This window comes from Pristiophorus japonicus, unplaced genomic scaffold, assembly GCF_044704955.1.
Source record: "Pristiophorus japonicus isolate sPriJap1 unplaced genomic scaffold, sPriJap1.hap1 HAP1_SCAFFOLD_147, whole genome shotgun sequence".
Taxonomy (NCBI): domain Eukaryota; kingdom Metazoa; phylum Chordata; class Chondrichthyes; family Pristiophoridae; genus Pristiophorus; species Pristiophorus japonicus.
In genome coordinates this window covers 222,209-294,297 of record NW_027251144.1, presented here as the reverse complement: position 1 = coordinate 294,297, position 72,089 = coordinate 222,209, and the positions used below count along the sequence as shown (strand labels likewise).

The following is a 72,089-nucleotide window of genomic DNA, read 5'->3' as shown; positions in this document are numbered from 1 at the left end:
CCTCTGAGAGAAGAAATTCCTCCTCATCACAGATTTAAATGGGCGGCCCCTTATTCTGAGATTATGCCCCCAAGTTCTAGTCTCCCCTATCAGTGGAACCATCCTCTCTGCATCCACCTTATCAAGCTCCCTCATTACCTTATACGTTTCGATAAGATCACCTCTCATTCTTCTGAATTCCAATGAGTAGAGGCCCAACCTACTCAACCTTTTCTCATAAGTCGACCGCTCATCTCCAGAGTCAACCCAGTGAACCTTCTCTGAACTGCCTCCAAAGCAAGTATATCCTTTAGTAAATATTGTAAGTGTTTGTGATCCTCGCCCAATTGCCAGACTGACGGTTTGAATCGCCCCCACCTTACGAAAGTTCTAGATCCGGGAATTATTATTCAGAGTGTAAATTAAATGAGTCATGGAAAGGGATGCTTCAGTGATAAATCGTAGTATATTTATTTGGTCTAACATACACTGTCTAAAACATGCACTGCTAAACGAAATCACTGTCTCTGTGGAGAATAAAATCCCGCTTACAAACAACATACATACAGTACAGAAATGAACCTAGTAACACGCTGTAATTCCCTGGTGGATTCTAACACCACCCCTACCAATGAATTACCCTCCCCAGAATAGCTCTGAAAAGCTTCACTTCTGAGAAAACCATGAGCCCTTACCCAGCTGGCCTGGGATATCTGGTTACTGGCTTGGGACACTCGCGACCATGTTCACCACCACACACAGCCCGTTTTCTTGCTCAGCTCAGCTGTGGGAAGTCACTGCCTGGTCTTCAGTCTCGGTGGCTTCTTCTGCAGTACTGCGGCCCCTTCCTCTGCTACATCGATCGGTGGAGCGAGAGCGAGAGGGAGAGGGGGCTCTCTCTCGACACAAGCTGCAAGCTGCAAGCTCCAAGCTTCACACCAATCTCCAAGCTAAAAATAAAGTGGAAAGGACCCTGTCTTTCTGGGAGTCTTGCTACCCCTATCTTTCCCGCCAATCTTTAAAACCCCTTTGTTTCTAAGCACGGGTACTTAGTCAGTGATGGGCCATCCCACCCATGCATTGGGCTGATGGCCCTTAGTCTGGGCATCTCTCTGAGCCTTTGTGTTGGGAAAGACCCAGCTCCTCTTCCTGGCCGACAGCTCTTTTGTCAATGGATGACTGACAGGTCTTTTGTCCCAGCTAACTGCCAGCGGTCTCTGGAGTTTGAACAAAACCAAATTTTTTACATATCTGCGCAGGGTGTCCCCAGCACAGGGAAAATAGTCTCAGAAAAATAAAATCCACAAAATATTCTCGACTGAGTCCATTCTTTAAACAGAAACTTTGTGATCTCTTCATTCTGCTCTGCTAATTATCGATCTTGCCACGTAAAAAGTGCATTGGCATTGCAATGCATTAATGTAAAATTAATGAAAAGAAAATGCAACGTTTTGTCGAGTGCAAAACATGCAGTGCCTGCATTTCAAAAAGCATTGCTTTTATTCATCCTGCGGAATGCATATTGCACAGATAATCTCAGCACACATTGTGCAGGCAAAGGCAGCATTCGACAACAAAGTGATTTGTCCTCCGCTGATTTGTAGCAGATAACTGACGATTGAGTACACAATTTGACAACTAGACTTGTAGATCAAGCATCAATGAAAAAGGCAACAAAACTGCCCACCAGCACCAGGTGTCTTTCACTTGTTTGTCCCAAATTTTCAGCAGCTGGGACAACAAGAATTTAGGTTTCACTGAGATTTGAACTCAAATCACTAGATTTAAAGTCAATAGGGCTCAACATTACACCATGGAACCAACTATTCCAAAACATTTGAAACATACTTCGTCACAGACAAGGCACTGGAAGGCTGGAAGGTAGATCACACCGGTTGTGGGAGAGCTGGTTGGTGGTGACATGGAAGTGTCTGCAGTGTGCGGGACCAGACTGCTTCCACACATCCACAATGAATGTCCCACCCTTTACTTGGGAAAAGTACAACTGAGAGTGGATAAGTTCCATCCCGGTCGGAGCAATCTGAAGCTTTAACTGACTGACACCCTGGTTTTGCATGTCTTGCAGTGTGTATCTGTGGCGCAATGGTTTAGTGCATTCGGCTGGTAACTGAAAGGTGGGTAATCCAAACCCATCTCCGGGCGAAGCCTTTTAATGTTTTTCCCCGAGGATTCGGTGCCGCACAATTCCGGGTTGTCATTGTGCATTTTGGCTTCACGAATATATTCCGCAAACATTGCAAGCTTTGCTGTTATCCAGTGAGTTCCCACTCCAATACTTTCATGAACATTCAGCACAAGTAAAACGATAACAATTTTTTACATGGATCATGTTCCTCCATCCAGTCCAACGTAAATAAATTATGTTATTGAGTTTAAAGGAACTGGTGAAAATTGATTCTATTGATGCATATATCGAACTGGAACTTCGGTCTCAAGTGCTCCTCCTATCAAGAATAGACACACACACAATCAATGGTTTTACAACTGAGTCATAAACACTTACAATTTCTCATACAGCATGTAAATGAGATAGGGATAAAAATTCATCACATGTAAAGAGAAAATGAATGATTAAAGATACTACTGTCCCTCAGTAACTATATTATTATTTATTTCATCCTGAAAAAGGTTATCGGTTATTTAACGGTGATTAAATGAATTCTTATTTTTTCATATTAGCTGCATGTCGTCAATTTTATAAGGTTTTGAATTGAAAAAAGCTGTTACAGAAGTTACCGCCCTGACCTGGAATCGAAGCTGTGTTTCGGTGGCAGAAGGAGTGGTTTTACCCAAACATTTAAAGGTGATTTGAAAGAATCACGTGAAGTTAAATTCAGATCAACGTTACGATGTGTTTCGGTGTGAAACAAGTGGATTAAAAAGGACAATAATGACACGAAGCATTACGATGCAGCGATGCAGCAATGCAGCGTTCCCTGGTGGTCCAGTGATTAGGATTCGGCGCTCTCACCACCGCGGCCCTGGGTCGATTTCCGGCCAGGGAAATTGCACTTCCATCAAAATTAAAACCTTAGAAGAAAGAGTTACATGCATCTCATGTGGAAAAAAAGATTCATTGATTTAAACATAATTAATGAATCCATTGTAGAACTTCAATCATTTAATTTGCCCTGAGTATGTGAGGAACTTTTATCCCGACCTCATTGTATTTTAGGAGCATGGTCCAGCCCCGGTATCTCCACCTGTGAAAGTAGGAAACTGCTGGAAATACACAACAGGACGGGTAGCCTTTGACAAACAATTAAACCCAGGTTACAGACTCTCTTCTTTCCCGTGTCCTTTGCGGGACACTTGTTCCTCTTTAATTTTACAGGCTGACTGAGTTCACTAACCGCGGGGAGAGAGTAGGTGCCTCCGCGGCCCCACTGTGCTAACATGGAAGATAACACGATGGGGATGTGGGGTGTTGGGTGGGGATCAGTGACATGTTTGTGTAAAGGGCAGCGGAGGAGAAGGATTGACAGCTGTCAGTGAGGGACAGAAGTTGTTTAAGGTGAGCCAACACATTCCCGATCAGCACAGAAGGCATTCACTGGTCAGCTGCCCTCTGCTGTACTTCTGGTCAGAGCGGTTTCTGCAGTGGAGCCGTTATCACATTTGCTTTCCACGTGAAAGGATCCCGTGCAGGAAGATTATGTTTAAACTTGCTGTGGATGAACAGTCATGGGCGAGTTTATTCTCCTGTCAAAAGAGCGACAGTGGCTTTTCCCTTATTCTTTAATTGCTCTTTATTTCACTTCACTAAATAGATATATTTGAGTGAGAGAAATTGTTCCAGAGTGTCGCACACTTCGTCTTTTGTTCCCTTTTAAACACATAAAATGAGGCCGGGGGAATAAATCCAGAAAACAAAGCCGAGGGATATAGAGAAGAGGAAGAGAGAAGGGGAAATACTGCCTCTACCCAGAACTAATGCAGAAACTCCTCTGCTGCGCTCGGGGTGGCCACCCGCAGCCTGGATACACTAACGTCCCAACAGTTCATTGATTGTCGGAGTGGGACCGTGCGGCGCTTCAGAAGTCAGGTCGAAAAAGCAAAGTCACTGATTCAGTCCCATGTGCTTCTCTGACTGACACCGGGGAAACGGTGAGACAGATTTTGGAGCATAGATCTGGTTATTGTGAAACAGCAAAGAAAATATGAAGTCTGGAATTAAATTATTGAATGTGTATCCTGCTCGTTTCGTGGTTAGGCATTCACAGAGGGAGCCCGAGTTCGGATAGTAACTTTTTAATTCAAACTTTTTTCAAATAATTACATGCAATTCACTAAACTCTGTGGGAGGTGGGGTGATTAAAACATCACCGATCGGAAAGGAATTGTCCGCGGGAAGCCTCCAACCGGAATTTTTGGGCCAATATTCCCAACTGGATTGTTTTGCAGACTTACAGTTAATACTTCAATAACTGAACTGCAATAATTTCAGGCGCTTTCATCATAGATGATATTTTACACCCTATCTGACTTAACACACTCTGAATTTTTGAAATTGGTTTCAAATGTTCATTGCTCAGAAGTCAAGGAACGTGGGGTACTTTTTTCAATTTATTTCATAGCAAATATATTCTAAAATGATGTTTCTGCCCAGGCTCGAACCGGGGTTTTTTCGTGTGTGAGACAAACATGATAACCACTCCACTACAGAAATCACTGCTAAACTTAGTGCCCAGAGAGAAGTGTTAAGCCAGAAGGTGTAATTCTGAATCCCTTTCTGTGAAAAAATCTTTTCACAAACATTTCTCTGACCGAAGCTGCACAAGTCAAAAATGTTCCTTTCAAAGTCGTCAAACTCCCAAATTAACGCACCCCCCGAATCTTCTGGATGAGAAAGCTCTAATTGTGCCGACTCAAACCATAAATCTGACTTTACTCACCCTGTATTTTAGGAGATTGGTTTAAAATGTTCATTGCTCATAAGACACGGAACCTGGGGCTACTTTTGTTCAATGTATTTCACAGCAAATATATTCTAAAATAAAGCACGCGCCCAGGCTCAAACCAGTGACATTTCATGTGGGAGGTGAACATGATAACGGCTACACTACGAAAACCTTTCCTGAAACCAGCCCCCGGTTCGTCATTTGTACCACAATTAAACCCAATGAGATCGGGATAAAAGTTCCTCACATGCTCATGGCAAAATAAATGGAAAAAGATTTACAAAATAATTTATGTATTAATTAATGATGTTCAAGTCAATGATTCTTATTTTTTATACATGATTTGCATATAGATCTGTAAAATAAATGAACTCTTTTTTTTATAAGGTTTTGAATTAAAAGTACAACTTCCCAGGGTGGGAATTGAATCCAGGACACAACGTTGAGAGTATTGAATCCTTACCACTCGACAACCAGGGACGGACAGACCGTTTTACTGCTGCATCATTATAGTTCATGACATTATTGTCATTTTCAGTTCACTTGATTCACACCGAAAAAGATTGTAACTGTTGTGTATGTGTGATGTCTGTAACACTGCTATGCAACACTGAATGTACTCTTACACTGTGCACACCTTACCTACACCAGAGGATGCTGCTGCTTGAGACCGAAAGGTTACCTGCAACCCAGTATGTAAAGCAGCTCACAGCTTGGTGTCCTCACTCGAGGAGCTTCAAATAAATGACTACAGGTCTCCACAGTTTAAGTATCATACATTGCCTCGTGGAGGCATTACTAAAGGTGACTACATACACTACAGTAAACGCCACTTGAAATCACATTCAAATGATTCACTGAATCCACCCCTTGTACCACCGCAACATAGGTTCGATTCTTGGTCAGGGAGATAATATTTACAACAGTTTTCAAACTAATAGCCCTATATAAATGTCAACATGCAGCTAATGTGAAAAAATTAATTCATTTAATCATGTTCAATGAACCGATAACTTTCTTTTGCAGAATTAAAGAAATGATAATATGGTTACTGAGGGATAGTGGTACATAAGAATATAAGAACATAAAAATTAGGAACAGGAGTCGGCCATCTAGCCCCTCGAGCCTGCTCCGCCATTCAACAAGATCATGGCTGATCTGGCCGTGGACTCAGCTCCACTTATCCGCCCGCTCCTCATAACCCTTAATTCCCTTATTGGTTAAAAATCTATCGATCTGTGGCTTGAATACATTCAATGCGCTAGCCTCAACTGCTTTCTTGGGCAGAGAATTCCACAGATTCACAACCCTCTGGGAGAAGGAATTCCTTCTCAACTTGGTTTTAAATTGGCTCCCCCGCATTTTGAGGCTGTGCCCCCAAGTTCTAGTCTCCCCGACCAGTGGAAACAATCTATCTGCCTCTATCTTGTCTATCCTTTTCATTATTTTAAATGTTTCTACAAGATCACCCCTCATCCTTCTGAACTCCAACGAGTCAAGACCCAGTCTACTCAATCTATCATCATAAGGTAACCCACTCAACTCCGGAATCAGCAGAGTGAATTGTCTCTGTACCCCCTCCAAAGCTAGTATATCCTTCCTTAAGTAAGGTGACCAAAACTGCACGCAGTACTCCAGGTGCGGCCTCACCAATACCCTATACAGTTGCAGCAGGACCTCGCTGCTTTTGTACTCCATGCCTCTCGCAATGAAGGCCAACATTCCATTCGCCTACCTGATTACCTGTTGCATCTGCAAACTAACTTTTTGGGATTCATGCACAAGGATCCCCATGTCCCTCTGCACCGCAGCATGTTGCAATTTCTCCCCATTCAAATAATATTCCCTTTTTACTGTTTTTTTTTCCCAAGGTGGATGACCTCACACTTTCCGACATTGTATTCCATCTGCCAAACCTTAGCCCATTCATTTAACCTATCTAAATCTCTTTGCAGCCTCTCTGTCCTCTACACAACCTGCTTTCCGACTAATCTTTGTGTCATCTGCAAATTTTGTTGCACTACACTCTGTCCCCTCTTCCAGGTCATCTATGTATATTGTGAACAGTTGTGGTCCCAGCACCGAGCCCTGTGGCACACCACTAACCACCGATTTCCAACCCGAAAAGGGCCCATTTATCCCGACTCTCTGCTTTCTGTTAGCTAGCCAATTCTCTATCCATGCTAATACATTTCCACTGACTCCGCGTATCTTTATCTTCTGCAGTAACCTTTTGTGTGGTACCTTATCGAATGCCTTTTGAAAATCTAAATACACCACATCCATCGGTACACCTCTTTCCAACATGCTCGTTATATCCTCAAAGAATTCCAATAAATTAGTTAAACATGATTTCCCCTTCATGAATCCATGCTGCGTCTGCTTGATTGCACTATTCATATCTTGATGTCCCACTATTTCTTCCTTCATGATAGTTTCAAGCATTTTCCCTACTACAGATGTTAAACTAACCAGCCTATAGTTATCTGCCTTTTGTCTGCCCCCTTTTTTAAACAGAGGCGTTACATTAGCTGCTTTCCAATCCGCTGGTACCTCCGCAGAGTACAGAGAATTTTGGTAGATTGTAACGAATGCAATTGCTATAACATCCGCCATCTCTTTTAATACCCTGGCATTTCATCAGGACCAGGGGACTTGTCTACCTTGAGTCCCATTAGCCTGTCCAGCACTACCCCCTAGTGATAGTGATTGTTTCAAGGTCCTCTCTTCCCACATTCCTGTGACCAGCAATTTCTGGCATGGTTTCTGTGTCTTCCATTGTGAAGACCGAAGCAAAATAATTGTTTAAGGTCTCAGCCATTTCCACATTTAGAAACATAGAAACATATAAAATAGGTGCAGGAGTAGGCCATTCGGCCCTTCTAGACTGCACCACCATTCAATGAGTTCATGGCTGAACATGTAACTTCAGTACCCCATTCCTGCTTTCTCACCATACCCCTTGATTCCCCTATTAGTAAGGACTTCATCTAACTCCTTTATGAATATATTCAGTGAATTGGCCTCAACAACTTTCTGTGGTAGAGAATTCCACAGGTTCACCACTCTCTGGGTGAAGAAATTCCTCCTCATCTCGGTCCTAAATGGCTTCCCCCTTATCCTTAGACTGTGTCCCCTGGTTCTGGAATTCCCCAACATTGGGAAGATTCTTCCTGCATCTAACCTGTCTAACCCCGTCAGAATTTTAAACGTTTCTATGAGGTCCCCTCTCATTCTTCTGAACTCCAGTGAATACAAGCCCAGTTGATCCAATCTTTCTTGATAGGTCAGTCCCGCCATCCCGGGAATCAGTCTGGTGAACCTTCGCTGCACTCCCTCAATAGCAAGAATGTCCTTCCTCAGGTTAGGAGACCAAAACTGTACACAATACTCCAGGTGTGGCCTCACCAAGGCCCTGTACATTTGTAGCAACACCTCCCTGCCCCTGTACTCAAATCCCCTCGCTATGAAGGCCAACATGCCATTTGCTTTCTTAACCGCCTGCTGTACCTGCATGCCAACCTTCAATGACTGATGTACCATGACACCCAGGTCTCTTTGCATCTCCCCTTTTCGTAATCTGTCACCATTCAGATAATAGTCTGTCTCTCTGTTTTTACCACCAAAGTGGATAACCTCACATTTATCCACATTATACTTCATCTGCCATGCATTTGCCCACTCACCTAACCTATCCAAGTCGCTCTGCAGCCTCATAGCATCCTCCTCGCAGCTCACACTGCCAGCCAACTTAGTGTCATCCGCAAATTTGGAGATACTACTTTTAATCCCCTCGTCTAAATCATTAATGTACAGTGTAAACAGCTGGGGCCCCAGCACAGAACCTTGCGGTACCCCACTAGTAACTGCCTGCCATTCTGAAATGTCCCCATTTACTCCTACTCTTTGATTCCTGTCTGACAACCAGTTCTCAATCCATGTCAGCACACTACCCCCAATCCCATGTGCTTTAACTTTGCACATTAATCTCTTGTGTGGGACCTTGTCGAAAGCCTTCTGAAAGTCCAAATATACCACATCAACTGGCTCTCCCTTGTCCACTCTACTGGAAACATCCTCAAAAAATTCCAGAAGATTTGTCAAGCATGATTTCCCTTTCATAAATCCATGCTGACTTGGACCTATCATATTACCTCTTTCCAAATGCACTGCTATGACATCCTTAATAATTGATTCCATCATTTTATCAAGTACCGATGTCAGGCTGACCGGTCTATAATACCCTGTTTTCTCTCTCCCTCCTTTTTTAAAAAGTGGTGTTACATTGGCTACCCTCCACTCCATAGGAACTGATCCAGAGTCAATGGAATGTTGGAAAATGACTGTCAATGCATCCACTATTTCCAAGGTCACCTCCTTAAGTACTCTGGGATGCAGTGCATCAGGCCCTGGGGATTTATCGGCCTTCAATCCCATCAATTTCCCCAACACAATTTCCCGACTAATAAGGATGTCCCTCAGTTCCTCCTCCTTACTAGACCCTCCGACCCCTTTTATATCCGGAAGGTTGTTTGTGTCCTCCTCAGTGAATACCGAACCAAAGTACTTGTTCAATTGGTCCGCCATTTCTTTGTTCCCCGTTATGACGTCCCCTGATTCTGACTGCAGGGGACCTACGTTTGTCTTTACTCACCTTTTTCTCTTTACATATCTATAGAAACTTTTGCAATCCGTCTTAATGTTCCCTGCAAGCTTCTTCTCGTGCTCCATTTTCTCTGCCCTAATCAAACCCTTTGTCCTCCTCTGCTGAGTTCTAAATTTCTCCCAGTCCCTGGGTTCACTGCTATTTCTGGCCAATTTGTATGCCACTTCCTTGGCTTTAATGCTATTCCTGATTTCCCTTGATAGCCACGGTTGAGCCACCTTCCCTTTTTTATTTTTACGCCAGACAGGAATGTACATTGTTGTAGTTCATCCATGCGGTCTCTAAATGTCTGCCATTGCCCATCCACAGTCAACCCCTTCAGTATCATTCGCCAATCTATCCTAGCCAATTCACGCCTCATACCTTCAAAGTTACCCTTCTTTAAGTTCTGGACCATGGTCTCTGAATTAGCTGTTTCATTCTCCATCCTAATGCAGAATTCCACCATATTATGGTCACTCTTCCCCAAGGGGCCTCGCACAATGAGAATTGCTAATTAATCCTCTCTCATTACACAACACCCAGTCTAAGATGGCCTCCCCCCGAGTTGGTCCCTCGACATATTGGTCTAAAAAACCATCCCTTGTGCACTCTAGGAAATCCTCCTCCACCGTATTACTTCCAGTTTGGTTAACCCAGTCTATGTGCATATTAAAGTCACCCATTATAACTGCTGCACCTTTATTGCACGCACCTCTAATTTCATGTTTGATGCCCTCCCCAACATCACTACTACTGTTTGGAGGTCTGTACACAACTCCCACTAACGTTTTTTGCCCTTTGGTATTCTGCAGCTCTACACATATAGATTCCCATTATTAAATCCACCTTCTCATCTTCTAAGGGACCAACATTTACTTTAGTCACTCTTTTCCGTTTTACATATCGGTAAAAGCTTTAACGATCCGTTTTTATGCTTTGCACAAGTTTACCTTCGTAATCTATCTTTCCTTTCTTTATTGCTTTCTTAGTCATTCTTTGCTGTCGTTTAAAATTTTCCCAATCTTCTATTTTCCCACTAACCTTGGCCACCTTATACGCATTGGTTTTTAATTTGATACTCTCCTTTATTTCCTTGGTTATCCACGGCTGGTTATCCCTTCTCTTACCGCCCTTCTTTTTCACTGGAATATATTTTTGTTGAGCACTATGAAAGAGCCCCTTAAAAGTCCTCCACTGTTCCTCAATTGTGCCACCGTTTAGTCTGTGTTTCCAGTCTACTTTAGCCAACTATGCCCTCATCCCACTATAGTCCCCTTTGTTTCAGCATAGTACGCTCGTTTGAGACACTACTTCCTCAGCCTCAATCTGTATTACAAATTCAACCATACTGTGATCACTTATTCCGAGAGGATCTTTTACTAGCTTCAATCATTAATTTTCTCTTTACATGTGATGAACTTTTATCCCTATCTCGTTTACACACTGTATTTTAGGAGAATGGTTTAAAATTTTAAGTGCTTATTGTCATGTATTCATCCAACATTGTAACCTATATATAATCTGACCTCAGTTGTACACTGTGAGAACAATGACCACGAGGTGGTGAACTTGTGGGAGACACTTCTAACCTGGACCTTCAGGTATAAAAGGGGAAGCTCCACCCACTTTCATCACTTGGGTGCTCAGGAATAAAGGACAGGCCACAGACTGACCTTCTCTCAAGCCTGGGCCTCGTGTGCATTTCTGCTGTATAGTAAGGATGTATCAATGGCGACGAGAAACTGGGATTTAAACCACGTGAGCATGGCCGCTAGCAGTATCGACGAGAGATACTGTGTTAAGGAATGGTTGGGACAGAGAATCAACATTGTTGAAGCAGCACACAGTTCTCCAGGTAGACAAGGGCAATCGGGCATGCCCCAACATGTAGTCGAACCCAGAGGGGGAGTTCGACAGAGATAATGGCAAGCAGAACGGTGATTCACAACATTGCAAGGGACAATGTGGCCAGTAATGGGGCCATCAACACCTGTTAATGACACACTCAAGGACAGTCACAAGGGTAGTCAGGGACGATTGACTAGCAAGGGATCTTTTGTTTCCAACAACAGCTCATGTTGGAGGCATGGAGGCACAAACTCAGCCGGAGGTTGCAGAGATAAGCAAAATACCTACAGAAATTGCAGAAATGAACGCTGGGGGAAATCGCTGGAAGCTGAATTTCAGTGAGTTCATGTGGAGCACGTATACAGTTCATACACCAGGACGCCACCGATAATGATGAAAGTGCTCCTCAGTGGCATCCCAGTGTCAATGGAGCTAGACACGGGGGCTAGCCAGTCCCTGATGGGTAACAAATAGTTTGAAAAGTTGTGGGCGTCCAAGGCCAGTAGGGCCAAAAATATCACCGATTGACGCACAGCAACGGACATACACCAAGGAGATCATTCTGCTTCTTGGCAGCGCCACGACAATCGTGACCCAGAAAGATTCGTAGAACAGGTTGCCACTCTGGGTTGTCCCGGGGGACGGTGCCGCACTACTGGGGAGGAGTTGGCTTGCTGTCATGAACTGGAAATGGGGCAATGTTAATGCTATTTCCTCTGTGGAGCGAGTTTCATGCTCACAGATCCTACACAAATTTGACTCATTATTTCAACCCGGCATTGGCACTTTCATGGGGGCCAAGGTAGTGATTCACATAAATCCGGAAGCCAGGCCAGGACACCACAAGGCCAGAGCGGTGCCGTACGTGATGTGGGAAAAGATAGAAGGTGAATTGAACCGCCTGCTGAGGGAAGGTATCATTTTGCCAGTCGAATTCAGTGACTGGGCGAGCCCGATTGTACCGGTGTTCAAGGCGGATGGGTCGGTCAGGATACATGGTGATTACAAGGCCACCATCAATCGGGTGTCACTCCAAGACCAGTACCCGCTACCGAGAGTGGAGGATCTCTTTGCGATGCTATCCGGTGGCAAACTTTTTTCAAAATTGGACGTGACCTCAGCTTACATGACCCAGGATCTGGCGAGAGAGTTGATGAAGCTGACCACCATCACGACATACAAGGGTTGTTTGAGTGCAACAGATGTCCGTTCGGGATTCGCTCGGCCGCATCGATCTTCCAATGAAATATGGAAAGCCTCCTCAAGTCGATTCCAGGGACGGTGGTTTTTCAGGATGACATCCTCATCACGGGTTACGATACTGAAGAACACCTCCACAACCTGGAGGAGGTGCTACGCAGACTGGACCGGGTAGGGCTGCGACTGAAAAAGGCGAAGTGCATCATCCTAGCTCCAGAGGTAGAATTCCTGAGGATGACGGTAGGAGTAGAAGGGATGAGCCCTACTGCGTCCAAGACGGAAGCGATCCAGAGAGCACACAGACCCCGTAACACGACGGAGCTGCGTTTGTTCCTGGGGCTCCCCAACTATTTGGTAACTTTCTTCCCAAATTGAGCACGCTGCTAGAGCCGCTGCACGTGCTCCTAAGCAAAGGTCGCGAATGGGTCAGGGGGGACAGCCAGGAAAGGGCTTTTAATAGAGCACACAATTTGTTATGTTCCAACAATCTGTTAACGCGATATGACCCATGTAAGAAACTTGTGTTAAAGTGCGATGCGTCGTCCTATGGTGTCGGGTGTGTGTTGCAGCAGGTCAATGCCAAGGGTCAGTTACAGCCGGTAGCTTATGCCTCCAGAAGTCTGTCCCAGGCAGAAAGGGGCTACGGGATGATAGCAAAGGAGGCGCTCGCATGTGTATATTCGGTAAAGAAAATGCACCAGTACCTGTTTGGCAGGAAATTTGAGCTGGAGACAGATCACAAACCCCTCACGTCATTTTGGCCGACAACAAGGCCATAAATGCAGACGCATCGGTCCGCATACAGAGGTGGGCACTCACGTTAGCCAACTATGACTACACAATTCGGCACAGACCGGGCACTGAAAAATGAGCCGATGCACTCAGCAGGCTCCCACCAGCCACCACTGAGGGGGCTACCGAGCATGCCGCTGAGATGGTCATGGCTGTTGAAGCTTTCGCAAGCGATGGCTCACCCGTGACAGCCCGTCAGACTAAAGTCTGGACAAATAGAGACCCGCTATTGTCTCTCGTCAAGAAATGTGTCCTGCATGGGGACTGGGCAGCCACGTACAGGGCATGCCCTGAGGAATTTAAACCATTTCACAGGGGCAGGGATGAACTCTCGATTCAGGCCGATTGCCTACTGTGGGGAAACCGTGTAGTCATGCCCCAGATGGGCAGAGAGGTGTTCATCAGAGAACTCCACAATGAGCATCCGGGCATTGTCATGATGAAGGCAATTGCCAGGTCACACGTTTGGTGGCCAGGGATAGATGCAGATCTGGAAGTTTGTGTTCGCAGGTACAACACGTGTGCCCAGCTGTGCAATGCGCCCAGGGAAGCCCCCCTTAGCCCCTGGCCATGGCCCGCCAAGCCTTGGTCACGCATCCATGATGACTACGCAGGTCCTTTCATCGGAAAAATGTTTTTGGTTGAATTAGACGCTCACTCCAAATGGATCGAGTGTGACATTTTAAATTCAAGTACATCCTCTGCCACGGTAGAAAGTCTACGGGCAATGTTCGTCGCCCACGGTCTACCGGACATCTTGGTCAGCGACAATGGCCTGTGCTTCACAAGCACTGAATTCCAGGACTTCATGGCAGGAAATGGAATTAACCATGTCAGAAAGGCACCGTTCAAGCCAGCCTCAAACGGCCAGGCAGAACGAAAAGTGCAGATAATCAAACAGGGGATGCTCAGAATCGAAGGGGGTTCCCTACAAAGCCACTTATCACGCCTCCTGTTGGCCAATAGATCCCAACCACACTCACTCACAGGGGTTCCACCCGCAGGGCTGCTAATGAAAAGGATGCTCAAATCCCGTTATCCCTTATACACCACACCATGAAAGAAATTGTTGAGAGCAGGCGCCAATCACAATATAACTACCATGACAGGAATGCAGGGGCACGATATATTGGTGTAAACGACCCTGTTGTTGTCCACAACTACACTGCAGGGCCTAAATGGCTCACAGGCACTGTGATTGCCAAAGAGGGCAATAGGATTCTGGTAGTTAAACTAACCAATGGACAAATCTGCCGCAAACACGTGGATCAAACAAAAAGGAGGTTCAACAACCCCATAGAAGAAGCAGAGGAAGAACACGATACAGAGTTCACTCCAACACAGGTGACCGAACACTGGAACCAAAGGGAGGAGAGCCCAGTCACTGTGGGCAGTCCGGATAGGCCTGAGGCACCGCAAACAGCAGACGCACAGGCCAGCGCCCAACAACCGGAGCCCCAACTCAGGCGCTCTACAAGAGAGCGTAAACCACCAGAGAGACTCAACCTGTGATCCCAAAAAGACTTTGGGGTCATGTATTCAACCAGCATTGTAACCCATTTTTAAATTCAAAACCTGATAAAATTGACGACATGCAGCCAACGTGCAAAAGTAAGAATTCTTTTAATCACCGTTAATTAGCCGATAACCTTCTTCAGAATGAAATAAATAATAATATAATTACTGAGGAACAGTGGTATCCTCAATTATTCATTTTCTCTTTACATGTGATGAAGTTTTATCCCTATCTCATTTACACGCTGTATGAGAATGGTTTAAAATTGTAAGTTTTTATGACTCAGTTGTAAAACCATTGATTGTGTGTGTGTCTATACTTGATAGGAGGAGCACTTGAGACCGAAGTTCCAGTTCTATATATGTACCAATAGAATCAATTTCCACCAGTTTCTTTAAACCCAATAACATAATTTATTTCTAATGGGCTGGATGGAACATGAACCATGTAAAAAATTGTTATCGTTTTACTTGAACTGAATGCTCATAAAATATTGGAGTGGGAACTAATTGGATAACAGCACTGCTGGCAACATTTGCGGAATAGATTCGTGCAGCCAAAACGCACAATGACAACCTGGGACTGTGTGGCACCGAATACTCGGGGAAAAACAGTTAAACTCTTCGTCCCTGGGTGGGCTCGAACCACCAACTTTTCGGTTAACAGCCGAACGCGCTAACCCATTGCGCCACAGAGACTGATGGAAGTATAAGGTGCAAGACATCCAAAACCAGGGTGTCAGTCAGTTAAAGCTTCAGATTGCTCCGACCGGGATGGAACTTGTCCACTCTCAGTTGTACTTTTCCCAAATAAATGGAGGGACATTCATTGTGGATGCGTGGAAGCAGTCTGGTTCCGCACACTGCAGACACTTCCATGTCACCGCCAACCAGCTCTCCCACAACCGGTGAGATCTACCTTCCAGCCTTCCGGTGCCTTGTCTGTGACGAAGTATTCTGATTGTCCCGAAGCCGGTATTAGGTTTGAATTACTTTTCAGCTCCTGACTGCGGATATTCCTGTGATTAAACGGGAACTAAATGCTTACAGGGACAGTTGGATTCACCGTTTCTTTGTTTGGTGAAATTTCAAAGATTGAAAGCAACGCACATCGACCCCAAACGTCCCGTGAGATGGAAGGCCAGTTGCTGTTTCAAGCTTGAATGCAGGTACAAGCAGAACTTATTCAAAGAAAGTCCAAGTCCCTGAGACGCCTGATCATTTGCACCAAACTCTTTGCAAAGAGTTGAGGTACATGTTTGGTGATCTGGGCACATCTTTCGCCAAACTACAACACTTCAAACATAACTCAATGGCTGTAAAGCGCTTTGGGGCGTCATGAGTTCCTGAAAGGCGCTGCAGATATGCAAGTCCTACTTTGCAAAAGTTCGATGCAATTTCAAAATATGCGAGCAATATCAGGGCTCCTCTGGGACCCCTCGTAAATTTCAATGAACAACTCCGAAGAGAGAATCACAGCCCGAGACCAACGAGCCAACTGTTTGACAAACGTGAAGATAAGGTGTAACCATGATCAAAGCATTTTTTTGTGTGTCGCTATTTAGAACATAAGAACTTAAGAACTAGGAGCAGGAGTAAGCCATATGGCCCCTCGAGCCTTCTCCACCATTTAATATGATCATGGCTGATCCGATCATGGACTCAAGTCCACATCCCTGCCCGTTCCACATAAGCCTTATTCCCTTATCAGTTAAGAAGCTATCTCTGTCTTAAATGTATTAAATGTCGTGGCTTTCTCAGCTCTCTGATGCAGTGAGCTCAACAGATTTACAACCCTCTGAGAGAAGAAATTCCTCCTCATCACAGATTTAAATGGGCGGCCCCTTATTCTGAGATTATGCCCCCTAGTTCTACTCTCCCCTATCAGTGGAACCATCCTCTCTGCATCCACCTTATCAAGCTCCCTCATTATCTTATACGTTTCGATAAGATCACCTCTCATTCTTCTGAATTCCAATGAGTAGAGGCCCCACCTACTCAACCTTTTCTCATAAGTCAACCCCCTCATCTCCGGAGTCAACCCAGTGAACCTTCTCTGAACTGCCTCCAAAGCAAGTATATCCTTTCGTAAATATTGTCAGTGTTTGTGATCCTCGCCCAATTGCCAGACGGACGGTTTGAATCGCCCCCACCTTACGAAAGTTCTAGATCCGGGAATTATTATTCAGAGTGTAAATTAAATGAGTCACGGAAAGGGATGCTTCAGTGATAAATCGTAGTATATTTATTTGGTCTAACATACACTGTCTAAAACATGCACTGCTAAACGAAATCACTGTCTCTGTGGAGAATAAAATCCCGGTTACAAACAACATACATACAGTACTGAAATGAACCTAGTAACACGCAGTAATTCCCTGGTGGATTCTAACCCCACCCCTACCAATGAATTACCCTCCCCAGAATAGCTCCGAAAAGCTTCACTTCTGAGAAAACCCTGAGCACTTACCCAGCTGGCCTGGGATATCTGGTTACTGGCTTGGGACACTCGCGACCATGTTCACCACCACACGCAGCCCGATTCCTTGCTCAGCTCAGCTGTGGGAAGTCACTGCCTGGTCTTCAGTCTCGGTGGCTTCTTCTGCAGTACTGCGGCCCCTTCCTCTGGTACATCGATCGGTGGAGCGAGAGCGAGAGGGAGAGAGGGCTCTCTCGACACAAGCTGCAAGCTGCAAGCTCCAAGCTTCACACCAAGCTCCAAGCTAAAAATAATGTGGAAAGGACCCTGTCTTTCTGGGAGTCTTGCTACCCATATCTTTCCCGCCAATCTTTAAAACCCCTTTGTTTCTAAGCACGGGTACTTAGTCAGTGATGGGCCATCCCACCCATGCATTGGGCTGATGGCCCTTAGTCTGGGCATCTCTCTGAGCCTTTGTGTTGGGAAAGACCCAGCTCCTCCTTGGCTGGCCAGGCTGGTGGGTTCATTGTTCTGTGTCTCCTTCTGAGATGGAGGTGAGAAGTGCTTTTACAAATTAGAGTGGCTTTGTCAGTGGCACCCCTTCCTGGCCGACAGCTCTTTGTCAATGAATGACTGACAGCTCTTTTGTCCGAGCGAACTGCCAGCGGTCTATGGAGTTTTAACAAAACCAGATTTTTCACATATCTGCGCAGGGTGACCCCAGCACAGGGAAAATAGTCTCAGAAAAATAAAATCCACAAAATATTCTCGACTGAGTCCATTCTTTAAACAGAAACTTTGCGATGTCTTCATTACGCTCTGCTAATTATCGATCTTGCCACGTAAAAAGTGCATTGGCATTGCAATGCATTAATGTAAAATTAATGAAAAGAAAATGCAACGTTTTATCGAGTGCAAAACATGCAGTGCATGCATTTCAAAAAGCATTGCTTTTATTCATCCTGCGGAATGCATATTGCACAGATAATCTCAGCACACATTGTGCAGACAAAGGCAGCATTAGACAACAAAGTGATTTGTCCTCCGGTGATTTGCAGCAGATAACTGACGGTTGAGCACACAATTTGACAACTAGACTTGTAGATCAAGCATCAATTAAAAAGGCAACAAAACTGCCCACCAGCACCGGGTGTCTTTCACTTGTTTGTCCCAAATTTTCAGCAGCTGGGACAACAAGAATTTAGGTTTCACCGAGATTTAAACTCAGATCGCTAGATTTAAAATCAAGAGGGCTCACCATTACACCATGGAACCAACTATTCCAAAACTTTTGAACCATACTTCTTCACAGACAAGGCACCGGAAGGCTGGAAGGTAGATCACACCGGTTGTGGGAGAGCTTGTTGGTGGTGACATGGAAGTGTCTGCAGTGTGCGGGACCAGACTACTTCCACACATCCACAATGAATGTCCCACCATTTACTTGGGAAAAGTACAACTGAGAGTGGATAAGTTCCATCCCGGTCGGAGCAATCTGAAGCTTTAACTGACTGACACCCTGGTTTTGCATGTCTTGCAGTGTGTATCTGTGGCGCAATGGTTTAGCGCATTCGGCTGGCAACTGAAAGGTGGGTAATCCAAACCCATCTCCGGGCGAAGCCTTTTAATGCTTTTCCCAGAGGATTCGGTGCCGCACAGTTCCGGGTTGTCATTGTGCATTTTGGCTGCACAAATATATTCCGCAAACATTGCAAGCTTTGCTGTTATCCAGTGAGTTCCCACTCCAATACTTTTATGAGCATTCAGCACAAGTAAAACGATAACAATTTTTTACATGGATCATGTTCCTCCATCCAGTCCAATCAAAATAAATTATGTTATTGGGTTTAAAGGAACTGGTGAAAATTGATTCTATTGATGCATATATCGAACTGGAACTTCGGTCTCAAGTGCTCCTCCTATCAAGAATAGACACACACACAATCAATGGTTTTACAACTGAGTCATAAACACTTACAATTTCTCATACAGCATGTAAATGAGATCGGGATAAAAATTCATCACATGTAAAGAGAAAATGAATGATTAAAGATACTACTGTCCCTCAGTAGCTATATTAATATTTATTTCATCCTGAAAAAGGTTATCGGTTATTTAACTGTGATTTAATTAATTCTTATTTTTTCTTATTAGCTGCATGTCTTCAATTTTATAAGGTTTTGAATTGAAAAAAGCTGTTACAGAAGTTACCGCCCTGACCTGGAATCGACGCTGTTTTTCGCTGGTACAAGGAGTGGTTTTACCCAATCATTTAAAGGTGATTTCAAAGAATGACGTGGCGTTAAATTCAGATCACGGTTACGATGTGTTTCGTTGTGAAACAAGTGGATTGAAAAGGACAATAATGACATCAAGCATTACGATGCAGCGATGCAGCAATGCAGCGTTCCCTGGTGGTCCAGTGATTAGGATTCGGCGCTCTCACCACCGCGGCCCTGAGTCGATTTCCGGCCAGGGAAATTGCACTTCCATCAAAATTAAAACCTTAGAAGAAAGAGTTACATGCATCTCATGTGGAAAAGAAGATTCATTGATTTAAACATCATTAATTAATCCATTGTAGAACTTCAATCATTTAATTTGCCCTGAGTATGTGAGGAACTTTTATCCCGACCTCATTGTATTTAAGGAACATGGTCCAGCCCCGGTATCTCCACCTGTGAAAGTAGGAAACTGCTGGAAATACACAACAGGACGGGTAGCCTTTGACAAACAATTAAACCCAGGTTACAGACTCTCTCCCTTCCCCTGCCCTTTGCGGGACACTTGTTCCCCTTTAATTTTACAGACTGACTGAGTTCACTAACCGTGGGGAGAGAGTAGGTGTCTCCGCGGCCCCACTGTGCTAACATGGAAGATAACACGATGGGGATGTGGGGTGGTGGGTGGGGATCAGTGACATGTTTGTGTAAAGGGCAGCGGAGGAGAAGGATTGACAGCTGTCAGTGAGGGACAAAAGTTGTTTAAGGTGAGCCAACACATTCCCGATCAGCACAGAAGGCATTCACTGGTCAGCTGCCCTCTGCTGTACTTCTGGTCAGAGCGGTTTCCGCAGTGGAGCCGTTATCACGTTTGCTTTCCGCGCGGAAGGATCCCGTGCAGGAAGATTATGTTTAAACTTTCTGTGAATGAACAGCCATGGGCGAGTTTATTCTCCTGTCAAAAGGGTGACAGTGGCTTCTCCCTTATTCTTCAATTGCTCTTTATTTCACTTCACTAAATAGATATATTTGAGTGAGAGAAATTGTTCCTGAGTGTCACACACTTCATCTTTTGTTCCCATTTAAACACATAAAATGAGGCCGGGGGAATAAATCCAGAAAACAAAGCCGAGGGATATAGACAAGAGGAAGAGAGAAGGGGAAATACTGCCTCTACACACCGGAGAAGTGTGAGCTTGTGGACCGGAGAAGTTGCAGCTGCTGGAGCTGTGCGTTTTGTCGGGGAGGGATGGGGGGAGAGCCCGCCGAGCGACCGGAGAAGCTGAGAAGCTGCTGTGCTTTTCATCGGGTTTGACACTGTTTAAAAATGGCAGAGTGCCAAGTTTTCTCTCCCTACTGCCCATGTGCGAAGGTGTCAGCAGTGTTTTCAGCGCAGGCATTTGGCTCCGCCCCCCACTTCACCATCGACGCCACGCCAGGACTCCGGGGACTGTACACAGCGGCCAGGATGGGGCGAGTTTTTCCGCGAGCCATTTCCAGCGCGCAAAGTCGATGCGCTTGAGGTCAGGGCGCCGAGAAAACTGCTTGGGGAAAATCTAGCCCTTGAAGAGTAAGGAGTACACTGAAGGAAATACAAGTATATTTCCCGAGCAACTGTCAATTTTAATAACTTTTTATACAACCATCGAAACAGCCAAAAAACAGGGCACTCGGCCCATAGTACCTAATATATAGCCCACAGTACAAGAGTAAGGAAGTCTTGCTTCAATTGTACAGGGCCCTGGTGAGACCACACCTGGAGTACTGCGCACAGTTTTGGTCTCCTTATTTGAGGAAGGAATTAATTGCCTGGGAGGTGGTACAACAGAGGTTCACCAGATTGATTCCTGGGATGAGAGGACTGTCTTAAGTTGAGAGATTGTGTAGAATGGGCAGATACTCTCCAGAGTTTAGAAGAATGAGAAGTGATCTCATTGAAACACACAATATTCTGAAGGGGATTGACAAGGTAGATGCTGAGAGGTTGTTTCCCCCGGGCTGGAGTGTCTCGAACCAGGGGCCACAGTCTCAGGTTAAGGGGTCGGCCATTTAAGACAGAGATGAGGAGGAATTTCTTCACTCAGAGGGATATGAATCTTTGGAATTTTCTGCCCCACATGCTTGTGAATGCTGAGTCTCTGAATATATTCAAGGCTGCGTTAGATAGATTTTTCGAGTCTCTGGAAATCACTGCCTGAAAGGGTGGTAGAGGCAGAAACCCTCACCACATTTAAAAAGTGCTTGGATGTGCACCTGAAGTGCCGTAACCTGCAGGGTTATGGACCTCGAGCTGGAAAGTGGGATGAGGCTGGAGAGCCTCGAGTTGGCCGGCGCGGACACGATGGACCGAAATGGCCTCCTTCCGTGCTGTAAACTTCTTTGATTCTATGAACTCGTTAGCAAAGAGTTGAGGTGATTTGGGCACATCTTTCTTCACATGACAACATTTCAAAGGCAACTCAACGGCTGTGAAGCGCTTTGGGGCATCATGAGTTCCTGACAGACGCTGCAGAAATACAAGTCCTTCTTTGCAAAATTTCAATGCAATCCCAAGGCTGGTCTGGGATTTGAAGCCAGGATCTTTCTGCAAATTTCAAGTAACAACCAACGAAACAAGAATCATACCCCTTGACCAACAAACCACCTGCTTTGCAAATGTGGAGATAAGATGTAACTATTATTGAAGCATTTTTAATGTGTGTTGCTGTTCTTGATCGGAGGAGCACATGAGACGAAATTAGTGACTTGGCCTTTTCGACATGTCTTCTGAAGCGCCGCACGGTCCCACTCCTGCAGTCAATGAGCTGTTGGGACGTTAATGTATCCATCATCATCATCTCATCATAGGCGGTCCCTCGAAACGATGATGACTTGCTTCCACGCTGAAAAAGGATGAATTCACAGGTGTTTCAATGAAGGATCCGAACGACATCCCGAAGGGTGGAAGATGCCTGTGCGTGGATTTTTTTAACGTGTGGTGGCCGTTGCACCCCAGCCATCACACGGGCTTGACAGAGCGAGGTCTTGGTCCAGTGGCAAGGGTTAACCAAGACGACAGGCAACCAGCTCTGCTGCGCGGACCTAGTGCACACACATATCGCAGAGTGGGCTGGCCCGTGCTAATTCTGGGCCCCTGGCCCCGAACTCATGCCTCTGCTGGGCACCGATCACATCCCTCTACAGTCTCTCACCGCTCCTTCGCCCCGACCTCGCCGCTCCTGCTGTATCTGCCCACGCTCCAATCACCGACCTGGACCTTGATGACGTCACACTTCGCTGCCGCCGGCCTCCTGCACCAGCTCGCGCTGCTCCCTGGAGTAGTCTCCCGGGACCTCCAAGCTGCTCCCAGGGCCGCTCGCCGTTCCTTTTATGGCCCCGACCTGCCGCTTGTGTTCTCCCGTTAGTGTATCCAGGCTGTGGGTGGCCACCCCGAGCGCAGCAGAGGGGTTTCTGCATTAGTTCTGGGTGGGGACAGTATCGTTCCCCTTCTCTCTTCCTCTTGTCTTTATCCCTGTGCTTTTATTTCTCTATTTATTCCCCCTGTCTCAGTTTCTAGTGTTTAAAAGGGAACAAAAGATGAAATGGTTATCACTGTGGAACAATTTCTCTCACTCAAAGTTAGACGCACTACCGTTGCACCATGAGGTCTAGGTAGCGAGCCGTTGATATTCAGGTTCATATATAAATATATATAAATATATCTATATGTATCATAACCGTTCCCTGGTGGTCGAGGGATTAAGATCCGGCGCACTAAACTGGTTTCAATTCTCGATCAATTCATCGCATAAAAATAATTGAGGTTTGTGAGACGATTAATAATTGCTGTAATCACCATGAATACCAATACTTTCTGTGATAGATCGAGCATACAGACTATCTGGCTTCTCCTGCCCTTTGCCGGGCACGTGTTCGGGTTTAATTTTACAAACTGGGTGAGTTCACAGATCGCGGGGAGACGGTAGGAGCCTCTGTGGCCCCACTGTGAGGATGTGGAAGTGAACACGGTGGCTGGGTGATCCGTGACATTTCTGTAAAGGGCAGCGGTGGAGAAGGATTGAGAGCTTTCAGTGTGGGACAGAAGTTGTTTAAGGTGAGCCAACACATTCCCGATCAGCACAGAGGGAGCTCACTGGCCAGCTCCCCTCTGTTGGGGCTGCTGTGCCAGAGGTTTCTGTAGTGCAGTGGTTATCACATTTGCTTTATACGTGAAAAGTACCCGGTTTGATTCTGGGTAGAAACATGATGGTTTAACTTGCTATAAGGGAACAATCGGAGGAGAGTTTAGTCTCCTGGAAAATGCTGCCTGACCTGCTGAGATTTCCAGCATTTGCTGTTTTTATTAGCTATTTATTCTCCTGGTAGAAAGGCTCCCTTATTCCTGAATTGCTCTTTATTTAACCAATAAATAGATAACTTTCAGTGAGAGAAAACGGATCCACCGGGGACCTTTCGCGTGTGAGGCCAACGTGATATCCGCCACACTGCAGCCCATCAAAGGGCGAGAAACCACTGAATATAAAGGATGAGCTCACAAATATCAGGGGCAGTGCAGTCTGGTCAACGTTAAACCCTCCTTTCTTATTCAGCAGAGGCATGAACGGGAGTCAGACGCCACAAAGTTTAATTAAAGACACAAATACAAGTAAAACTTCCAAATCTTTTCACTGTAAAATTCTTTCACATTATTTGAAATCCTACTGCGTTGAATCTGAAAATGATCACCATGGGATTTTATCTTCACGACTGATTCTAATTTCTCTGCACGGAAGGAATAACTGGTGCTGTTAAATTTGACAAAAGTTGCCCCAGATTCCTGGTGACATCGGCAATACAGTGTGTGAAATGGGTCAACATGCTGAAGAACATAAGAACAAAAGAAATAGGAGCAGGAGTCGGTCATACGCGCCTCGAGCCTGCTCCACCATTTAATACGATCATGATCGATGCGATCATGGACTCAGGTCCACTTCCCTGCCCGCTCCGCAAAGCACAGGACAAATGTTTGAAGTATCGACTGTCCCTCAGTTAGCATTTCTTTCATTGTGCAAAAGAAGGTGACGGGTTAATTAATGATGCTTTTCCATAAACGCAACACAAATGTTTAAGAAAAAAACATACGGTGACTGGCAGGTGAGCGTTGCTTCTGACACCTGGTGGGAATGGGCGGGGAATTTAAAGCCCCTTGTATTGTGAAAGCTTCATATAGAGGAACATCTCAAACACATTGTGTAGGCCTCGTGGCGCAACGGTAGCGTGTCTGACTCCAGATCAGAAGGTTGCGTGTTCAAATCACGTCGGGGTCACTGTTCTTTCAGAATTAATATTTTCTTTGCTGTTTGGCAATAACCAGATCCTTCTTCCAAGGTCTGTCTCACTGTTTCCCCGGTGTCAGGCAGAGATACGCCTGCTGCCCTCATTTAATTCATGTGACAGGACACAACAGTTCAAAATCAACTTGCAGATGGCCACACACACCGCCGAGCGGTCTAAGGTGCTGTGATTAGATCGCAGTTTTCTCTGGAGGTGTGGGTTTGAATCCAACTTCTGACATTTATTATTTTTAATCATTAAGCGAAACTCATTGTTTGACACCACGACCAACTCCTTAAAACTGGGATTCAGCAGTTCACCTGCTCGCTTAACATTTCCGTCTGACCTGGTGCTGAAAGTGGAGATGTTTCCGCAGTGTCGCGGTGAACACGTTCGCTTCACACGAGAAAGCTCACCAGACGGGAATATTTTCTGGAGCTTTCTCCTCATGCATGCTCAGGGGCGAGTTTGTTCTCCTGTGAAAAGTTCATAAGATGATAAGCATGTAAGAATTAGGGACCGGAATAGGCCATTCGGCCCCTCGAGCCTGGTCCACCATTCAAGAAGATCCTGGCAGTTCCTCGACAGCAAGTTTAAACATCTGGGGCAGAGCCAACAGGCGCCTGTCTGCAATCAGTGAGAGAACGGTATGTTTGGCAGAAGCCTGGCGAGCTCAGTCATTAAAACATAAGACTTTTAATCTCAGGGTCGTGGTTTCGACACCCACATTGGACATTTACATTTTTCATAGAATTATCGATTGAGAGAAGTTTGCAGCACATAAGGAGGCCATTTTGGCCAATCACTTCCACCCCGGCCAACAAGAGGCGATCCAGCTTCATCCCACTTTCCAGCTCTGGGTCCATAACCCTGCAGGTTACGGCACTTCAGATGCACATCCAAATACTTTTTACTTGCGGTATCTACCTCCGCCATTCTTTCAGGCAGCGAGTTCCTGACCCCCACAAACCTCTGCATGAAGAATTTTACCTTCAAATCCTCCTTAAACCTTCTACCAATTACATTCAATATATGCCCCCTGATTGTTGACCCCTCTGCTATCCACTATATCTACGCCCCTCATAATTTAATCATCTCAATGTTGTCTCCCCTCAGCCTCCTCTGTTCCAATGAAAACAAACCCAGCCGATCCAATCTGTCCTCACAGCTAAGATTCTCCAAACCTGGCAACATCCTCGTAAATCTCCTCTGTACCCTCTCGTACAATCACATAATTACTGTAATATGGTGACCAGAACTACATGCAATACTCCAGCTGTGGCCGAACCAGTGTTTGATACATTTCAAGCATAACCAACCTGCTCTTCTATCCCATGCCTCAGCCAATAAAGGTAAGCATTCCGTGCGTCTTCTTACCCACCTTATCCAACTGGCCTGCTACCCTCAGGGATCTGTGGACATGCACTTCAAGGTCCCTTTGTTCTTCCACACTTCTCAATGTCCGACCATTTAATGTGTGTTTCTTTCCTTGTTTGCCCTCCCCAAATGCACAGCCTCACACTTCTCTGGATTAAATTAGTGTCACCTGAAAACGTTTTAATCATACCTCCTATATTTAAGTTTAGATCATTGATGTTACCACTAAAAGTCAGGGACCAAGCACTGAGCCCTGTGGAACCCCACTGGAACCATTCTTCCAGTCCCAAACACTCCCATCAAACATTACCATTTGCTTCCTGCCTCTGAGCCAATTTTGGATCCAACTTGCCACTTTGCCCTGGATCCCATGGGCTTTTACTTTCGTGACCAGTCTTCCATGTGGGAACTTGGGGAAAGCTTTGCAAAAATCCTTATACACTACATCATGCGCACTGCCCTCATCGATCCACTTGGTTACCTCCTCAAAAAATTTTATCAAGTTAGTCAGACAAAACCTTCCCTGAACAAACCCATGCTGACTATCCGTGATTAACCCATGTCTTTCCAAATGCAGAAATTAAATCATTGATAAATTTTATCCTGCTTTCACGGGAAAACACCATTAATTAACCGATGATCTTTGTTGTGCATGTATAAAATAAGTATACACCCTGTACACTCAATGTACAGTTACATAAGACTACTGGATGTATCTTCACACTGTATGCACTATGCGTATATCACCAGAGGGTGCAACTGGTGGAGACCTCGGGGTCACCTGTACACAACAGGTAACCAGGTATAAAAGGGAGCTCACAGAACTGTACCCTCACTCAGGAGCTGCAATAAGTGAACTAAGGTCACCACAGTTCAAGTACAATACCTTACCTCGTGGAGTCATTACTAGAGTGCTTACAGACACAATAACTGGTGACGAGAATACGAATTTCCATGTGACAATGGCTAACCTTGGCACGTTTGAACAATTCGCCGATGGGGAAGATTGGAAGGCCTTTGTGGAAAGGCTTGAACACTTCTTTATTGCAAATGACATGGGGGGAGACGACCCGACCTCGCTGGCTGATAAGTGCAGAGCTATCCTGCTCAGTATTTGTGGGCCCACCGTCTATGGCCTTGTCAGGGACCTGCTAGTCCCAGAGAAGACAATAACATATCTTGAGCTCATAACGCTGATACAGAAACAGCTCAAACCTAAAGAGAGCATCCTCACAGCCAGACACCGGTTCTCTCCCCACCGGTGGATCCGAAGGCCAAGAAATCGCAAAATATGCTGCAGACCTGAGACGATTGGCTGCACCATGTGAATTTAGTGATCACCTCACCTCACCACTAAGGGACATCTTTGTTATTGGAATCGGTCACAAGGGCCTTCTCCACAGGCTGCTCTCTGCGGACACCACGGTCACCCTGCAGAAGGCAATTAACGTGAGCCAGGCGTTCATGATCTCGGCCTGCGATTCCAAGTGGATGTCTCACCCACAGGACTCTAACCCGGCAAGTACTGTGAACCGAAAGGTGCCTTTTAAAGGCAGGGCTGCTGCTAGCAGTCTCTCTCAGGGAAGAGAGAACAGAACCCCGAGTCCCACAATCCTGAGTCCGCCACATGTGGCCAACCGGCCAACCCCATGCTGGCGCTGTGGAAGAAATCACAGGGCCCACCAGTGCCGCTATAAAGACTATACTTGCAAAGGCTGTAACATGAAGGGCCACCTCCAGCGAATATGCAAGAGAAATCATACTCAGCGAGTCGATGAAGAGTTGCCTGATCATCCGGAGTCCAGCGACAATGAGGTGTACGTAGTGTTAACCTGCACCACCGAGAGTTCCCCGGTGAAAATGGAAGTTGAAGTCAACTATGTTCCAGTCACGATGGAGGTGGACACAGGGGCGAGCCAGTCACTGATGAATCAGGCAGCCTTTGAGAAACTCTGGGACAATCCAATCGAACGACCTAAAATGATCCCGATCGAAGTGAAACTGCTCACCTACACAAACGATACATCCCAGTCGTTGGCAGCGTGGATGTCCAGGTGTCCCATGGCGGCGAGATGCACAGGTTACATTTGTGGATCGTTGCTGGGGATGGTCCAAAGCTATTAGGAAGAAGATGGATGAAAAAGATCACTTGGAGCTTGGAATAGCTCCAACCTCCAGCGATCGACATCCCCCATGGCCCCGAAGTTGGATCTAGCACAACACCTGAAAAACCAACCGCCCAACTCGACTGTGAGGCGACGACACACACCGCTCAACCCAACGGCGAGATGATCCAGCCCAAACAACCAGACCTCACCTTCCAGGCTCCAGTGGCAGGACTCCGGAGAAGAAAATTCACGCAGAAGATAACTTCCTGTCTTCCGTGGCAGAGCCTGGGAAGAAAATGATCACCGCAGCCTACCTCATGGAGAGAAAGAAGATGACGTCTGGACCACGAGATGAAGGGCCTGAAGTCAAGATGGCGGCAGCCAGACCACAAGGGAGCAACACGTGATACCGAACGGCGAACCGGATTGGGGTAAAGATTGAAAGACCTTCTTAAAGGAGACCGGCAACCCATCACAATTTAAGGGACAGTTCCACTCTTTATACAGCGATGATGGTGATACAAATGTAAAAGATGTAACTGACAATTTCAAGTTTGCAAATGTAACGAATCATGATAAGTCGGGCAATTGCGGTCAGAACCAATGTATTGTGAGAGTAAACCAAGTGATGACGTGCGATGCTGGGATTTACAAGCATGCCGACAAAACCAAGGGCAACCTCCCGTCAGCACCCAGGTCCCGCGACCATGTAGTCTGCCCCTCAGGGACCAATGTGATACCCCAGGAAGTGTGGCCACACACAGAGGGAGCATACCAGCTGCAGGGCCAGTGATCAGCGGACGGTAAAGGCACCACGACCGGTACCCTGCCCCCGATCGGCTCCACCTCTCTGGCCACCAGGGCCAGTACTGGGAGCGAGCGGATATCACCCTCCTGCCCTCCCAACGGGACCTGGGATGACCAGGCTCCCACTATCGCTGAAGAGCAGCAGGGAGACACCGCACCCTTCAAAGGAGGACAGGGATGCCACACACTCCTGTGGCTCTGCCCATCACTAGGCAACGGCAAAGGCTCTGAGATTCAGCCAGGTGAGCGATCTGAGCCCACCCAGCTGGCAGGGGACACAGCGCCGCCATCAGACAACCTGGACACAGTCTGGTTACTCTGGAACTAGTGTCCTCACCCACCTGCACCTACACAACCCAGGGGCAAGACTGTGATACCACATATGTACCTTACCTGTAAAATGTACTTGTTCCACTACTGTAGAACCGAAACAGTGATGTAACTAATCCGATGTTTTTTTGTTCTTTCTGTCTGTACAGGTCTGCACATGCAGGTGTTGAGCCACACACATGGTCTATGTATGGGGGGGGGGGTGGGTGCCGTGGGGGGAATGGACGTATGTAGCCATGGACACACATGGATCACACCCAGATCCCACACAACCCCCACTGCAACCTCCAACCATCCACTGCTGAACATTTCCCAATGTCGTGGCAATAAGGACTTGGGGATCCACAGGGAGAGAACCAAGCCAAAGCATAGACAAGGTGCAAGGGCTTTGGGCACTCAAGTCTCGGGCCAGAGCACACAATGCAAAGGCCAGTGGCACAAGACTTTGGGGAGAGTGATGTTGTGTCTGTTTAATATAAGTATACTCCCTGTACACACAATGTACAGTTACATAAGACTACTGGATGTATCTTCACACTGTATATACGATGCCTGTGCCACCAGAGGGTGCAACTGGTGGAGATCTTGTGGTCGCCGGTACACGACAGGTAACTAGGTATAAAACGGAGCTCACCATAATGTCCCCTCACTCAGGAGCTGCAATAAATGGACTAAGGTCACCACAGTTCAAGTACAATACCTTGCCTCATGGAGTCATTACTTGAGTGCTTACAGACACAATAGAAAGAGATTAAACATTAAATGGTAGGACATTGAGAATTGTAGAGGAACAAAGCGACCTGGGAGTGCATGTCCACAGATCCCTTAAGGTAGTAGGCAAGGTGGATTAGCTGGTTAAGAAGGCATACAGAATGCTGGCCTTTATTAGCCGAGGCCTAGAATAAGAGAGCAGGTGGATTATGCTTGAATATAAAACACTGGTTAGGCCACAGCTGGAGTACTGCGTGCAGTTCTCGTCACCACTTTACAGGAAGAAGACTGTGATTGCACTGGAGACTTGCAGAGGAGATTTCGAGGATGTTATCGGGAGTGGAGAATCTTAGCTATGAGGACAGATTGGATAGGCTGGGGTTGTTTTTCTTGGAACAAAGTGGGCTGAGGGGAGGCATCATTGAAGTGTATACAATTATGAGGGGCCTTGATATAGTGGACAGAATGGGCCCATTTCCCTTAGCAGAGGGGTCAACAACCATGGGGCATAAATTTTGAGTCATTGGTAGAAAGTGTAGGGGGGATTTGAGGGGAAATTTCTTCACGCAGAGGGTTGTGGAGGTCTGGAACTCACTGCCTGAAAGGGTGGGAGAGGCAGAAACTCTCACCACATTTAAAAAGTGCTTGGATGTGCACCTGAAGTGTCGTAACCTGCAGGGTTATGGACCGAGAGCTGGAAAGTGGGATTAGGCTGGAGAGCCTGTTATTGGCCGGCACGGTCACGATGGGCCGAAATGGCCTCCTTCCGTGCTGTAAACTTCTGATTATATAATTCGATGAAAAATAATCACCAAACGTGGGCTCGCACCTCTGACCCTGAGATTTAGAATCTCATGATCTACTGACTGATTTAGCTGGGCTTCTGCAAAATGCACCTTTTTGTCGTTGGTTGCAGCTTCGCCTCAGATGTTTAAACTTGCTGTCGAGGAACTGCCAGGATCTTCTTGAATGGTGGACCAGGCTCGAGGGGCCGAATGGCCGACTCCGGCCCCTAATCCTCACATGCTTATGATCTTATGACATTTCACAGGAGAACAAACTCGCCCCTGAGCATGCATGAGGAGAAAGTTCCAGAAAATAATCCCGCCTGGTGAGCTTTCACATGTGAGGCGAACATGTTAACCGCTACACTGCGCAAACATCTCCACTTTCAGCACCAGGTCAGACGGAAGTGTTAAGCGAGCAGGTGGACTGCAAAATCCCACTTTTTAGGCGTTGGTCGTGGTGTCAAACAATGAGTTTCACTTAATGATTAAAAACAGGAAGTGTCAGAAGTGTGAGGTGAACCCACACCTCCAGAGGAGACTGCGACCTAAACACTGAACCTTGGACCGCTCGGCCATCCTGACTATTTAGGGGAATATGTGGCCAACTACAGGTTTACTTTGAACTTTTGTGTCCTGTCACATGAAATAAATGAGGGCAGCAGGTGTATCTCTGCCTGACACCGGGGAAACAGTGAGACAGACCTTGGAGTAAGGGTCTGGTTATTGCCAAACAGCAAAGAAAATATTAATTCCCGAATTACCCTGAAGAACAGTGACCTCGACGTGATCTGGGGTCAGACGCACTACCGTTACGCCACGAGTTCGATACAGCACATCGGAAATGTTTGACTACATGAAGGTTTCACAATACAAGGGGCTTTAAAATCCCCGCCCATTCCCACCGGGTGTCAGAAGCAGCGGTCACCTGCCAGTCACCGTATGTTTTTTTGTTCAACTTTTGTGTTGCTTTCACGGGATTGCATCATTAATTAACCCGTCACCTTCTTTTGCAGAATGAAAGAAATGCTAACTGAGGCAGAGTCGATACTTCAACCATTTTTTTCTGTGCTTTGCATAGAAACAAAGAAACATAAAAACAAAGAAAACAGATGCAGGAGTAGGCCATTCGGCCCTTCGAGCCTGCACCACCATTCAATATGATCATGACTGATCATTCACCTCAGTACCCCTTTCCTGCTTTCTCTCCATAACCTTGATACCTTTAGCCGTAATGGTCACATTTAACTCCCTTTTGAATATATCTAACGAATTGGCCTCAACAACTTTCTGTGGTAGAAAATTCCACAGGTTCAGAATTCTCTGCGTGAAGAAGTTTCTCCTCATCTCGGTCCTAAATGGCTTACCCCTTGTCCTTCGTCTGTGACCCCTGGTTCTGGACTTCCCCAACATCGGGAACATCCTTCCTGCCTCTAACCTGTCCAATCCCATCAGACCTGTATATGTTTCTCTGCGATCCCTTCTCATTCTTCTAAATTCCAGTGAAGAAAATTCTAGTTGATCCAGTCTTTCTTTACATGTCAGTCCTGCCCTCCCGGGAATCAGTCTGGTGAACCTTCGCTGCACTCCCTCAATAGCAAGAATGTCCTTCCTCAGATTCGGAGACCAAAACTGTACACAATATTCCAGGTGAGGCCTCACCAAGGCCTGCGTCCGCGCACATGCAGAGGCTGAATTCCAGGACATAGTCGACGTATTTACTGAGGCGTATGAAAGCATGGGCCTTACGCGAAACATCCGTAAGACAAAGGTCCTCCACCAGCCTGTCCTCACCGCACAGCACTACCCCCCAGTCATCAAGATCCACGGCGCGGCCCTGGACACCATGGACCACTTCCCATATCTCGGGAGCCTCCTATCAACAAGAGCAGGCATCGATGACGAGATTCAACACGGCCTCCTTGCGCCAGTGCAGCCTTCGGCCGCCTGAGGAAAAGAGTGTTTGAAGACCAGGCCCTCAAAACTGTCACCAGGCTCATGGTCTACAGGGCTGTAGTAATACCTGCCCTCCTGTAAGGCTCAGAGACATGGACCATGTACAGTCGACACCTCAAGTTGCTGAAGAAATATCACCAACGATGTCTCCGCAAGATCCTACAAATCCCCTGGGAGGACAGATGCACCAACATCAACAGCCTTATTCAGGCTAACATCCCCAGCTTTGAAGCACTGACCACACTCGATCAGCTCCGCTGGGCAGGCCACATAGTCCGCATGCCAGACACGAGACTCCCAAAGCAAGTACTCTACTCGGAACTCCTTCATGGCAAACGAGCCAAAGTGGGCAGCAGAAACTCTACAAGGACACACTCAAAGCCTCCCTGATAAAGTGCAACATCCCCACTGACACCCAGGAGTCCCTGACCCAAGATCACCCTTCTGGAGAAAGTGCATCCGAGAGGGCGCTGAGCACCTCGAGTCTCATCGCCGAGTGCATGCAGAAATCAAGTTTAGACAGCAGGACCTGTCCCACCCATCCCTTCCCTCAACGACTATCTGTCCCACCTGTGATAGGGTCTGTGGCTCTCGTATAGGACTGTTCAGCCACCAAAGAACTCACTTTAGGAGTGGAAGCAAGTCTTCCTCGATTCCAAGGGACTGCCAATGTAGATTCCAAAATTCATGGAAACCCCCCAGTGTTTGGACTCACTGAAAAAGAAATTCGATTTAGGACTATTAAACATAAAGTTTGGGATTCTAAAAAGCATATGGAGGAAATCTACAATTCTTAACCAAGTTTGGGATTTTAAAAGGCATGTTTGGGCCTGTGGGGAAAAGCTGCAGTGACAGAAGGGTGGGATTTAGAGTTTGGATATTGTAGCTAATCAGTTTGTCTTGGGGAGCTGTTTAACCGTAATCAGGCTCCCAGAAAACATTAGCATTTAAACAATCGACCACGGAAGAAACATTATCCACCCCACCCACAGGACCCAAATATCACATCCATATTCCAACACCTTTTCAACATGTATGGAAATATCTGGCTCAGCCCAGACTTCCCGAAGCCAAAGCAGTGCTATTACAATGGACAAGAGTTCATCAGTTCATAAAGAAGGAGTATCACCATCCCAAAATCTATCAACACCAGATTAAAACATTTAATCAAGTCTCAGTTAGCTAGTCTGCCAAAACTTATACAAAGAAGACCACTTAAAATCAATGGGCAGCAAAACTTAAACAAAAGAAACATTAAATTTGGCACGAAGATTAAGCAGCCTCTCAGAGTATAACTGGGAGCCTATCGTGCCAAGAGCAATCTATTTTTCTGACCATTACTTTGGAACAACAAGATCAAGATCGAGAGCACACGGCGAGAAAACACAAGAAGAGACATCACGACATCGGAGAAAAGAACTTCAAAAAACCAATCAGTGGAACATCAATACCAACTGACTTGGTAACAGGCATCAACCGGACCACCGCGACCGACGGACACAACCAGGAAAATCAACCACTAGAAAACCGGGGTCCACGCAAGTTTTCCACTCTACAATTTGTGCCTCGACTGTCCAGCTGGTAAAAATTACCGAAACAACTTAAAACCCGATTGATGACAAAGGATACCGGCTTCGGGACAGTCAGAATACTTCGTCACAGACAAGGCACCGGAAGGCTGGAAGATAGATCACACCGGTTGTGGGAGAGCTGGTTGGTGGTGACATTGAAGTTTCTGCAGTTTGCGGGACCAGACTGCTTCCACACATCCACAATGAATGTCCCACCCTTTATTTGGGAAAAGTACAACTGAGAGTGAACAAGTTCCATCCCGGTCAGATCAATCTGAAGATTTAACTGACTGACACCCTTGTTTGGGATTTTAATGTTTGGAAGCATGTAATGCTTGTAGCTCCACACTGTGGATGTGGACGTATTGTGTACTGAAACTGTACAGTTAATCATTAAACAGAACAGGCTCTTTCCGGAGAGTTCCGAGAGAGCAGCCTGCATGTTAGGAAGCTGTGTGTGCTGTGCTCTGTGAAGATATCACAGGGATGTTTTGCAATATGTGCATCTATCAGTCTCTGTGGTGCAATGGATCAGTGCGTTCAGCTTTTAACTGCAAGGTTGGTGGATCGTAGCCCATTCAGGGACAAAGCCTTTAATTGTTTTTCCCTGAGGATTCGGTGCCGTGCATTTCCAGGTTGTCATTGTGCGTTTTGGCTGCACGAATATATTCCGCCACCATTGCCAGCTGTGCTGTTATCAAGTTATACCAACTGTTACTTGCATTTTCGCGTGGTTGTTCATTGTCTCGTCGCCAATTGATACGCTCATAATAAAGAATGAAACTGAGTACTGTGAACAATGAGTAAGTGTGACATTAGCTCCTTTAATAAGACTCCAGAGTGCTTATATACCATGCTCCCAATGGATGCTGGAATCACTTGGGACTCCAACAGGTCGGCCCTCTGGTGGTGGTGTGATACAGATCGCCAAGGGTTAAATACATAACACAAGGTGTGTACGGAAATCAACCATCAAAAGCCCTCTCATTAACCACAGGGGTTTCCGGCAATTTTCTGATCGCAAAGCGCTTTCAGTCCTTGTCCTTAAAATTGTAGATGTGGAAATTGGGGAGTTTAATTACTTTGAAAGGAGAACATTGTTGTTTGGTGCAGTTCCGGTCAGAGAATTGTTTGTGAATGGAACTTTTTGCAGAGAGAGGGATTGAGCATTTCAGCTTGTTGCTGAACACTTCTCTCTGGGCACTGAGCTAAGCAGCAGTTTCCGTAGTGTAGCGGTTATCATGTTTGCCTTACACGCGAAAGGTCTCTGTTGCGAGCCTGGGCGGAAACATTATTTGTGAAGCAAAAACTTGTCTGCAATAAAATTGAACAAAAGCAATTAAGGGTACATTGTCGCATGAGCAATGAACATTTTAAAACTAATCTACTCAAATACAGAGTGTGTAAAATCAGATTGGGGATAAAACTTCATCAAGGGTTAAAGTTTCACAAATTATTAAAGTTCAGTTATTGAAATTTCGATTGTCCCTTTTTGCATTTCTTTCATTCTGCGAAACAACACTATCGGTTTCTTCCATCAGATCTAAGTTGCATTTGAAACCCACAAACGGCTTATTAATTATTCGCTTGTCCCCAGTGCCAGAGCTCAGAGGGTTATTGTTCATCCCTGGGATGCAAGCTACCTCAGACCCGGGCCAAACCTCCCCGTGCACCGAGCACAGGCTCAGGAAAACCCCGGGGGAGAGGATATCCCGATAACTGGCCCTTCCAGCAACACTGAACAAGCGCCTGGTCTGAAACTTTCCCGAGTAATAACTTGTAACTGAAGCATCGAACAGTCAGGATGGCCGAGCGGTCCAAGGTGCTGCGTTCAGGTCGCAGTCTCCTCGGGAGGCGTGGGTTAAAATCCCACTCCTGACATTCAGTGTTTTTAATTGCAAACTCATTTGTTTTGACACCACTCTGAAGTGCTTTGGGACATCCATCTAACATAATAAAATTACTCCACTTCAATTACAAACGGTGATATCAAAGTTACTTCCCAAACCGGGAAACGATCCCGGGTGGCCGTAGCGAAAGGAATGGTTTTGTGAAGCATTGAAAGGTGCCCGATAAATATCCCGCACTGCTAATTTAAACTCACGGTTATAACTTGTTTCAGTGCAAAAGAAGGCAGGCTCGAAGGGCCAAATAGCGGACTCCTGCTCCTGGTTCTTGTGTTCTTATGCAGAGCACAGAACAGATGATTAAATTATCAGCTCTCCCTCAGTTCGCATTTCTTTCATTGTGCAAAAGAAGAAAATGGGTTCATTAATGATGTTTTCCTGTGAAAGCAACATTCTTCGAAACCCCAGAGTGAATTGGCATATTCTACACAATATCTCATCATAGGACAGCCCTCTCATCCCAGGAATCAATCTGTTGAACCTCTGTTGCACCACCTCCAAGGCAAGTGTGTCCTTCCTCAGATAAGTACTATGGGCGAATATCCTGTTTTTCTGCTGATTCTACTTCCTCCTCCTTTGATAGTCCTTCTCTGTACATTCTGTATTCTGCTTGTTTCTCTACTGAAATATGAGCCTGAAGTTTATCACAAGCTTCCGTTTTTGTGTTTTAGTTGATCTTCATTCATCCACCGAGCTGTAGCTAGCTATCATGCTATTTCTGCACCCTGCATGAGAACGTGTCTAGTCGTTACCCGATCTATCTCCTTTTTGAATGTCTCCCAATGTGCATTTACTGTTTTACTGAGAAATCTTTGGTTTCAATCTACCTGGGCCGGATCCCTTGCAACTCAAAAAATTAGTCCTCCTACAGTTGGGTATTTTCACACATGATTATACCTTCTCCTTTTCCATAACTACTCTAAACCTAATGATATTGTGATCACTGTTTCCTCAATGCTCCTCCACAGAAACATGCTCTACTTAATCCATTTCCGAGATCCAGAACTGCTTTCTTCCCCATCGTGCTGGAAACATACTGATGGAGAAAGTTCGAATACAGATTTCAGGAAATCCTCCCCTGCATTTTCCCTTTGCATGGTTATTTTCCCAGTTTACGTTGAAGTCCCACATTATCACGACAGATCTTGAATCTTTCTGCATTTTACCTAAATTTACACCTCTTTATCCTTCCCACTATTAGGTGGCTGATAAAATAATCGCTCATCTAACTTTCTACAGGCACATTCATTTAAAAAAGAATGTCGGATGGGAATAGGGCCACAAATCGATGAACAATATTAAATCACATGAAGCGATGGAAAAATTACATAAAATATGAAATAATTACTTTGCCTCTGTATTTACCAGGGACACAGGGCAGATGGACATGACGGTGGAATAATGTATGGGAAATTATATAACTGCAATAAGTAAAGAGGAGAAATATTAAATGAACGAACCAAATGAAAGGAGGATTGAACCCCTGGTCTGGATGGATTACATCCATACACTTTAAAATAATTCAGCGAAGAGATAGCAGGAGCACTATTACAAATATTTAATGATTAGTTTGAAAAATGTGTAGTGTCAGAGGAATGGCGGATAGCTAACGTAATACTTATATTTGAGATGGAAGATAGAACATGTCCGGGGAACTATAGACCAGTCAGTGGAACTTCGGTGGTAGGAAAATAATGGAATCCCTACTAAAGTAGAGAATAGAAGAATATCTATAAACCAAAAATATAATTATGTATAATCAGCGTGGATTCAAAAGCAAAAGTCTTGCTTGACCAACTTCTTTGATTTCATTGAAGAAGTAACAGGGAGAGTAGACCAGGGTAATGTGGTCGATATAATATACTGAAATTTCCAAAAAGTCTTTGATGAGGTACCACATATTAGGATAATGAATAAGGTCAGAGCTTGCGGTGTTAGAGGACAAGTCGTGGAATGTATAGCGAGCTGACCCCAAGACAGAAAGCTGATATAGGACTGTTATTCTGAGTGCAGAAGGTGTAAAGTGGGCTCCCATGAGGATCAGTGTGGGACCAATGCTGTTCACAATTTAAATTGTCCATTTAGACTTTGGAATCAAAAAAACAATTTCTACACTTTCAGATGAGGCCAAATTGGGGTGGGGCTGATAGACATTATTAAGGAGGACTGCAACAAACTACAACAAGACATTAATAATCTTGTAGACTGGACATTGAATTGGCAAATTCAATCCAACACAGACAGAGTGAGGTCATGTAATTTGGTAAGAAAGATAAGGTCAAATACTACGTGAGAATAAGAATCTAAGTGAGGTCAAGGAGCAAAGGGATCTCAGAGTAGAAATACAAAAAAACAGTAAAGGTCGTGATGCGGGTTATACATCCATAAAAAGAAAATGGAGCACCAAGGGTTAATTCAAGACGGATAGTGTTGAAAAGTAGTGAAGTTCTGTTGAACTGGTATAAAACTTTCTTTAGACCACACTTGCTGTACACTGTACAATTCTCATCGCCGTGTTATAAGAACATAAGAACATAAGAACATAAGAATTAGGAACAGGAGTAGGCCATCTAGCCCCTCGAGCCTGCTCCGCCATTCAATAAGATCATGGCTGATCTGGTCGTGGACTCAGCTCCACTTACCCGCCCTCTCCCCGTAACCCTTAATTCCCTTATTGGTTAGAAATCTATCTATCTTTGACTTCAAAACATTCAATGAGCTAGCCTCAACTGCTTCCTTGGGCAGAGAATTCCACAGATTCACAACCCTCTGGGAGAAGAAATTCTTTCTCAACTTGGTTTTAAATTGGCTCCTCCTTATTTTGAGGCCGTGCCCCTTAGTTCTAGTCTCCCCCACCAATGGAAACAACCTCTCTGCCTCTATCTTGTCTATCCCTTTCATGATTTTAAATGTTTCTATAAGATAACCCCTCATCCTTCTGAACTCCAAGGAGTAAAGACCCAGTCTACTCAATCTATCATCATAAGTTAACCCCCTCATTTCTGGAATCAGCCTAGTGAATCGTCTCTGTACCCCTTCCAAAGCTAGTATATCCCTCCTTAAGTAAGGTTACCAAAACTGAACGCAGTGCTCCAGGTGCGGCCTTCCTAATACCTTATACAGTTGCAGCAAGACCTCCCTGCTTTTGTACTCCATCCCTCTCGCAATGAAGGCCAACATTCCATTCGCCTTCCTGATTACCTGCTGCACCTGCAAACTAACCTTTTGGGATTCATGCACAAGGACCCCCAGGTCCCTCTGCACCACAGCATGTTGTAATTTCTCCCCATTCAAATAATATTCCCTTTTACTGTTTTTTTTTCCCCAAGGTGGATGACCTCACACTTTCCGACATTGTATTCCATCTGCCAAACCTTAGCCCATTCGCTTAACCTATCCACATCTCCTTGCAGCCTCTCTGAGTCCTCTACACAACCCGCTTTCCCACTAATCTTAGTGTCATCTGCAAATTTTGTTGCACTACACTCTGTCCCCTCTTCTAGGTCATCTATGTATATTGTAAACAGTTGTGGTCCCAGCACTGATCCCTGTGGCACACCACTAACCACTGATTTCCAACCGGAAAAGGACCCATTTATCCTGACTCTCTGCTTTCTGTTCGCCAGCCAATTCTCTATCCATGCTAATACATTTCCTCTGACTCCGCGTACCTTTATCTTCTGCAGTAACCTTTTGTGTGGAACGTTATCGAATGCCTTTTGGAAATCTAAATACACCACATCCATCGGTACACCTCTATCCACCATGCTCGTTGTATCCTCAAAGAATTCCAGTAATTACATGGCCACTATGGTCAGATGTTCGACCCCAGTCAATGAACGACACTCAATACAGTTGTACAATGACAGATAGTCCCAGTAATGCAGATTCAGTCCGGTCAGATATTGCAATCTGCCCAGTGCCTCTCAGCTCTCACAACCATATTGTGACAGCGAATCCCAGTAAGAAAGAGAGCTTTTAGTGCCGAGGGCAGGTGCAAGTATACAAAGTGTTCCAACAACAGCAATAACTTCATAATTTGCATGTCTGCAGAGTACAGAGTTACGGTTTCTGTTAAAGGAATGGCATAAATGAGCAGTGGGAATTTGGCTAATGTGGACTTCCGATTTTTTGAAATTATGTCACTGCCCCTATCATTTAATGGTCATCACTACATTGTCAGATACAGAACAAGGCCAAATATGGATCACACACAGAGTTACACAACGTCAATGAATATAATCACTGACCAGGAAGAGCAGTGACTGCAAGGATCACGTAGAATATTTTATCAATGATGGAAAATGTCGCAGGCATTGTCATGTATTCAACCAGCATTGTAACCCATGTATAAACTGACCTAAGTTGTACACCGTGAGAACACTGACCACTAGGTGGGAGACACTCCTAACCTGGACCTTCAGGTATAAAAGGGGAAGCTCCACCCACCTTCATCACTTGAGTGCTATGGAATAAAGGACAGGTCACAGACTGACCTACTCTCAAGCATAGGCCTTGTGTGCATTTATACTGTGAAGTAAGGACCTATCAATGGCGACAAGAAACTGGGATTTAAACCACGCGAGCATGGCCACTAGCAGAACAGACGAGAGGTACTGTGTTAAGGAATGGTTGGGACAGAGATTCAACATTGTTAAAGCAGCACACAGTTCTCCAGGCAGACAAGGGCAGTCAGGCATGCCCCAACATGTTGTCGAACCCAGAGGGGGAGTTCGACAGAGACAATGGCAAGCTAAACAGTGATTCACGCCATTGCAAGGGACAATACGGCCAGTAATGGGGCCATCAACACCTGTTAATAGTGCACTCAAGAACAATAACAGGGGCAGTCAGGGACGATCGACTGGAAAGGGACCTTTAGTTTCAAACCGTAACTCATGCTGGAGGCGTGGAGGCATACATTCAGCCGGAGTTTGCAGAGATGAGCAAAATGCCTGCAGAAATTGCAGAAATGCACACTGGGGGAAATCGCTGGAAGCTGAAGTTCAGCGAGTTCATGTGGAGCACGTATACAGTTCATACACCAGGACGCCACCAATATTGATGAAAGTGCTCCTCAATGGCATCCCAGTATCAATGGAGTTAGACACGAGTGCCAGCCAGTCCCTGATGGGTATCAAACAGTTCAAAAAGTTGTGGGCATCCAAGGCCAGGAGGCCAAAATTATCGCCGATTGACGCACAGCTACGGACTTACACCAAGGAGATCATTCCGGTGCAAGGCAGCGCCACGGTAGTCGTGACCCACAAAGATTCAGAGAACAGGTTGCCACTCTGGATTGTCCCATAGGACGGCCCCCACTATTGGGGAGGAGTTGGCTTGCTGTCATGAACTGGAAATGGGGCGATGTCAATGCAATTTCCTCTGTGGAGCGAGTATCATGCTCACAGGTCCTGGACAAATTTGACTCATTATTTCAACCCGGCATTGGCACTTTCATGGGGGCCAAGGTAATGATTCACATAAACCCGGACGCCAGGCCAGTACAACACAAGGCCAGAGCGGCGCCGCACGTGATGCGGGAAAAGATGGAAGGCGAATTGGACCGCCTCCTGAGGGAAGGCATCATCTCGCCAGTCGAATTCAGTGACTGGGCGAGCCCGATTGTGCCAGTGCTCAAGGCGGATGGGTCAGTCAGGATATGTGGCGATTACAAGGCCACCATCAATCGGGTGTCACTCCAAGACCAGTACCCACTACCGAGAGCGGAGGACCTCTTTGCGACGCTATCCGGTGGCATACTTTTTTCAAAATTGGACCTGACCTCAGCTTACCTGACCCAGGAGCTGGCGAGTGAGTCGAAGAAGCTGACCACCATCACGACACACTAGGGGTTGTTTGAGTACAACAGATGTCCGTTCGGGATTCGCTCGGTCGCCGCGCTCTTCCAACGAAATATGGAAAACCTCCTCAAGTCGATTCCAGGGACGGTGGTTTTTCAGGACGATATCCTCATTACGGGTTACGAAACTGAAGAACACCTCCACAACCTGGAGGAGGTGCTACGCAGATTGGACCGGGTAGGTCTGCACCTGAAAACTGCGAAGTGCGTCTTCCTAGCTCCAGAGGTAGAATTCCTGGGGATGAGGGTAGCAGCAGACGGGATCAGCCCAACTGCATCCAAGATGGAAGCGATCCAGAGAGCACCCAGACCCCGTAACACGACGGAACTGCGTTTATTCCTGGGGCTCCTGAATTATTTTGGCAACTTTCTTCCCAAATTGAGCACGCTGCTGGAACCGCTGCACGTGCTCCTATGCAAAGGTCGTGAATGGGTCTGGGGGGACAGCCAGGAAAGGGCTTTTAATAGAGCACGCAATTTGTTATGTTCCAACAATCTGTTAACGCTATATGACCCATGTAAGAAACTTGTGTTAACGTGCGATCTGTCGTTCTATGGTGTCGGGTGTGTGTTGCAGCATGTCAATGCCAAGGGTCAGTTACAGCCGGTAGCTTATGCCTCCAGAAGTCTGTCCCAGGCAGAAAGGGGCTACGGGATGGTAGAAAAGGAGGCGCTCGCATGTGTATATGTGGTAAACAAAATGCACCAGTACCTGTTTGGCAGGAAATTTGAGCTGGAGACAGATCACAAACCCCTAACGTCCCTTTTGGCCGAAAACAAGGCCATAAATGCAAACGCATCGGCCCGCATACAGAGGTGGGCACTCACGTTAGCTGCCTATGACTACGCAATTCGGCACACACCGGGCACTGAAAACTGCGCCGATGCACTCAGCAGGCTCCCACTTGCCACCACTGAGGGGGCTACCGAGCATGGTGCTGAGATGGTCATGGCTATTGAAGCTTTCGGAAGCGAAGGCTCACCAGTGACAGCCCGTCAGATTAAAGTCTGGACAAATAGAGACCCGCTATTGTCTCTAGTCAAGAAATGTGTCCTGAATGGGGACTGGGCAGCCACGTACAGGGCATGCCCTGAGGAATTTAAACCATTTCACAGGGGCAGGGATGAACTCTCGATTCAAGCCGATTGCCTACTGTGGGGAAACCGCGTAGTCATGCCCCAGATGGGCAGAGAGGTGTTCATCAGAGAACTCCACAAAGGGCACCCGGGCATTGTCACGATGAAGGCAATTGCCAGGTCACACGTTTGGTTGCCAGGGATAGACGCAGATCTGGAACTTTGTGTTCGCAGGTGCAACACATGTGCCCAGCTGGGCCATGCGCCCAGGGAAGCCCCCCTTAACCCCTGGCCAAGCCTTGGTCACGCATTCATGTGGACTACGCAGGTCCTTTCATGGGGAAAATGTTTTTGGTTGTAGTAGACGCCTACTCCAAATGGATCGAGTGTGACATTTTAAATTCAAGCACATCCTCTGCCACGGTAGAAAGTCTACGGGCAATGTTCGCCGCCCACAGTCTAGCGGACATCTTGGTCAGTGACAATGGCCCGTGCTTCACAAGCACTGAATTCCAGGACTTCATGGCAGGCAATGAAATTAACCATGTTAGAACGGCACCGTTCAAGCCAGCCTCAAACAGCCAGGCAGAACGATGTGCAGATAATCAAACAGGGGATGCTCAGATTCCAAGGGGGTTCCCTACAAACCTGCTTGTCACGCCTCCTGTTGGCCTATAGATCCCGACCACACTCGCTCACAGGGGTTCCACCCGCAGAGCTACTAATGAAAAGGACGCTCAAAACCCGATTATCCCTTATACACCCCAACATGAAAGAAATTGTCGAGAGCAGGCGCCAGTCACAATATTACTACCATGACAGGAATGCGAGGGCATGATGTATTGATGTAAATGACCCTGTTTTTGTCCTCAACTACGCTGCAGGGCCCAAATGTCTCGCAGGCACTGTGGTTGCCAAAGAGGGAAATAAGTTTCTGGTAGTTAAACTTACCAATGGACAAATCTGCCGCAAACATGTGGATCATACAAAAAGGAGGTTCAGCAACCCCATAGAAGAAGCAGAGGAAGAGAACGATATAGAGTTCACTCCACCACAGGTGACCGAACACCGGAACCAAAGGGAGGAGAGCCCAGTCACTGTGGGCAGTCCGGACAGGCCTGAGCACTGCAAACAGCAGACGCTCAGGCCGGCGCCCAACAACTGGAGCCCCAACTCAGGCGCTCTACAAGGGAGCGTAAACCACTAGAGAGACTCAACCTGTGATCCCAATAAGACTTTGGAGTAGGAGGTGATGTCATGTATTCAACCAGCATTGTAACCCATGTATAAACTGACCTAAGTTGTACACCGTGAGAACACTGACCACTCGGTGGGAGATACACCTAACTTGGACCTTCAGGTATAAAAGGGGAAGCTCCACCCACCTTCATCACTTGAGTGCGAAGGAATAAAGTACAGGTCACAGACTGACCTTCTCTCAAGCATGGGCCTCATGTGTATTTATACTCTGTAGTAAGGACGTATTAGGCATTTTCTGTGTAAAGCGATGCTGCCTCTTCATGCTTTCGGCAATCTCTCTGAATTAAACTCTGAAATATTCCTGGAGCCTTTCAATTATATCCTGTGGGCTCCCCACTGGGACAGTCAATATGCAACAGAGTTGAAATTAGTTTCTGTAGTTTGAACAAACACATTACGGCCGCTGATTTGAGTCCCTCATAACATAGAATATGTTTAAATGCAAAATTCCGAAATTGAAGCTAAACGTCCCAAAACTGGAAAATGTTGATCAGACTTATTATATAATGTAATTGGAAATGATGCTCTCTCTCCAATGGCCGTGTTCCTTCAAACACAATCAGACACATTGTATTGATTGTACATTGTTCTGATGAATGTTTTGCACTCTTCTGTGTTAATTCAGTGATTACTTTCCAAATGTTAGCTGAGTCTCTCGGGTCTGCTCTACTTCACTGCGGTGTGCGGCTACCTACTATAACTCTGGATATGTAATTCTCAATTAAAGTGCAGTGCTCATTTTACTGTCGAACACTCATTTGTTCTAACTTAGAGTCAGCAATGAGTAAGGATCCATTTTTCCACAGCACCTCAAACAAATACAGCATGTCAAATCAATTAATGAAACACCTCGAACTAATAAAATAAGGTGCAATTTTCCCTCATAGTATAAATCTTAAATGTACGGTTTCATTCTGGGTAATCTGCGTAATACGCCTTCAAAGGCAATGGGAAAACATCGCCAGGGTGCAAAATAATTTGTTCTGGGCTCTGCATGTTTGTAATGTAGACAAATTTGCTGCTGATACAAAGATATGGTGGGAAAGCAAGTTGTGAGGAGGACGCAAACAATCTGCAAAGCGATATAGATAGGGTCAGTGAGTGAGCAAAAAATTGGCAGCTGCAGTATAATGTGGGAAATATGAGGTTATTCACTTTGGTCGGTAAAACAAAAAAAGCTAATAATTACGTAAATGGGGAGAGGTTACAAAATGCTGTGGAGCAGAGGGATCTGGGAGTCCTTTTACAGAAGAACATAAGAAATAGGAGCAGGAGTAGGCCATACGGCCCCTCGAGCCTGCTCCGCCATTCAATAAGATCATGGCTTATCCGATCATGGACTCAGCTCCATTTCACTGCAGCTCCCCATAACCCCTTATCCCCATATCATTTAAAAAGCTGTCAATTTCTCTCTTAAATTTATTCAATGTCCCAGCTTCCACAGCTCACTGAGGCAGGGAATTCCACAGTTTTACAACCCTCTGAGAGAAGAAATTTCTCCTCATCTCAGTTTTAAATGGGTGGCCCCTTATTCTAAGATCATGCCCTCTAGTTCTAGTCTCCCCATCAGTGGAAACATCCTCTCTGCATCCACCATCTCAAGCCCCCTCATAATCTTACACGTTTCGATAAGATCACCTCTCATTCTTCTGAATTCCAATGAGCAGAGGCCCAACCCACTCAACCTTTCCTTATAAGTCAAACCCCTCATCTCCAGAATCAAACTAGTGAACCTTCTCTGAACTGCCTCCAAAGCAAGTATAGCCTTTCGTAAATATGGAAAACAAAACTGCATGCAGTATTCCAGGTGTGGCCTCACCAATACGTTATACAGCTGTCGCAGGACTTCCCTGCTTTTATACTCCATCCACTTTGCAATAAAGGCCAAGATACCATTGGCCTTCCTGATCACAAAAAGTTAGCATGCAGATACAGCAAGTAATTAGGAAGGCAAATGGAAAGTTGGCCTTTATTTCAAGGGGGATGGAATATAAAAGTACGGAAGTCCTGCAACAACTGTACAGAGCACAGGTGAAACCACACCTGGAGTACTGCGTACAGTTTTGCTCTCCTCATTTCAGGAGGGATAAACTTACATTGGGGGCATTTCACAGAAGGTTCACAAGGTTGTCTTATGAAGAATGGTTGAACAGGTTGGGATCTACCTATTGGAGATTAGCAGAGTGAGAGATGATATCTTTGAAAGGTGTAAGATTCTGAGGGGGCTAGACAGGGTAGATGCAGAGAGGATGTTTCCCCTCGTGGGGGAATCTAGAACGAGGGGACATAGTTTCAGAATAAGGGGTTGCCCATTTAAAATGGGGATGAGGAGGAATTTCTTCCCTCAGAGGGGCGTGAATCTTTGTATTTCTACCCCTGAGATCTGTGAAGGCTCGGTCATTGAATATATTTAAGGTGGAGGTAGACAGATTTTTGAACGTAATGGGAGTCAAGGGTTAGGCGGAGATGGCAGGGAAGTGGAGCTGAGGCCAAGATCAGATCAGCCATGATCTCACTGAATAGTGGAACAGGCTCGAGGGGCTAAATGGTCTCCTCCTGTTGCTATGTCCCTCTGTGTAAGGTCTGGGAAACACACGGTGGTGATCTTTGGAAACTTCAACTAAATGGTGTTGTTTTAAAGGGGATGCAGAAACAGAGTGACCGAGAGATTTACACACAGCAATATTTGAAGGTGGGTAGACAAGTTGATAAGGTTATTAAAAAAGAATACAGGACCCTTGGCTTTATAACGTGAAATAGATTACACTGGTGAGGAACTTACACCAAAGCTTTATAAATCCCTGCTTAGGCCTCAGTTGGATCCTGTTTACAGTTCTGGGCACCACAATTTAGGAAGGATATCGAGGATTTGGAGAGAACATAAGAAATATATAAGAAACATTTTCTGTTGTTATTGAAAACACAAACACAGGTATTCATTGAAATCCAATCCGTAGGTGGCCACACACAGATTGAAGAGAGCCAGGGAGACCGACAGAATCGGGAAACATCGGGAAATGGACAAGAGATATTGACAAGGACTAAAACCGCTTTGAGACCAGACAATTGCGGGAACCCCTGTGGTTAATGAAAGGGCTTTGGATGGTTGGTTTCCTGACACACTTGTAATGTGGGGAAAGATGTGCCCAATCACCCCCACATGGACCTCAACTCTTTCAGAAGCAAGAGAGTGTGTAACCTGGGTGTATAACATAAAGTAATGGGGTCCTTAACGATTAAAGCCCATTATTAATTCTCTCACACACTTCAATTATGTTTATGAAATGAATTGATGGAAAATTCAAGAACTGAACTTTAATGAGTTAAGGAACTTTAATCATTGATGAACTTTTATCCCCTATCTGATTTTACACACACTGTATTTTAGGAGAGTGAGTTAAAATGCCCATCGATCATGATACAAGGAACCTGGGGCTACTTTTAAAAAATGTATTCCACAGAAAAATATTCTCCAAAACAATGTTTCTGTCCGTGCTCAAATCGAGGATATTTCAAATGTGTGGCGAACGTGATAACCGTTACACGACGGAAACCTCTGCTTACACCTCGAAAAAAAGCATCCTGCAGCGCTGCCTCACTTCCCAGCAGCAGATCAAAGCCGCAAACAAACCCATCGATTATTCCCACTTTCCCACCTCCACAGATACTGCCCGACCTGCTGAGTGTTTCCAGCATTTTCTGGGGTTGATGTGCGTCGCTTTCAATCTTTGAAATTTCACCAAGCAAAGAAACGGTCAATCGAACTGACCCTGTAAGCACTTTCTTCGCGTTTATTCACAGGAATATCTGCAGTCGGGAGCAGAAAAGGAATTAAAACCGAATACCGTCTTCGGGACAATCAGAATACTTCGTCACAGACAAGGCACCGGAAGGCTGGAAGGCAGATCACACCGGTTGTGGGAGAGCTGGTTGGCGGTGACATGGAAGTGTCTGCAGTGTGCGGGACCAGACTGCTTCCATACATCCACACTGAATGTCCACCCTTTATTTGGGAAAAGTACAACTGAGAGTGGACAAGTTCCATCCCGGTCGGAGCAATCTGAAGGTATAACTGACTGACACCCTGGTTTTGGATGTCGTGCAGTGTGCACTTACGTCAGTCTCTGTGACGCAATGGTTTAGCGCGTTAGGCTATTAACCTAAAAGTTGGTGGTTCAAGCCCACCCAGAAGCGAAGTTTTTAACTGTGTTTTCCCTGAGGATTCGGTGCTGCACCGTTCCAGTTTGTCATTGCGCGTTTTGACTGCACAAACATATTCCGCAAACATTACCAGCTGTGCTGTTACCCAGTGAGTTCCCACTCCAATACTTTTATGAGCATTCAGTTCAAGTGTAGAGTTTCAGTGTATACAGAACTGTACAGTGATATCAGAAAATTTTACAAGGTTGTGGGACATTGTGTTTTGTTAATATTGAACCACGAATATGAATCAATCCATTTTTTCCAATATTTAATTGAGCAAGTTTTCAAAATGTTTCCACCCAATTTTGAACCAGGAACTTTTCGCGTGTTCGGCAAATGTGACAACCACTACACTACGGAAACACTGCATTTGAAGTAATGTTAGGAACATAACCAGAGCTTTAACCTACACAGCTGGACTATACTTCAGGAGCTTGTTTTACGAGAATAGAAAGACGGTGCTATATTTAGGAAGGCTGTGAGTGTGGTAGGAATTGATCCAGTGTTTCCCAGACTTTACACATAGGAACAGGAGCTGGCTATTTAGCAGCGAGTGGTTAGGATCTGGAATGTACTGGAGGCAGACTCAATCTTATCTTTCAAACAGGAGTTGGATAAGTGTCTGAAGGAAAAACAATTGCAGGCCTCAGGGGAAAGAGCGGGGGAGTGGGACACGCTGAGAGTCGGCACGGGCTCGACGGGCCGAATGGCCTTCCGTGCTGTAACCATTCCATGATTCTATAAGTTAGTGGCACATTTCATAGTGTGGGTGGAAGCAGAACATTGCAAAGGGACATGGATTGAGTCGGCAAAACAAGAAGCATCTGATTCAGGAGATTCTGGTGAAGCGGAAATTCGGGAGTTTAATGAATTTGAAAGGAACATTTTTGTTTTGTGCAGTTTTGGTCAGAGAAATGTTTGTGAAAGGAATATTTTGCACAGATGAATGCAGCATTTAATCTTCTGCCTTAACACTTCTTTCTGGGTGTCGGGGTCACATTTCTTTTCGATGTCATTCTTCCAGAATTGATATTTCCTTTGCTGTTTCACAATAACCAGACCCTTGCTCTAAAGTCAGTTGCACTATTTCCCCAGTCTCCTGTTGATGTTACCAGCAATGAACATTTTGAATCAGATCCCTAAAGCACAGTGTGTAAAATGGGACATGTTTTAACAATTAACGTGGGGCTCACACCCCTGAATCCAAGATTAAGATTCTCATGCTCGACCGATTGACCGAGCCGGGCTTCTGCCAAATGCACCTTTTTGTCGCTGATTGCAGCCAGGCGCCTGTTGGCTCCGCCCCTGATGTTTAAACTTGCTGTCGAGGAACTGACAGGATCCTCTTGAATGGCGGACCAGGCTCGAGGGGCCGAAAGGCCTACTCCGGCTCCGAATCCTGACATGTTTATGATCTTATAACCTTTCACAGGAGAACAAACTCGCCCCTGAGCATGCATGAGGAGACAGCTCCAGAAAATATTCCCACCCGGTGAGCTTTCGCTTGTAAGTGTAAAGTCCTGACCCTGCAGTACAGACTCAGACGAGGCACATGCTGAAGTCAAGGTCACTCTGGACCTGCACCTTTATTTCACAGCTCTCAAGTGCCACACTTGCCTGAGACCTGCCTTTATATACCTGTGTGGAACAGGTATGCAGTGTCTCCTACAAGTGCACCTCTGGTGGTAACGTATGCTTGTGGTTACAGGTCATATCTAGTTACAGTCATGTATAGCATGGTAAGATACAGTTATATACAGTAGTGTGAGATACATGACATCAAACTCCCCCAAGGTCTTATTGTCTTTATAGATTCAGACTCTCAGGTGGTCTACGCTCTCGCGTGGAGCGTCTTAGTTGTGGTTCAGTTGTTTGCCTTGGTGCCTGTTTTTCTTTCAGTGTGATTGCTGGTATCTCGCCTGGGCTGTCTGTTGAGACTGCCCTTTCCTCATGTTGTTCCCTCTGTCTGTCCACCAGGTATGGTGTGAGTTCCATTCTGTAGTCTGCCTCTCGTCCTGCAGTATTGTTGGTGAATCTACTTTTTACTTGGTCTACATGCCTCCGGCAGGTTTGGCGATTGTCCATTTGTACAACCAGTAGCCTGTTTCCTTCCTTGCCTGTTACTGTCCCTGTACGTCGTTTGGGACCCCTGCCATAGTTTAGCACAAGCACTTTGTCCCCTATCTCATTCCACCTCCCCCTCAAATTTAGGTCATGGTACTCAGTTAGCTTCCGGCGCTTAGCCTCAACAATTTCATGCATGTCTGGGAGGATTAACGAGAGCCTGGTCTTTAAGGTTCATTTCATCAATAGTTGCGCGGGGGGAACCCCAGTCAACGAATGTGGACGAGATCTGTATGCCAGCAGCAGTCGCGACAGGCGGCTCTGCAGCATGGGACCTTGGATTCTGAGCATGCCTTGTTTAATGATCTGCACTGCTTGCTCCGCCTGGCATTGGAGGCCGGCTTTAACGGTGCCGTCTTAACGTGATTTATGCCGTGGTCAACTATAAATTCTTGAAATTCTGCGCTAGTGAAGCACGGACCATTATCACTGACCAATATGTCAGGAATTCCGTGCATTGCAAACATGGTTCTCAGGCTCTCCACAGTGGTGGATGTAGTGCTCGAGTTTAAAATGGTGAACTCGATCCATTTTGAAAATGCATCAACGTCTACGAGGAACATTTTGCCCATGAATGGGCCCGCATAGTCTACATGCACCCGCGACCACGGTTTTTGTGAGCCAGGGACAGGGGCTTAAGGGGGCCTCCCTGGGGGCATTACTGAGTTGGGCACAAATGGTGCACCGACGGATGCAGAGCTCCAAGTCCGCGTCAATGCTAGGCCACCAGACGTGGGATCTGGCTATGGCCTTCATTAGGACGATCCCCGGGTGCTCGCGGTGGAGCTCCCGGACAAACGCCTCTCAGCCTCGCAAGGGCATAACTACTCGGCTGCCCACATCAGGCAGTCTGCCTGTAGTGATAGTTCATGCCTGCGCCTATGGAAAGGTTTGATCTCCTCGGGGCAGGCATCGCGGGTCTCTGCCCAGTCACCTGTTAAAACGCATCTTTCGTCCAGGCTCTGATTTGGAGCGACATCATGGGCGAACCTGTGGATTCAAAGGCATTGATTGCCATGACCATCTCACAGTCCTGTTCGTCCGAACCTTCTGTGGTCGCCAGGGGTAGCCTGCTAAGTGCATCGGCACAGTTGTCTGTGCCTGGTCTGTGCCTTATTGTGTAGTCGTAAGACACCAGCATGAGTGCCCACCGCTGAATGCGTGCCGAGGCTTTGGCGTTTATTGCCTTGCACTCAGGTAGCGGGGACGTGAGGGGTTTATGGTTGGTTTCTAACCCGAACTTGGCCACGAAAAGGTATTGGTGCATCTTTTTGACACCGTACACGCACGCGAGCTCCTCCTTCTCAACCATATCGTACCCGCACGCCGCCCGCGAAAGTGACCTGGAGGCATAAGCAATGGGTTGTAATTTACCCGCATCATTGACATGCTGTAAAACGCACCCGACCCTGTACGCTGACGCATCACATTTAAGAACTAACTTTTTACCTGGGTCAAAAAAGGCTAAAACACTGTTGGAACATAGAAGATTGAGTTCTTTATTGAAGGCGCGTTCTTGGGTGTCCCCCCAAAACCAATCTCACCCCTTTCTGAGTAGCATGTGGAGAGGCTCCAGCAGCGTGCTCAAGTTCTGCATAAAGTTCCCAAAGTAATTGAATAGCCCGAGAAAGGCAGGCAGTTCCGAGATATTCCAGGGCCTGGGTGCCAGACGAATTGCTTCGGTTTTTGATTCTGTTGGGCAGATTTCATCAGCGGCAATCCTTCTGCCCAAAAATTCAACCTCAGGCGCGAGAAACAGACACTTGGATTTCTTAACTCTTAGGCCTTCTCGATCCAATCGACTTAGTACTTCCTGCAAATTGCGGAGATGGGAGTCGGTGTCCCTGCCCGTGATGAGTATGTCATCTTGAAACACAACCGTCCCCAGGATGGACTTGAGCAGACTCTCCATGTTGCGCTGGAATATAGCAGCTGCCGACCTGATGCCGAATGGGCATCGATTGTACATAAAAAGGCCTCGATGTGTGTTGATGGTGATGAGTAGCTGAGACTCTTCGGTCAGTTCTTGCGTCATATACGCAGATGTATGATCTAGTTTCGAGAAAGGTTTTCCTCCAGCCAACGTGGCAAATAGGTCCTCTGCTCTGGGCAGCGGGTATTGGTCCTGCAGGGAGACTCTGTTTATGGTAGACTTGTAATCCCCACAGATTTGTACGGATCCATCAGGCTGCATGACGGGGATGATGGGACTTGACCAGTCGCTAAATTCCACGGATGAGATAATGCCTTCCCGCAGGTCCAGTTCGTGTTCAATCTTTTCCCTCATCACATAAGGCACAGCTCTAGCCTTGTGATGGACCGGTCTGGCATCCTGTGTGATGTAGATTTTAACTTTAGCCCCTTTGAAGGTACCCACACCTGGCTGAAAGAGATGTTCAAAATGACTTAGAACTGTAGAGTGGTGTGAGATACATGACAGTAAGGTGAACGTGTGAACGGCCACACTGCGGAAACATCTCCAACTTCAGCACCAGGTCAGACGGAGATGCTGAGCGAGCAGGTGAACTGCAGGATCCCACTTTTTAGGAGCTGATCGTTGTGCCAAGCAAATGAGTTTTGCTTAATGACTAAAAATAAAAGGTGCTAGAAGTGGGATTCAAACCCACACTTTCAGAGCAATTTGAACACAACAGCTTAGACCGCTCGGCTGTCCTGACTATCCAGTGCTGTATATGGCCACCTGCAGGTTGATTTTGAACTTTTGTGTCTTGTCACAAGAAATAAATGAGGGCAACAGGTGTTTCTCTGCCTGACACCGGGGAAACAGTGAGACAGACCTTGGAGCAAGGGTCTGGTTCTTGCCAAACAGCAAAGAAAATATTAATTCCGGGATTACCCAAAAGAGCAGTGACCTTGACGTGATTTGAACACACAACCTTCTGATCTGCAGTCAGACGCGCTACCGTTGCGCCACAAGGTCTACACAGGGAGTGTGAGATGTTCGTCTATATGAAGATTCCGCAATACAAGGGGCTTTAAAATCCCTGCCCATTACCACCAGGTATCAGAAGAAGCGCTCACCTGCCAGTCACCGTATGTTTTTGTTTAACTTTTGTGTTGTTTTCACGGGAAAGCATCATTAATTAACCCGTCATCTTCTTTTGTACAATGAAAGAAATGCTGACTGAGGGACAGTCGATACTTCAATCATTTGTTCTGTGCTTTGCATGTTAACTGTTCAACCATATCCCATTTTACACACTGTGTTTTAGGAGTCTGGTTCAAAATCCGCATCGCTGGCGACACCAGGAATCTGGTGCAACTTTTGTCAAATTTAACAGCACCGGTTATTCCGACACGCCAAAGTTCCCCAGTGGATCCATTTTCTCTCGCTAAAAGTTATCTATTTATTGGTGAAATAAAGAGCAATTAAGGAATAAGGGATTCCTTTTGCTAGGAGAATAAAGAGCAAATAAAAACAGCAAATGCTGGAAATTTCAGCAGGTCAGTTAGCATTTGCCAGGAAATAAGACTCACCTCCGCTTGTTCCCCTATAGGAAATTTCAACACAATGTTCTCGCCCGGCATCGAACCAGTGACTTTGCATATGTAAAGCAAACGTGATAACCACGACACTCGGGAAACCTCTGGCACAGTGACCTCAACAGACGGGAGCTGACCAGTGAGCTCCCTCTGTGCTGATCACCACTGATTTTTAATGTGGAAGCAAGTCATCCTCGACTCCGGGATTACCTAAGAAGAGAGGAGGATCAGGAATGTGTTGGCTCACCTGAAACAACTTCTGTCCCACACTGGAAGTTCTCAATCCTTCTCTTCCGCTGCCCTTTACAGAAATATCACGTGTTCACTTCCACATCCTCACAGTGGGGCCACAGAGGCTCCTACCGTCTCCCCGCGATCAGCGAACTCGCCCAGTTTGTAAAATTAAACCCGGGACATGTGTCCGGCAAAGGGCAGGAGAAGCAGAAGAGTGTGCAAGCTCATTCTGTAACAGATAGTAGTGGGGTTATTAACGGCGATTACAGCAATCATTAATCCTCTCACACACCTCAATTATGTTTCTGCGATGAACTGATTGAGAATGGAAAGGGTTAATGCTCGGGATCTTAACCACTCAACCAGGGAACAGCTTCGATAATTTGTATAAATATAAAAATATATATTTATATATGAACCTGTATGTCAACGGCAAGCTGTCTAGACCTCATGGCACAACGGTCGTGAATCTAACTTTGAGCGAGAGAAATTGTTGCACAGTGACACCCATTTCATCTTTTATTCCCTTTTAAACACTAGAAACTGAGACAGGTGGAATAAATAGAGAAATAAAAGCACAGGGATACAGACAAGAGGAAGAGAGAAGGGGAAATACTGTCCCCACCCAGAACTAATGCAGAAACCCCTCTGCTGCACTCGGGGTGGCCACCCACAGCCTGGATACACTAACGTCCCAACAGCTCATTGACTGTCGGAGTGGGATCGTGCAGCGCTTCAGAAGACAATTCGAAAAAGCAAAGTCACTGATTCGGTCTCACGTGCTTCTCTAATCAAGAGCAGCCACACACAAAAACTTGCTTTTATAATGGCTATACATTACCGTTATGATTGTCAAGCAGTTGGTTCATTGATCTAAAGGTGTGACTTTAGATGAGTCGAAGTTAAATGAAATTTGTGAGAAGTCCTGGGTTTCAATCCTGGACGAGTCCATTATTTTGCCGGCGAGTTTTGAAATTGCATAGAAATTTTGCAAAGGAAGACTTGCATTTCTGCAGTGCCTTTCAGGAACTCATGACGCCCCAAAGCGCTTTACAGCCGTTGAGTTATGTTTGAAGTGTTGTAGTATGGGGAAAGATGTGCCCAAATCACCCCACACGAACCTCAACTCTTTACAAAGGAGTTTGGTGCAAATAATCAGGTGCCTCAGGGACTTGGACTTTCTTTGAATGAGTTCTGCTTGTACCTGCATTCAAGCTTGAAACAGCAACTGGGCTTCCATCTCACGGGAGCAGCGTGTAGCGGTTAGCGAGTAGGTGACGAGGTTTGGGGTTGATGTGCGTCACTTTCAATCTTTGAAATTTCACCAAGCAAAGAAATGGTGAATCCAACTGTCCCTGCAACCATTTAGTTCCCGTTTAATCACAGGAATATCCGCAGTCAGGAGCTGAAAAGGAATTCAAACCTAATAAGGCTTCGGGACAATCAGAATACTTTGTCACAGACAAGGCACCAGAAGGATGGAAGGCAGATCACACCGGTTGTGGGAGAGCTGGTTGGCAGTGACATGGAAGTGTCTGCAGTGTGCGGGATCAGACTGCTTCCACACATCCACAATGAATGTCCCACCCTTTATTTGGGAAAAGTGCAACTGAGAGTGGACAAGTTCCAATTGATCGGAGCAATCTGAAGCTTTAACTGACGGACGCCCTGGTTTGTGATTTCTTGCAATATGCACTTGTGTCAGTCTCTGTGGCGCAATGGGTTAGCGTGTTCGGTTGTTAACCAAAAAGTTGGTGGTTTAAGCCCTCTCAGGGACTTCAACTGTTTTCCCCGAGGATACTGTGCCGCACAGTTCCAGCTTGTCATTGTGTGCTTTGGTGTCACGAATATATTCTGCAAACATTGCCAGCTGTGCTGTTATCCAGTGAGTTCCCACTCCAATACTTTTATGAGCATTCAGTTCAAGTGTCGAGTTTGAGTGTATACAGAACTGAACATAGATATCAGAAAATTTAACAAGGCTGTGGGACATTGTGTTTTGTTAATATTGAAACATTAATACGAATAAATCAATTTTTTCTAATTTTTAATTAAACGGGTTTTCAAAATGTTTCCGCCCAGTTTCGAATCAAAGATCATTCGCGGGTGAAGAAAATGTGACAACCACTACACTACGGAAACACTGCAATTGAAGTGATGTCAGGAACATAACCAGAGCTTTCACCTACACAGCTGGCCTACACTTCAGGAGCTGGTTTTATGAGAATAGAAATACGGTGCTATATTTAGGAAGTCTGTGAGTGTGGCAGGAATTGATCTCGTGTTTCCCAGACTTTACACATAGCAACAGGAGATGACCATTTAGCAGCAAGTGGTTCGGATCTGGAATGCACGATTTGAAAGTGTGGTGGAGGCTGACTCAATCTTATCTTTCAAACGGGAGTTGGATAAGTGTCTGAAGGAAAAACAATTGCAGGGCTACGTTAAAAGGGCGGGGGAGTGGGACTCGCTGAGAGTCGGCACGGGATCGACGGGCCGAATGGCCTTCCGTGCTGTAACCATTCCATGATTCTATAAGTTAGCGGCACATTTCATAGTGTGGGTGGAAGCAGAACATTGCAAAGGGACATGGATTGAGTCGGCAAAACTAGAGGCATCTGATTCAGGAGATTCTGGTGAAGCGGAAATTCGGGAGTTTAATGACTTTGAAACGAACATTTTTGTTTTGTGCAGCTTCGGTCAGAGAAATGTTTGTGAAAGGAATTTTTTGCAGAAAGGGATGCAGCATTTCATCTTCTGTCTTAACACTTCTTTCTGGGTGTCGGGTCTCATTTCCTTTCGATGTTATTCTTCCAGAATGTATATTTTCTTTGGTGTTTCACAATAACCAGACCCTTGCTCTAAAGTCAGTCTCACTGTTTCCCCAGTCTCCTGTTGATGTTACCAGCAATGAACATTTTGAACCAGACCCCGAAAGCAGTGTGTAAAATGGTTTATGGTTTAAGAGTTAACTTGCAGAGCAGAGATAAATTATCCAATTATGGAATCTCCTTCAGTTAGAATTTCTTTATTTGTGCAAAAGAAGATCATCGGTTAATTAACGATGTATTCCCGTGAAAGCAACATAAAATGTAGTTAAGAAGTAATCAACAAACTTGGTGTTCGAACCCGAGAATCTGAGGTTAAAAATCTCACGCTGTATCAACTGAGCTCGCTGTGCTTCTGCTAAAGCAAACGTTTTTGTCACGGATTGCAGCCAGGCGCCTGTTGGCTCCGCCCCAGATGTTTAAACTTGATGTCGAAGAACTGCCAGGATCTTCTTGAATGGTGGACCAGACTCGAGGGGCCGAATGGCCTACTCCAGCTCCTAATACTTACATGTTTCTGATCATATGACCTTTCACAGGAGAACAATCTCGCCCTGAGCATGCATGAGGAGAAAGCTCCAGAAAATATTCCCACCCGGTGAGCTTTCGCGTGTGAGGCGAACGTGTTAACCGCGACACTGCGGAAACATCGCCACTTTCAGCACCCCGTCAGACAGAAATGTTAAGCGAGCAGGTGAACTGCTGAATCCCACTTTTAAGGAGCTGGTCGTGGTGCCAAGCAAATGAGTTTTGCTTAATGACTAAAAATAAGAAAAGGGATTTGAAACCGCGCTTTAAGAGCAGACTGCAAACTGAACGCAGCACCTTCGACGGCTCGGCCATCCAGACTGTAAGTTCATTTAAATTTTGAACTTTTGTGTCTTGTGACATGAAGTAAATGAAGGCAATTGGCATATCTGTGCCTGACACCAGGGAAACAAACATTGGAGCAAGTGTCAGGTTATTGCCAAACAGCAAAGAAATTTGCAACTTTTGAAGAACAATGATCCCAACATGATTTGAATACACAGTTTTCTGATCGGGAGTCAGGCACACTACCGTTGCACCACGAGGTCTACAGTGCAAATTGTCCATGTTTGGAAACATGAAGGTTCCTGAAACACAGTTTCATTTACCCTGCATTGGTGTAATGAAAGGGCTTTAAAATCCCCGGCCACTCCCACCGTGGGTCAGACAGCATCAGAAGCAGTGCCCACCTGTCACTCACCCTCTCACGCCCGCTTTCATCACCTGCTGCCCGCGGACTGCAGCAAATCCAGTTCATCATCATCATAGGCAGTCCCTCGAAGAGAGGATGATTTGCTTCCTCGCCAAAAAAGGATGAGTTCACAGGTGTTTCAATATTCCAGGCCCTGAAATGTATGTTGAAGGGTGGAAGATGCCTGTGCGTGGATTTTTTTAACGTGTGCTGGCCGTTGCACCCCAGCCATCACACGGGCTTGACAGAGCGAAGTATTCGTCCAGTGGCAAGGGTTAAACAAGACGACTGGAGACCAGCTCTGCTGCACGGACCCAGTGTGCACACATATCACAGTGTGGGCTGGTCTGTGCTGCCCCTGTGCCCCTGGGCCCCTGGCCCTGAACTCATGCCTCCCCTGGGCCCCGATCACATCCCTCCACAGTCTCTCGCCGCTCCTTCGTCCCGATCTCGCCGCTCCTGCTGCATCTGCCCACGCTCCAATCACTGACCTGGACCTTGATGACATCACACTTCGCTGCCGCCACCCTCCTGCACCAGCTCGCGCTGCTCCCTGGAGCAGTCTCCCGGGACCTCCAAGCTGCTCCCAGGGCCGCTCGCCGTTCCTTTTATGGCCCCGACCTGCCGCTGGTGTTCTCCCGTTAGTGTATCCAGGCTGTGGGTGGCCACCCCGAGCGCAGCAGAGGGGATTCTGCATTAGTTCTGGGTGGGGACAGTATCTTTCCCCTTCTCTCTTCCTCTTGTCTATATCCCTGTGCTTTTATTTCTCTATTTATTCCCCCTGTCTCAGTTTCTAGCGTTTAAAAGTGAACAAAAGATGAAATGGGTTTCATTGTGGAACAATTTACTTCACTCAAAGTTAGATGCACTGCTGTTCGCCATGAGGTCAAGGTAGCTCGCCGTTGATATTCAGGTTCTTATATAAATATATCAACATCTATCATAACTGTTCCCTGGTGGTCGAGGGGTTAAGATCTGCCGCACTGACGTGGTAACGATACTCGATCAATTCATCGCATAAAAATAATTGAGGTCTGTGAGACGATTAATAATTGCTGTAAGCACCATGAATACCAATACTTTCTGTGATAGACCGAGCTTACAGACGATCTGCCTTCTCCTGCCCTTTGCCGGGCACGTGTTCCGGTTTTAATTATACAAAGTGGCCCCACTGTGAGGATGTGGAAGTGAACACGGTGGCTGGGTGATCCGTGACATTTCTGTAAAGGGCAGTGGAGGAGAAGGATTGAGAACTTGCAGTGTGGGACAGAAGTTGTTTCAGGTGAGCCTCCTCATTCCCGATCAGCAGAGGGAGCTCACTGGTCAACTCCCCTCTGTTGGGGCTGCTGTACCAGTGGTTTCTGTAGTGTAGTGGTTATCATGTTTGCTTTACACGCAAAAGGTCCCTGGTTCGATCCCAGGCAGAAACATTTTGTTTAAACTTGCCAAATGGGAACAATCGGAGGCGAGTTGAGTCTCCTGGCAAATGCTGCCTGATTTGCTGAGATTTGCAGAATTTGCTGTTTTTATTTGCTATTTATTCTCCTGGCAAAAGGGCTCCCTTAATCCTGAATTGCTCTTTATTTAACCAATAAATAGATAACTTTGAGTGAGAGAAAACGGATCCACCGGGGACCTTTCGCGTGTGAGGCCAACGTGATATCCGCCACACTGCAGCCCATCAAAGGGCGAGAAACCACTGAATATAAAGGATGAGCTCACAAATATCAGGGGCAGTGCAGTCTGGTCAACGTCAAACCCTCCTTTCTTATTCAGCAGAGGCATGAACGGGAGTCAGACGCCACAAAGTTTAATTAAAGACACAAATACAAGTAACACTTCTAAATCTTTTCACTGTAAAATTATTTTACTTTATTTGAAATCCTGCTGCATTGAATCTGAAAATGAGCACCATAGGATTCTATTTTCTGTGCACGGTCGGAATAACCGGTGCTTTTAAATTTGACAAAAGTTGCCCCAGATTCCTGGTGTCATCAGCAATGAAGATTTTGAACCAGACTCCTAAAATACAGTGAGTAAAATGGGTCAACATGCATAAGAACATACGAAGATAAGAAATAGGAGCAGTAGTCAACCATACGCCCCTCGGGCCTGCTCCGACATTTAATACGATCATGGCCGATGCAATCATGGACTCAGGTCCACTTCCCTGCCCACTACCCAAAGCACAGGACAAATGATTGAAGTATCGACTCTCCCTCAGTTAGCATTTCTTTCATTGTGCAAAAGAAGGTGAGGGGTTAATTAATGATGCTTTCCCGTGAAAACAATACAAAAGTTTAAGAAAAAAACATACGGTGACAGGCAGGTGAGCGCTGCTTCTGACACCTGGTGGGAATGGGCGGGGATTTTAAAGCCTCTTGTATTGTGAAACCTTCATATCGCCGAACATCTCAGACTTCATGTGTGGACCTTGTCAGGCAATGGTAGCATGCCTGACTCCAAATTGAAAGGTTGTGTGTTCTAATCATGTTGGGGTTGCAATTATTTTCAACATTGTTCTTCCAGAAAATATTTTCTTTGCTGTTTGGCAATAACCAGACCCTTGCTCCAAGATCTGTCTCACTGTTTCCCCGGTGTCAGGCAGAGATACGCCTGCTGCCCTCATTTATTTCATGTGTCAGGACACAAAAGTTCAAAATCAATCTGCAGGTGGCCACATCTAGCATTGAATACTCAGGGTGGCGGAGTGGTTTAAGGTGCTGTGTTCAGATCGCAGTCTCCTCTGGAGATGCATGTTCGACTTTGACATTTCTTATTTTTAATCATTTAGTGAAACTCTTTGTTTGACACCACGACCAACTCCTTAAAAGTGGGATTCTGCAGTCCACCTGCTCGCTTCACATTTCTGTCTGACCTGGTGCTGAAAGTGGAGATGTTTCCGCAGTGTCGCGCTTAACACGTTCACCTCACAAGCGAAAGCTCCCTGGCCGAGAATATTTTCTGGAGCTTTTTCCTCATACATGCTCAGGGGCGCGTTCAGTCCTGAACACTCAAGCTAAAGTGCTGAGTTCATTGCCCATGTTGTTAGCAGCCTGACAGTGAATCTGTTTAAGATGTTCAAACAGATTCCTGACAAAGCTGTCCCGGCTCGCTTCCCGGAGACACCGTGGTCACCAGTGCCCCAGTTTCAGTGGGTCAGCCCCGGGAGGTTGGCCATCCGTTCGAGAATACCCAAGATCAGGGATCAGTCTCCGGACAGGGATCCCCAGCCGGCAGCCTTCGGCGGTGAGGGATTCACAGGAGAGGTCGTGGTGGAACAGCCACGAACTGAGAGTCCCCAGCCTACAGCCCCCGGCTGTGCAGAATCCTCAGTTAATGAAATGAACTCAGCAGCCACACCTAAAGGGGAAGTGTGTTGTTGCCCCAGAGAGGCCATTCCCCCGATAATGTGGGACTCAGGCACACCTCCAGTCAGAACACTCTGGGTCCTGTGGTACAGACCGCCTTACCGCCGGCCACACAGGCAAACCAGAGGCTGAATAAGGGAAGGAGAAGAACAGGGATTAACTTGGCCAGTCGGAGACGGGTGGCAGATGTATATAATAACACGATATTAGTTTAAGAATGTTTAAGAGTTCTAGTTTTAAATTAAGATTTTAGAAATTTCAGGTCACCACAACCTCACGAGGAATCCATGGGTAAAGAAGTAGTGAGAGGAATAAGATCGGTTATGATGGAGTTGTGGCCGGCAGTGTAAGGGATGGTTTTCAGGGGGTCAGCTTGCCCTTCTGACCTTATATGAGTGGTTCCGAATCGCTCGCTGACCCTTGGTTCTCGACACTGGAATTATGAAGGGACTGTGAAAGACTTGGACAGACAATCGGTTTCAAGGTAGGAAGAAGGTATGGCTTTATTGTGTTTAAAAAGAAGTAAAGGCACACCTTTAATAACACACACAGACCAATACACACTGAGGGGTACAACACATTGAATAAATTGTCAAATTACAGCCTGTGGGGAAAAAATATAGCTTAAACTGTAAATGGAGTAAAGAGGAGAATGCAGATACATTTACACAAGTTATCCCAGCCTCCCCCCTCCCAATTACCCCAACTAACTAAGTTATAGCTCTTAGGGTTCAGGGGCTATGCTCACCAATCCCTTTAGACAGTTGCCGGTGATTCGTGGTTTCAGGGTTCGCTGCACTTGGCCTTCTAGGCGTGCCGTACCCCGGACAGAGGAGAGGACTTCGGACTGCGTCGTCTTCGGTTGGGGTGCGTCCGTTGATATGCTAAGTTGCGTTTTGGATGTATGGGGTAAGTACCCACTTTCTTTGGTTAGGAATAGTTTTAGTTAGTCCCTTTTGGTAACTTCTGCCCCGTTGGGTCGTTCAGAAGTAGATTGTAGAGTGATTGTCAATTTGGTTGCTGACAACCTTCCGTTTCGTGGGCCTCGTGCTCGGTCAGTTCTTGATGAGTTCTGGTAGTTTCCTTCACTGTTCCATTTCTTCACTGCAGAGGAAGCAGGCTGCTTGTGTTTGTGTCTGTGTTCCAGTCTGTGTCCTTGTTCGAGTCAGTGCGAGTTCCAGTCTGTGTTCTGTTAGTTTTTCCTTGTAAAACTGGGGGATAGATATATCCCCCAAAAAAGGCTTTGTTATCTCCCATCAAATCTCTTAGGCTCTGTTTAAACTGTTCTGTCCATTGATTTTCAAATGTCTCCTTTGTCGGCAGTAACTCGATTAGGGTGTGAGAATGTGCTATCACTGGTTTTGCATTGTTTGAGGATTGGTCCAGTTTCCTGACCATGATTTCTATTGTGCTTGATTGGGTAATTCGATTATCTCTTATGGGGTGAATAGTTCCCCCCAGACAGTCTGGGATCCTTAATACATGAATTTGCTTCACAGAGTTTAGCCCCACCTTCTGTACTCAGCAACTCTTTTTTGCAGCCAAAATGTTGTAGTATCTTAAAATTGATCTGCTCCTTCCCATAGATGTTTCAGGGATCTCAGGCTTCTGAAATTTAGGTCCATTTTGAATTCTCTTTCCTATGAGTCCAAGCACTGTGGGGGGCGGTGGGGGTCTCGATGAATGCATTCCCTTTTATCCCCTGCAGGCGTCGTCTGCCCCTTTAAACTCATTTTAAAAGCTCAGAAAGGAATTCTTCTCCTCTGCAGGGGAAAGGTACAAGGCATCTTTGCGAAATATTGGTAAATTCTACATTCCCCCCCTGTGATACCATGTCATTTATGGTGTCATCTTACAGGTGAGCAAAGTTCCTGGCTCTCAAGAAATAACCTTCCCTGTAAATTAACTAAACTAATACCCAAAATATGCATTACACTTGTGCAACATCACCACAGATACACACTTTTCCCTTTACAGGTACAAACTTTTTACGTTTACACCCTCCCAGCTTGGAGGGGGTTCCATCCCTACAATTGCATTTCAGCACAGTTACTTTTCATTTCAATTGCATTATATTCACCAGCATGTAGCCAACGTACAACCACATTACAGAAGGAAGAACATAGATTCAAATTAAACAACATCAATTGGTCTCCTGAGGTTTGTCCATCACCCGGTAATGTCTGGATCCTGCCCTTGAGAACTGCTCTCAGGCTGGCTGACACACAAGACAAACTCAAAACAATCACCTAAACATTACTGAAACATTACCCTCAATTCTAAACTAAACCTTAAAATGTAAAATGGTAGAGTCAGCTACCTTCGACTAAAAATTAGAGCTATGTACAACCGCCACCCGTCTCCGGGTGGCCTGGTTAGTCCCTGTCAGGCCCATGCCTTGTGCGGTCTGATAGCCGCCTGGATGCTCGGGTTTCCCCGCAGCCGGTGAGCTGGAGACCCTTGTCTCTGGGACAGCTCGATGCTACTGCTCCTGTGAGACCCTCACCGCTGGAGGCGGCTGGCTGGGGGTCCCTACTCTGAGTGGCCTCTGTACTTCTGACCTTCGGCCTTTCCTGTCGGACTGCCCTTCTCCAAGGGTAGAATCACTGAGGCTCAGCTGCCGGTGACCACGGTATCTTTGGCCGTGGTGTATGGAGGGTCCTTCTCAGGGCTTGGGTTACTGGGGGTGCGTCCGAATCCCAAACGATGGGTGGGATAGCCCCTCCAGTTTGCAATTCACCGTCCCTATAGGCACGGTTTCTGAGCCTGCCACATTCCCTGTGGGCCCTCCACCGTCGGGGGCGGCCAACGGAGGGTCCCTGTCCTGAGGACAGTTCACACATCCCTGCTGAAATCTGTGCTTGGCTGACCCTGGGTTGTAGAGCTTGCACTGGTTGATGTGGAACCACTTAGTACAGCGGGCAGCTTTATGGCATCGACCATCGGGCTTGCCTTGTCGACAATGCTGTATGGCCCCATATATAATGCTTCACAAACCCCGACCCGAGCATGGTTCCTCACGATGACCTGGCCTCCTATCTCCCATTCGTGGTGTTTGCTGGGTTCTAGCAGCAATCGGTTACTCTGATGCTGTCTGCCCATGTTACTGCAGCCTGCAAGTGAATCTGTTTGAGGTGTTCAAACAGGTTCCTGACAAACCAGTCCCAGTTCACCTCTCTGAACTGACCTTCTGTGAGCACCGGGGCGAGGACATGGGTGGGGGTCCGCATGATCCGGCCAGTCATGAGCTCGCATGGGGAATACCCCGTGCTCTTTGACTGGCTGGCTCGTATCCCCATTAGGTCCAACGGTAAGACCTCCACCCACTTTTGGGGTGAGTCTCCTGTCTCCTTCCGCAGCCTTTCTTTAATGGTGTAGTTTAAAAGCTCCACATTACCCGATGACTGTGGATTGTGGGCAATGTGCCATTTCCCCTCAATGCCGAGCACGTCAAGGGTTGCCTGCATTAACTGCCCGGTGAAATAGCTCCACTGGTCCGAATCCACATACTGTGGGAGTCCCCACCGGGAGAACACTTCCCTCACGAGAGTCTTAGCTGTCCCTAGTGCGGTGGCTGTTCGGCAGTTGAAGGCTTCAACCCATTTTGAGAACACGTCCACCAGGACGAGGCAGTATTTGTGGCCTCCCTGGGCGGTAGGTAGGGGCCCGATGTCGTCAATTTGGATTGACGGCCATGGTCCCTCTACCATCCTGACGTGTCCGAGGGACACCTTCCTTTTCTGGGGGTCAGGGTTGTTCGCAGCACACACCAGGCATTTCGCACAGAACCCACGGACGTCCTCCCTGAGTCCCGGCCACCATCCTGCCTGTTCCACTCGTTGCCAGGTGGTCTCAGGCCCGGGGTGTCCCGCTCCTGGACCCTCATGGGCAGTTTTAGGAATTCCCTCTGGTGCTGCTGTGGCACGACCCATTATCCCTCTTTAACCAGCATGCCTTCCTTAACGGTAATGGCTGCTGTGCCGTACGGACCTTCTACTCTCTCTCCTCCAGCTAGCACATTCAGGACAGCTTTCAGGACTGGGTCCTGTGCCTGAACTGTTTTTAAGTCCGGGGCCAAAGCTATCACTGTACTCTCTGCTGCCCTGTTCTTATTCTTGACCGCTGCTATGCGGCCGGTGTCATAGGGGTCCCAGAACTTTCCCGTGCGGGCACCTTCTTTGGCCAGTTTGTCAGCCTGTTGGTTTCCCTCTGCACGGAGTTCGATTTTTGAATGGGCCTTCACCTTATGTATGTAGACCTTTCCTTCTTCCCCCACCGCTGTCATGATTTTCTCCAGCAGGGGCTTGATTGCCAGGGGTCTCCCGTCAGCGGACATGTATCCGCGACGGAACCAGATAGCCAGGTACTCCGTACACGAATTGCAGATGAACATACTGTCCGAGCAAATCGTGTACGGGATAGGGAATTCCTCGGGGTGGGTCACCACCTACATTACGGCGGACAGTTCAGCATGCTAGGCGCTCATTGTGCTGGGGAGCTTGATTGCCAGGGTAATACCTGCCCTTGGGTCATAGGATCCGCACCCAGTGAGTCGTTTGCCAGCAGATACCGTGCTGGACCCATCCACGTAGACGTCCCGGCCTGTAGGGTGTAACCCAGCCCGAAGGCCAATGATCACCTCCCATACCCCTTCTACGGAGCACCTGTGGGCTTTCCCTGGGTTAATTAGGTTGGCTGCGAGCCTTGGCTCACGGGGGCCTTCTACTCTGAGGTCCATCTGGGAGAGGAGCAGGGTCCAGCGAGCAATGCGGGCACTGCTCACCGTCCCGTCCTTAATCCTCCCATCAAGGAGCATCTGAGTCGGTGTGTGGTGGGTTAGGAGTGTTAGAGGAGACCCTCCCATGAAGAGCAAGGATCTTTTCACTGCCCAATTTGTGGCTAGGAGGTGTCTCTCACAGTTGGAGTACCCCTTCTCCACATCTGTGAGGATCCTGGGAGGAGTAAACCACCGGTCTCAGCTGGCCGTGCCGCTCTTGAAGCAGCACTGAGCTCAAACTGTCCCCGCTGGCTGCCCCTCCAGGAAAAACTCCTTTCCTACATCTATCGCTCCTAAGGCTGGCGCGGTCTGCAAGCCCTTCTTGAGCTGATTAAATGCTGCCTCGCAACCCTCATCCCAGTCCCACTCTACCCCCTTGTGTAGGAGCCTGAGCAGAGGGGCTGCGGTGGCTGCATAATCCTCAATGAAGTCTCTGCAGTGCCCAGTGAGCCCTAGAAAGGATCTTACCCCTGTCACTGTGTTGGGGGCTGGTAACTCCTGTACTGCCTCCCTTCTAGCCTTGTCTATGGCCCTTTCCCCAGCGCGCACAGTCAGCCCCAGGAATTTGACTTCCTTCTGGCCGATCTGTGCCTTATTCGGGTTACTTTAAACCCTTCTTCTTTTAGCAGCTCCAGCAGCTCAGCCAGCAGCGGGCCATGCTCCTCCCCCTGATCGGTAAACAGGAGCAGGTCATCCACATACGACACCAACTGCTGGGGTCTGCTAAAGCCCTTTAAACAGTTCGCCATGCATTGGTGAAAAATGCTGGGGCTGTTGTGGAAGCCCTGGGGAAGACAGTTCCACGTGTATTGTTGGCCCTTAAAGGTAAAGGCGAACTTGTACTGGTCCTCCCGTTTTAAAAGAGTGGACCAGAACCCATTTGAAATGTCCAACACCGTGAAAGTGGTCGCGGATGCTGGAATACTCCCTCTGAGGTCCGCTACGGCTGCTACAGTGGGTGCACAGGCAGGGATATTCTTATTTAGTATTCGATAGTCCACGGTGGCCCTCCATGAGTTGTCCCATTTCTTAACCGGCCACAGTGGAGAGTTCACATGGGTAGCTATCGGTCTTAACACCCCTTGCTCTACCAGTGATCCCAGTGTCGTTGTCAGGACTGCCTCTGCCTCCCTGGGGAAGTTATATTGCCTTTGTGGTTGGGTCATGGGGTCCCCTTCGATACTAACTTCCACCCCCGTTACCCTGCCACAGTCATGTTTGTGGGTGGCGAATGCTGCAAGGTGTGCCCGTACATATGCCTGGTACTCCACTGGTGTGTTACTGACCAGTAATTCCAAGTCATAACCCTCCTTTGGCTTCACGGTACACAACGTTCCCTTGGCCCCTTTTTCTGGAATCACCGCCACCTCACCTCACTGTGTAGAGGGAGATTTACTCTGTATCTAACCCCCTGTACCTGCCCTGGGAGTGTTTGATGGGATAGTGTAGAGGGAGCTTTACTCTGTATCTAACCCACTGTACCTGCCCTGGGAGTGTTTGATGGGACAGTGTAGAAAGCGAGAGTGAGAGAGGAACAGACAGAGAGAGAGACTGACAGAGAGACAGGCAGTCTGAAAGAGAGAGCGAGAGAGAGGGACTCTATATCTCACCCCGTGCTTTACCTGCCCGGGGAGATTTGATGAAACAATGAGGAGGGAGATTAAATGCCCAACTCTCTCTGTCCCTCTCACTTTCTTTCTGTCAGTCTCTCTCTCTGTCTAGTCCTCTCTCTCGCTCTCTCTTCCAGTCTATTTGTCTCTCTCCCACTGTGTATCTCTGTCCCTCTCTCTCCCTCTCTCGCTCTCTCGTTCAGTCTCCCTATCTTCCTCGCTCTCTGTATCTCTGTTCGTCTCTCTCTCTTGCTCTCTCTGTCAGTCTCGCTGTCTCTCTCTCTATCTCTCTCTCTGTCTCTCTCTGTCTCTCTCTCTTTCGCTCTCTCTATGTCTCTCTGTCTCTGTACCTCTGTGCCTCTCTATATATCTCTGTCTCTAACTCCCTCTCTGTGTCTCTCTCTCTCTGTCTTTCCCTCACTCTCGATCTATCTGTCTCTCTCTCCCTCTTGCTCTGTTTCTCTTTCTCTCTCTGTATCTCTCCATGTCTTTATCTTTGCCTTACCCTCATTTTCTCTATCAATCTTCCCTGTCTGTCCCTATGGCTCCCCGTAGACAGTGGTTCCTCGGATCCAAAAGGATCTAGTGGCTAATGATAAAATTAGCCCCCAGGATCCCTTTTCCCTCCTGCTCCCATTTCATCAGGACACACTTCCATTTGGTTTTGATTGTCCCTAACTGAATGGTGAGCGGGATGGGAAACAAACCAGTTTGCTCGTTGCCTGTGAACCCCACTAGACTGTACGGGACCCCATTCGATAGAGGTGAGGTAGCCGGGTTATCTGCATGTACAAGGGTGCAGGAAGCACCAGTATTTAGCAGGTAGGTCCCATTCACTTTCTCCACCTCCATTGTAACGCACGGTCTCTTCCAGGCATCGTACTCCAGGGAACACAGGTACACAGGCTGCGCTGGCTCTAGTCATACACATGGGTGGGATGGAGCAGAGGGTTTTACCGTACCGGCTACTGTACCGGTTGCGGTAGTTACTGCTCCCAGTCCGTTTATAATTGTCTGTAGGGTGGCTACGAGTGTCTCATATGAGTCGAGTGTTCCTGCCCCGGCCTTACGGGCTGGGGTTGGAGCGGCCTTTCCCTTACTCTCTTTCCAAGGGTTCCTACAGTCCTTCCTTCAGTGCCCACTTTTCCCACACCCAAAACATTCACCGCCTTTGTGGGGAGGGTGCCCACCTTCCTGATGCCACTCTCTCTTGCCTTGGCTGGGTTTAATCTCATGGACCTTCCCGTTCCGGTAAGCCAGGGTCAACTGTCCGACCACTGCCTCCTCGGTGGTTCTGGGGTCTCTTGGATCGAACCAGACCTGGGCTTTTGCCTTTACTACAGGTAAGCTGTTTGCCACCAGGCTGCGGAGCCAGTGAGCCAGCTCATTAGGGGCCAGGTGGGCCCGGTCAAGAACCCCACTACAGGCCCTTTCGTAGACCGGCCACAACCTGTCGGCGAAAGCCTGTGGAGTCTCCCCATCGAGCTGTACTGTCTCCTCCACTCGGGAGAAAGGACTCCCGTCGTTCATACCCGTGGCCTCTAAAACCTCCTCCTTAACCTTAGCGTACGTGTTCGCCCCTTTCTGCTGTCCGCAGAGAGGGAATGGCACAGCTTGGTGTCTAGTGAGAAGAGCAACAGCTTAGCCTGCTCTGAATCATCGCACCCGTTAATATCCCCTGTGTGTTCCACTTCCAGGAAGTCTACCGAGGGATCTCCCTGTTGGGTGAGCTTACTTAGGTGGCCTATCATAGCCCTCAGTTTTTGGGTGTCATGGGGGCTATGAAATTGCTTACTAGGGGTCCTGCTGCCCCATTTGCACCAGGTGGGCCAAACGTCTGCTGCCGGACCGAGTGCATTGGCCCTGGTTCCAGCCCTCCTTGTATTGGCTTGCCTGCTTCCCCCTGCTACCAAACCGATTTAAAACTCGGGACTGCCGGTGTTGGTAGTTCGCAATCCTTGTCTGCCCCGCACTCTGGCTGACACCCCCGCTGCTCTGGGCTGTTCCCGGGAGCTGCAGGCGGTGACTGCGGGGTTTCCCCTTACTCTACCAGGTATTCCTGTGCTAAACCCCGGTTTTTCAAGCACACCATGCATTTAGCCCGGGATAGAGCAAGGTTCAAGCCTTGGATCGGCTGCTGGCAGGGGCCATGGTCACCAACCTCAAATTCCCTGGTACTGGCTACCTTATAGGCTACCTGAATGTCTTTCTCCCTCTCCCCATAATCTTTAACTTGCTTGGCGAGGCAGGAATTCTATTCCCGCAATACAAGTTCGCTATTCTTGGCTTCAATAATCTGACACTGTAAAAGGTCCAGTTGGGTTTTGTGCCTTTCTTTAGTGAGCTCTCTACTTTCCTTTCACTGTCCCACCTCTGTCCACAGCCTTTCCCCGACTCTGTCCCTTGCACTGGACCTCTCTTCTGCCTGCCTCAATACTCCCTTTAATTTCTTATTCTCCTCATCTAGAAGCCGGATCTGTCGCTGAAGGCAAATTAGCCAAATCGCCTTCTCTATTGACTTTTTATGGTCCTTGCTCTCGGTCCATTGAGCTGCAGCATCTTCTGGATGCTCAGCATACAATAGATCGAGTACCCACTCCTTAGCCACATTTACCCTCTTAAACACATACGAGGAAATCCTCTCTTCCATTTTGCTTCTTTTCATGAAACCAGTCTCTCTCTTATCACGTCCCTTGCCCCAGAGTCCCTTGGTGGTCGCCATTATGTAAGGGGTGGTTTTCGGAGGGTCAGCTTTCCCTTCTGCCCTTAAATGAATCGCTCCCACACCCTTGGTTCTAGACACTTGAATTATAAAGGGGCTGTGACAGACTTGGGCAAACAATCGGTTTCAAGATAAGAAGCAGGTATGGCTTTATTGTGTTTAAAAGGAAGTAAAAGGCACATCTTTAATAACACACAGACTAGTAAGAGCAATAGACACGAAGGGTACAACACGTTGAATAAATTGTCAACATACAGCATATGGGGAAAAGAATACAGCTTAAACTCCAAATAGGGTCAAGAGGAGAATGCAGATACATTTACACAAGTTATCCAAGCCACTCCCCTCCCAATTCCCCTGACTAACTAAGTTATAGCTCTGGGGGTTCAGGAGCTATGCTCACCAATCCCTTTTGACAGTTGCCGGTGAATCGCAGTTTCGGGGTTCGCTGTACTTGGCCTTCTAGGCGAGCCGTATCCCGGACGGAGGAGAGGACTTCGGACTGCGTAGTCTTCAGTTGGGGTGATGCAGTAAGTTGCGTTTTGGATGTATGGAGTAAGTACCCACTTTCTTTGGTTAGGAATAGTTTTAGTTAGTCCTTTTTGGTAATTTCTCACCCGTTGGTCGTTCAGAAGTAGATTGCAGAGTGGAAATAAATGTCGATTCTTCGATTTTTGCTGAGTTGGTTTCGGTTGGTCGTTTCGCTGGTTGTGGTGGCCCGGGTTGTCAATTTGGTTGCTGACAACCTTCCGTTTCGTGGGCCTCGTGCTGTTTGCATGTCGGTCGGTCCTTGATGATTTCTTGCACTTTTCTCCACGACTCCATTTCTTCACTCCCCACCTCCGGCTGCTTGTGTTATTTTCCTTGTAAAACTGGGAATAGATATA

At 46.7% G+C, this 72,089-nt stretch overlaps 5 non-coding genes across 5 annotated transcripts; 3 read left to right on the top strand and 2 right to left on the bottom strand.

The window, feature by feature from the left end:
* Window positions 1-15,529: 15,529 nt before the first annotated feature.
* On the bottom strand, window positions 15,530-15,603 carry trnan-guu (transfer RNA asparagine (anticodon GUU)). The gene has a single exon. It is a non-coding gene; the product is annotated as a tRNA-Asn (tRNA).
* A 9,176-nt stretch (window positions 15,604-24,779) lies between these two features.
* Window positions 24,780-24,851, top strand: trnaw-cca (transfer RNA tryptophan (anticodon CCA)). Its single transcript has one exon. It is a non-coding gene; the product is annotated as a tRNA-Trp (tRNA).
* An 11,450-nt stretch (window positions 24,852-36,301) lies between these two features.
* trnal-cag (transfer RNA leucine (anticodon CAG)) lies at window positions 36,302-36,384 on the top strand. The gene has a single exon. It is a non-coding gene; the product is annotated as a tRNA-Leu (tRNA).
* A 17,422-nt stretch (window positions 36,385-53,806) lies between these two features.
* Window positions 53,807-53,878, bottom strand: trnac-gca (transfer RNA cysteine (anticodon GCA)). The gene has a single exon. It is a non-coding gene; the product is annotated as a tRNA-Cys (tRNA).
* A 6,201-nt stretch (window positions 53,879-60,079) lies between these two features.
* On the top strand, window positions 60,080-60,152 carry trnav-uac (transfer RNA valine (anticodon UAC)). The gene has a single exon. It is a non-coding gene; the product is annotated as a tRNA-Val (tRNA).
* Window positions 60,153-72,089: the final 11,937 nt, after the last annotated feature.